A 72,089-nucleotide genomic window follows, 5' to 3' on the forward strand; every position below is an offset into this window, starting at 1 on the left:
TATTTGCTTGTTTGTTCATTTCATGACGTGCATGGGCCAGGAATTGAACCCAGGTCTCCTGCATGGCACGTGTGAATTCTACTACTGAACTACCCTTGCACTTCCAGAAAACATGGTTTTAAGTATTCAGGCCCACCTGATCCATCACCAAGCAGAAAAACAAGTCTTTTTATCTTCATAAGAAGATAAGTTTATCAAAGTTGCATCATCAAGGAACTACAAGAAAAACTTTCTGAGATCAGTTCCCAGTGGGAAGGGTGGTTTGACCTTTTTCATCCCAAACAAAGTAATGACCAGGAACCAGAAGAAAAAAGGAGAAAGAAAAAACAGAAAGGGAAAAATGGTTTGGTCAACATGTGTTGTACTACCATATGCATAATAACATTTCCAGAAAGAAAGGAGAGATTGAAATGGGCTAAATGAATAGATAAGGAAGAATGGTCCCCCTAAATCCCAAATTCTATGCATAACATGAATTTGTATATCAAAGAAATTCAAAACACTCCAAGCAGAGAAAACCCAAAGAGATCCACAATGAGGCATGTTTTAATCAAACACTTGAAAGCCAAAGAGAAAGGAGATTCTTGGAAGCAGCAGGAAATGACTTTTTACATTCAGGTGGTCCTCAATAAGATTAACAGCCAATTTCTATTCAGAGGATATGGAGAACAGAAGCACTGGAAAGACATAGTTAAAGCACTGAAAGAAAAAAAAAAACACCTTAGTGCCAAAAATTCAACATCTTGCAAACCTAGCCTTTGATAATAAGGAAAAATAAGTGCATACAAGGCAAACAAAAGGTGATGGAATCCCATCACTAGTAGATATGCCCTATAAGAAATTCTAAATGGAATCCTTTAGGCTGAAAGGAAAAAGCACAAAACAGCAGTGTACAGCCTTACAAAGAAACAAAGAACACTGATAAATGTAACTACATAGAAAAATATTAAATACAGAATCATTACATTTTTGGTTAGTAACTCTTATTTTCATATCATATGTGATTGAAGAGACAACTGCATAAAGTAATAATCATAAATCCATGTTAATGGGCATACAGTGCATAATTTCTTGCAATGACCTCATAAAGAAGGAGACAGATCTGTATAGAAGCACAAATACTGCATGCTATTGAAGCTAGGTTATATTAATTCAAATTATTGTTATAAGTTTAAGATGTGAATTGCAATCCACAGGGTAATCACAAGAATATAACTAAAAGTACACAGAAAATTAAATAAAAAAGTGGAAAAAAATCATATACTCGAAAAAAATCAATTAATCAAAAAAAGAAGCCACTATTATCAGAATTGAGAAATAAGAAAGGTTTGACATTTAGGAAACAAATAGCAATATGGCAGAGGCAAGTCCTCCCTTAGCAATATTTGCCATCAATATAAGGGAATTAACTTTTCCAAATAGAAGACAGAGTTGGAAGAATGAATACAAAGAAAATAACAACAGGCAGCCAAGCCAACTATCCAACCACTATCTGTTAGACTTTACACCCAATGATACTAATAGATTATACATCTTGTTTAAGGGATTTTCACCATGTAAAGGAAGACTCCAAATCTGAGGGTACATGGAGCAGAGAGAAGGAATGCTGCCTAAAATCCTGTGTTCTCAGCTTGATCCAGTTTGGGGTTGAAATTGTGTCTCTATGAAAGTATTATGTAGACATGAAAAGCCATGTTTTAATCCTGATCTTGTCTGGTGAGGACAGCTGTTTTTTTATCTTGATTCAACACCAGTCTGGAACTTTGATAAGATTATGTCCAGGAAGATGTGACACGCCCAGTTGTGGAAGTGACCTCTGAGTTAATGGAGATGTGACTCCACCCATTCCATTAGGGTCTGGATTACTTTACTGGAGTCCTTAAAGAAGAAATTCCTCAGATTTGACAGATTCCTCAGAATTGACAGAGCCTACGGAAACTTCAGAGCAGAGCCGATATAGACACCAACACTTGGAGAACAGAGACACTGATGTTTGGAGATGCTTGGAGCCCAGCAGCCATCTCCATGAGATATTAAGCAAGCAAGAACCTGGAGAGGGCCAAGGGAAGCCAAGAGATGAAAACCAGCACAGAGAAGCAAAGTGAGGAACCCCCACAGGAACAACGATGAAAGCAATGGAGTACAGGAGCAAGGCACCCACAGATGCCAGCCACATGACTACCCAGCTGATGTAGGTGTTCCAGACCCCTTGGCCTTTCTTGAGTGAAGGTGACCTCTTATTGGTGCCATATTTGGGGCACTTTCACTTGCTCAGAACTATAAACTTTAACATTTAATTCTCACTTTTAAAAGCCATTCTAGTTCTGGTATATCACTTTCTGGCAGCTTGCAAAATAAAACAGATAACAAGTCTCCAAAAGGAAAAAGCCATCGAAGGCTTACAGTAATAGATGCATGAGTTAAGCTCTGTCCCTAAACTCTATACTCAGACCCAACCAATTCATCTGCCATTTGCTTCAAGGTCCTGGTGAGCCAAGAGAAAGGAATAGTCCACGTGGTGCTCGAGAAGATCTTTCATGGGGACAACCAAATCAATAGGCCTAGCCCTCATTCTTGGTGTTTGGCCCTATGAAACTTATCCCCACAAAGGATAGGCTAAGCCTATTTAAAATTAGGCCTAAGAGTCACCTGAGAGAATCTCTTTTGTTGCTCAGATATGATCTTTCTATCTCTCAGCCAACACAGCAAGCAAACTCACTGCCCTCCCCTTTTTTATATGGGACATGATTGCCAGGGGTGCAAACTTCCCTACAATGTGGGACAGAAATCGTAGATTGAGCTGGGACTCAGCATCAAGGGATTGAGAAAACCTTCTTTACCAAAAGGGGAAAAGAGAAATGAGACAAAATAAAGTGTCAGAGGCTGAGAGATTTCAAACAGAGTTGAGAGGTTATCCTAGAGGTTATTCTTATGAATTATGTCAGTATCCCCTTTTTAGGTTACGGTGTATTAGAGTGGCTAGAGGGAAGTACCTGAACTGTAGAGCCATGTTCCAGTAGCCACTTTTCTTGAAGATTGTTGTATAATGATGTACCTTTCACAATGTGACTGTGTGATTATGAAAATTTGTGTTTAATGCTCCTTTTTCTATGGAATGAACAGATGAGTAAAGGATATGGTTAAGAAATAAATAATAAGGGAACAAAGGTTAAAATAAATTGAGTAGATTGAAATACTAGTGGGCAGTCAAAGGGAGTGGTAAGGGGTATGGCATGTATGAGTTTTTTCTTGTTTCTCCTTTCTTTTACTGGAGAGATACAAATGTTTAAAAATTGATTACAGTGATGAATACAGAACTATGTGACAATATTGTGAAGCATTGATTGTACCCATGACAAAAGTATTTTTAAGTCAAGAATGTTTGTATGTTTGTTCATTCTTTATAATAAACATATTAAAATAAAGCAAACAAATATAAAAGCAGACCTTTCAGCTCTTTCCTTAAGTGCAAATGTTCCTCATTATGGTTTTAAATGTTACATCTTAAAACCATCAGAAGTTGTGGTAATGACAACAACAGTCTTACCATCAACCAAAAAACTTTTGCATCCCACAGTGGAACTTTATTCAGAGCCAGTTTACAAACTAGGCCAGCACCTCAGTCACATTGCGTTACATTCATATGCTTCATTTTAATATGAAAATCATTTAATCCTAGTAGATCACTGCCTTATTGACCACAAGATTTCTGACAATTCCTAAGAATATGGCACTAATATAGGACACTGCATCAAATTGCTGTCATTGTAAGAGCATTCAAAATGAATATCGCTTTGTGAGCAAAATAATACAACAGAATCAATTTCTAATCACTAGCTTTTTCAATCATCTCACCTGTTTATATATGAACATAAATTCCCAGGTGTATCTTTTCACATCATGTCTGCTGCCCATACTTACCAGGCTGACTAAAAGTAACAGTCCTGGAAGGAACTAGCAGGGAGCCATGGAATGAGTTAAAATTCATGAAATTTTTAATAAAAAAAATTAAGAGATAATTTCAGTTGACTTTTAGAATATATTACCTGATATATATTGAGTGATGCTTAATCTAATCACTGGAAGCCTTTGAAGGAGGATGCAGAAGAGACAGTCGCTCTTCCTGCCTCAGCCGGCCAGCCCCTCCTGTAGAGTCCATCCAGACCCTCCAGGGGAGCCGCCAGCTTCACCGCCTGCCCTGCAGACCTTGGCACCTTACATCCCCACGGTTGTCCCTCCAGCCTCTCCTGAGAGCTCGTTGCAGAACTTCACTGAAGCTACCAGGTTGCGGCCTGCCCTGCAGACCTTGAGTTCTACATTCCCATTATTTCGAGAAACTCATTTATAAATTTTATATCTGTAGATATCTCCTGCTGAGTCTGTTTCTCTAGAGAACCCTAGCCAATACAGCATCCCTATTAAAAGGAAAACTCTTGATTCATTTTTGAAAAATCCATAATTGTTCTCAGTAGGGACAAATGCCTAAAATCCAATAATACAAAAAAAAAACAAATGATTTGCAGAGATAGAGGAAGACGATGAGGGAAAAACGTAGAGATCACAATATTACTATCAATGAGTTCTTGATAATGAGTAATAGTTATAAGATTCAATGAAAAAGTGTTAAATTTGAAAATGCTGTCAATATAGAAGGAAATAAATGTAATTCATAAGTAATTATTAAAGTCATGAACTCAAATGCAAATAAAATAAAATATTTCATAATAATTTCTAGAAATAGATAAAAATGTGAACTGAAACATGATATATTATGGAAATTTTAACACAATATCATATTTTCTTAAAATAATATAGAAAAATAAGAAGTACAAAAGAATTGGGAAAACTTATTTATAGAATAAATTTGTGTTTTGGATTCTGGGGCATTGTAAGTTAAATCAGAAAATAAAACCTCAGTAAAATATTTATAAATCATTAATAAAAATCATCACATTTTTTACTACAACAACTTATTCTTTACTGCCTGCTGGTAAATAATGATAACTATAATTTATTTAGCATCTATTGAATGCAAGATTTAAAAACTGCAGATGCTAATAAGTTGGCCTGCTATCATTCAAAGCCAAATGATATTTCCCCAAGTCCATAGGCTTTCCAGTGTGACATAATTCAAAATTATATTAGACTAATTCAGCATGATTAAGAAAATTAAACTTAGAAACATATGACGCTTTGATGGCAAAAACTATACTTCTATAATTTCCTCGGGGAAATTGTCTACTTCAAACCTCTACAAAGGACCCACTCTTACCACACATGATTGGAATCTTGCTCCCTAGTCACAGTGGTTGCTCTAAACCTAAGTTACTCACTCTTCAGCCCCCATACAGTCCACCCAACAAAGCAATTACCAGGAGATTTTCCCCCCAAATTGGAATTATTGAATATAGAAAAATAACAAAACTAGATGAAGACTGAAGTTGTAGGTGTGAGCAAAGGAAAATTTTCACTACAAATGTCCAGGATGAGTTTTGGCATTTCAAGTCTCCTTCTAGAATCTCAACTCCTGTGTGAGGTGCTGAATATATGATCTTTTGGCTCATGCAGAGTTTAAACATTGACTGAAATGCACACACACACAGGCACACAGAGTTCCCAAATGATATTCTCAGTGATATGCTTTTCCTTGAAGCAATAGAATTTGCTCTAAAGTGGTCTACAATTCTGCTTTACATTACAAACACTAATGTTGCAAGACTTCTGCTTTTGTAAATCTGAGATTGTTTACCATTTCTTCTTTGAATTGCTTTTACGGCTGAAAATTTGAAATTTTCGGGTTCTTGCCCCTTAGATAAAATTGCATTATGAATCAGATAATGTGTGTTTGCTCATGGAAGGAAGACAATGTAAGGATTAACTTATTCTTCAAAGGATCAATCCAAAGTATGTCAGGGCATGGTAAGCCTTCCATTTACATTCATACACAGATATTTTCATAAGTTGAAAATAGAATGCACAAACAATAGAGATATAAGGATTGAAGACAGCAAGGAAAGTAAGAATATGACTGCAGAATTAGAACCCAAATGTAAGAGAGAAAGAATAGAAATGACAGATCAGAAATGGCATCCTTATATGAAAGACAAACTTGACGAACATTTGAAAATGAAGGATTGCATTTAAAAAGAAGTGAAAAGGAGGATAAAAGGTGTTATGGAAGCAATGAACAGAGTTTCTAAGAAGAGTGTAGGTACTCTTGAGGAATAAATAAGGATAGTTGCAAAATAATCAATAATTAAGATACAGTGAAAGATCATTTCTCATATTTGAAAAGTGACCTGAGTCAATAGATGAACGGGGACCAACAGGATAAGACCTGGTGGGAAAGGCTGTGAAGCATCTTCACTGCTCAGTGGGACTCAAGATTTTCTAACCACTGTATATAAGTCCCCTAAGAAAGTGACTTGTAGCTGCAAGATGTTTTACACCAGTAATCAGCTTCATCTCATGAACACAAAAGTCATTTCTCCTATGATTGATTAGGCCACCCAAAAAAGAACAACAGTAGAGTGGGATGGATTTCTCCCCCTGGAAATGATTCACTTTGCTCCAGCTGTGACCTGTCCTTGCTGCCCTCAGGAGAAGGAGAATGGAGACAGCGTGTGCCTTACTGACTCTCTGCCTGTGAGTTCTGCTTTGTACTGGGTGATGCTTTATAATGTTTGAACCTATTTCTTCACAGCAATCAGAAGGGCTCAAACTGTACAAGCCCAAAACAATAAAATGAGTTGTCCTGTTTTTAAAGAACAATTTTACATGCAATCTGATAGGGAGAGTTCATGTATAAGAAGGAACCAATCTAAGAGTATTTGTTGTTTTGTTACCTTGTATTCAGTTCAAGCCCAAGTATTAGAAAATGCACATAAACGTTTTTCAAAAGTTTGGTCTGCATCTACAGTCCCGAGTTCCAAGGATGGACAAGTCAAGAAAGCTGAATCTGTAGCAGGAATTGTTCTAGAATATCAAAGAAAACTCATTTATCTAATGAGTTATTATCTAGAGTATCAAAAAAATTCATTTACACCTGAGTGGCTAAGGCTGCTCAACCTAGATTCTTCGAGACCATTTTGACAATGATGTACAAAGATGTCATCTAAAGGAATGGGAAAGAGACACACCCCCAGGTATTTTGTTTGAGACTCTTAGATCCCACTGAAATTTCCACAGGAGCCAATGGTTTGCTCTTGCCATGATATTCACTGCTAAGGCATGTTTGGCTTTTCCTGTGTAGCCCAGATCCCAAATGAACTAATTTTATAAATATTTTTTACATCGATATCCTTTGTTTGTGTAAGCTCCAGATCCTCAGCGAGTGGTCATCTCTCGCTCAAGGTTCTCTCTCAAGGGTCATTGAATGAATGAATGAATAGTGAATGGATGAGTCCACTACACTGCATGATTTCCTATTTAGTTTGCAGAATTAGTAGCTCCGAGAACGTTCTTTTTTTTTTTTAAAGATCAGAAATGTCTTAAAACAAATTTAATAAGAATTTATTAAACTTCTAAAACAGTAAGTAAAATATTCATTATAAAGCAAAGGTAAACATATTTATTAAAATAAAACACATAAATACAAAATCCAAAAAAATGATAAATTTGTTGAAATGCTTAAATAAATAAATAAATAAATAAATAAATAAATATTTTAGAAAATGAAGTTCAGTTATGCCTTACTGGATGCAGTTTGACAGTTTCTTAAAATATTGGTCCTATATAGGCTTAATAATGTTGATAAATAATTGCTAATTTTGAATCCAATTATTTTATAGATGAAGCAATAAATATCGACTTTGAACTGACTGGAACATAAGTCTGAGCTTGGATGTTCATCTCTGGGATTCAGTTTCCTTCCTAATTCCTGAATTTTCTTGTGAGCACATGAATGAAGAGAAACCATCTCCTGATTTCCACTCTGACAACCTCCCAGGCACAGCTACTGTTTTTATTCTCTTGCAGATAGAGATGGATTCTCTGGAAGTATCTCCTCATGGCCAGTGTGGGGTCCTCCATTCCCAGGAGAGATCCTTCTCCTCCCATCTCCTGCAGCAAACAGGTCTCAAGTTCCTCCAGCTGGCGGTGAAGTCCTGAGAGGAGTTGTTCCAGGAGGGTCGTGTTCCAAACAGCAGAGGAGGCCTCTGTGTGGAAGAGGTTGAAGATCTGCTGGAGCATCTCGTGGAGGACAGCCAGGGCCTGGGCCTTCTGGACCCGGCTGGCCTCCACCATCTCCTGGGGGAATCTGAAGTCAGTCCTGTCCTTCAGGCAGGAGAGAAGGGAGATCTTCCCCATTTGTCCCAACACTGTGAGGGTCTCCTGCTTTCCCACGTCCAGGCTCTGAGGCAGGTCACAGCTGAAGGAGCTGATGGGGCTGGAGAAGATCATCACCAACACCAGCAGTGAAGGGACTGAAAAAGCCATTGGTGAGTTCCAAGAAGACCCTCTTCTGGTTGAGATGGGGGACCGTGAGCTTCAAACCAGGTTCTCTGAGGACCTTCTTCCATGTGTGCCATTTAAATACTGAAGACAAGCATTTTCATTTTCTGAATTTCACCCAGACCTTTCTATTTCTCACTTTGGAATTTCCCTTATCCTTAGTGGCCTGAGATATGTGTCATTTGCAATTCTTCCTGTCTCCTTACACTGAGAGTTCAGTTTACACGTTAAAATATTAGAATTACCAATGCAATGAAATGCTTATCATCTTAAACACCAATTTTTAATGGATAGATCTGTCTGGATACTAGTTTTCATATGTTAGAAAAACTTTGAGGAATCATTCCTTGGCTTCTTTTTAAACCTTCTTTCTCCCCTTCTTGATATTCTTCATGGAATTACGGTAATCAGTAATGAAATATGTGTCCTTTATGTGTATAAATCTACTTGTGCTTTCTGTCATATCCTTAATACCAGGTACTTGATAACATCCTTAAAGAAATGGGCACTTGGTCTTCCTTCAACTTTGGGGAGCTTTCACCTGGTTCATGCTTAAATTGTTGATCAAATGTTGTATTTCTCAGAACAAGCAAAGAACTTGGTTCATCCTTATCCCCATTTTCTATCTGAGGTAACTTTGTCCCTGCTTTAAGTGGATAAGGAACCCACACAAAATGGAATTAGATGTGTGTGCATGTGTTTGTGTGTGTGCAAGCACAGTCATGTGGTTTGGTAGGACGGGGAGTGTCATAAGGGTTGGTTGGATAATTGTTCCTAATTTCAAAGATATACTCATGTGCACCATTATTACTACCTCTCTCAAAGCATCCCCTCATCTCACCTGTGTTTCCACAAATGTAGTACAGCCTCCCCCTAGCCTAGGATTCAGTATTTAGTTTAGTGTTCTTACAACATGCACACTTTTTAGAGTAATTCCCTGCAAATATGGATCATGTCAGCATACCTTTTGTAGTACCCTTTAGACAGTCCTGTATTTTGTGATGGTAGGTGTGGGGAGTGTAATTGTTGTGCATATGAACCTACAATATTTTATCTTCCATGTTTCCTCCTCTTAATTCAAGCACCACCGTACAGTTTGGTGTATGTGAATGGCCTCGGATGGTCAGTAGTGACGTGTTCTTTTTTCAGGTGTACAATAAGTTGATAGCCTCCTCTATTCATAAGGGTAAGAGTTCTCCATCATTATTAAATCCATATACCTTAAATAGCTTTATGATACGCAGTTTGCCAAATTTGGTTTTCTTTATTCTACTTCATTGAGATAAGTACTGAACTGCCTATCACCGCACTGAGCCAAGACTATACTGTTGGCTTCTGTTATGACCCTGAGGAATGTTAAAGTAAAAACGAGAGAGAGACTGGGATCAGGGGGTCTGAAGCTTTAGCAGTAAAGACAACAGACAACTTTATTCTTAACTAGTTCCTGCTTATATACAGCAGGGTTTACGTGACTAAAAGCATGCATACAGTTTGTGGTAAAACAGAGTGCCTACTTTTCAGTATATTACTCCCTACATACAAGAGACAGGTAACAAGACCTTGGGGCTTAAGAAAAAACAAACATTCTCTCCCTCTCAGACTGTCCTCCAATTAAGCAGATAGCAGTCTCCACGGTTTGTTGCTGATGCCACTCCGATAAATTCCACAGGTTTTCCATTAACCCTGGCTCCTACACTATAACAAGATGATTAATCTGCCCTCAAAATGAGTGAAGTGCAACCATCGCTAATGTCGAGACATGCAAGCAGTTAGAATGTGTGCACTGGGCTTCTTTGTTGCTTCGTGGCGGAGACGTTGTCCAGCCCAGTTCATTATTCTAGCTGTATTAGAATAATGACTTTGTGATCCATTGATTACTTCAGATTTTTTACATAATTAAAACATTGTTCCCTCTTCTTTCGTATTAGTCTTTTCTCTGATTAAAAGTTTTCCTAATGCCCTTCTAATGTTTCTAATTTCGCTTTAAGGTTTGTTTCAAAAAAGGGAGGAGAAAGTGTAACTTAAAAAAATTACATTCTTTGTCTCATTTTTGAGATATCAGAATATTCAGCTCACTTTTAATATTCCTAGAAAGTAAAAGGAAGCAGTCAAAACTAACGCACATAGGGAAAAGGAAAGTAAATGCTGAAGATTAAAAAAAGAAGAAGTGACATCTTCCTCTCCTGAAAAGAAAATGATGCAACTAATGACACCACCAGATTCTGGGGTGTTACACAGAAAAGGACAGGTTTCAGTGCAGCAGGTGGATGAGACTGTTGAAACCGCAGGTGGCTCCAGGAGGGCAGCTGGCTCTTTAAAAGAGGCTGTTGCTTAAAAGGCTACTTTTCAGCTTTGAAAGATCAGGGAATTTTTTCCCTTACTTTCTTCCCAGTTTTCTTCCTCATGTCCCCTCCTCCATCTTCCTCGCTCTCCCTTCTTCTCTCTCTCTCTTCTCCCTCCCCCCCCATTTTATTTTTTCCACAGTGAACCACCGAGATGATTCAATTCTGGGATGTCATTACACCAACTGATATTCAGCAGAGTGTGACGTGTACATTGAACAGCCATTTAATTAATGTGAGGGAGGTTTGGTATCTCAGGAGTGAATAGATGTTATGTATTTAGACAGAGCAGTGCTTCCATACACATGTTTAAGTTCACACAAAGATGAAATTAGAAATAAAACTTGGCTTTGTTTTTTTGAGCTGAGAATTAAAGGAATGTAGCAGATCATCTCGGGGAAACATCCATCTAGTTTCCATAGCTGGCTGGGTTGCTTTTCTCCATTATGGGAGAGGCTAACAGGTCATGCTTACTTTGTTCCAGGTGTTGTTATAAGGACATCACACAACCATCATCAGGGCATCCCGGCATAGTGGGAATGGTGATCATTTCCGTGTAACAGGAGTGAGGGGGCAAAGGTCTCACAGCCTGTAGATACTAGAGCTGCAACCTGAACTCAGGCTGCCTTCCTGGAGTTAAATATCACAACCATGAGAGGCAAAGTCTCTTCTGAATAACATTTGCCCTGCCATATATAAACACTAACAAGTTTTTAGCTTCCGCTTTCCATTTTTCCTGTTCACTGGAAGCATCATTCCCTCTTTCCAGATAGACCAGAGTCCATTTGGATAAAATACAGGCCACTTAACACCTTCTAATTCGCAGTCCTGTCTTTCACATAAATGATGCTACATGCTGGGCTCAAATGGATTTCTAAAACTCCCCTTTCCCACATGAAATATTTTCAGAAATTAACCAGAAGGTTAAAGTATTCATTTTTGGGAGGTGGCGGTGGTACATAGTCTGGGTACCAAAGCTGGCTATCCACGTGGAAGGCAAGAATTTTATCACTGAACCATCCATGCACCCTAAAGTATCCACTGTATGTGTATTTTTATTGTCTTTGTTTTCAGAAGCCTTCATATTTTCAACAGAGTTCTTTAATGCTAGGTTATGCACTCTTTGGAATATTTACTCCTTTTTGTACGTGCTGTAGGGCAGGGACTCCTCTGTCAGCTCCTGTGACAGACACTGCTCTAGAATCTAGGGACAGTGCTACTGCCCTCAGGGAGCTCACAGTCCATTGAGAGGGCAGAAGTCAAAGGACTATTTAGGGTGATGAGTTCATTACCAGTGTGCAGAGAGCAGTTACAGGCTTAAGGTAACAGAGTTAAGGAGGATGGAGTTCTGTGTAGGGTTTAGCCACTATTTAGAGAATAAGTCATGACTTTTGTCCAGCTCAATACCCTCTCTGAATTTTCTATTTCTCCATCTGTAAAATTTAAATGACTCTGATGATTATATCTCAAACAGAAACTGTGAAGATTCAATGAAATTATGTTTGTAGAATACTTTGCTGAGAGCCTGTATGTAATATAATTTGGCCATTAATATTAGCATTACAGAAATATCTTTACAGGTGCAATGAGGGGATGTCATGATAAGCTCTGGGTACCATTGCAGTCCCAACAATCTCATTTCTATGACATTGTCTAGACTTTTATTTTCAGGAACAATCAAGAAGGTATGAAAAAATAGTTAAAAACTAAGGTGGATACTGCTTTGGCACTTCTTGATTCTGAGTCCCCCATCCCGTACACATGTCGATGAATGTTCATTTTTTACTTGACTTCACACACATACACATACACGAGAGTAGAAGGGAAACAAAAGGGGTAAAGTGGAAATTCCCAGAAAATGAAGATTTGAGTGCTGTGAGCACAAAGTATCCCCACCACATGCTGAGGTGAGGCTCCCTCTCCAGGCAGCTCTGCAGAGTCACCAGCTCCCCAGGGGACCTCCTAGGCTCTGTGCTGATGGCTCTGCTGAGGCTCTGCCCCTTCCCCAGCTGTTGTCTAGTCTGTCTCCTGCCTGGAAGTCATGGCCATTGGGAACCTTCACGCTGGTAAGTCAGATGGAGAGAATCTCCCTTCTGTCATGTGTAAAGGACAAGAATGACTTCCGATCTCCTCACGTCCTCATGGATGCGAACCAGTTTGAGAAGACGCTACCATGACTATCCCACCTGAGCTAGTCCAGCAAATCTTCAACCTCTTCATACAAGCGTTTCTTTAGTGGCTTAGGATGACACCCTGCTCGACACATTTCTCTTTGGATTTTATTAGCACCTGAAAGATCTGGAGACATGCTCGGAGAAGGAAATGAATGTAGATCAGACACCCCTGGAAAGCAAGAACTCCAGACTGACTATGAGGAGGCACTTCCAAGGAGTCAGGATGCATTTGAAAGAGAAGCAATAGCTCTGTGCCTGAAAAGTGCTCTGGGTTGAAATCAGAAGGTGCTTTCTTTTCAATAACAAGCTCAAAGGAAATTTCTGGCAATAATGGGCACGTGATTCTCAACACAGTTCATTTGGTCAACTCATTTGCTCAACTCATTTGCTCCTTCCAAGATTGAGAGTGCAATCTTCATCATCGTTTTTATGCCGGATTAAAAATACATCATGGCAAACTTTATGGATTCATAAGCCATTAAGATAGAAAAGTGCATCTTCTATTTGCTACAACTGAACAAAATTTTATAATTTTTATTTACCTATATAAAATTATTGATATATTTACATTGTTCACAGTATTTAAATATTTAGTGTCCTTTATATACTTGTTTAATATTGTGTTTTGTACAAGACTCTACTGCTAATTTTTACATTATGGGAAATAAATGTCACTTGAAGAAAACTATGTTCTTGCTTCACACACATTCTTAGTATAAAGATTGACAAAAAGCCTTTTCTCATAAATAAACCTGGGCAAAGAACCTGAGTGAAGAGGGAGTGGGAATCCCCAGCATCAATCATACTATGATAAGCATATGAGTAGGTATAGAACCTGATTCCCCAGGACATGACTCAGCTGTAGAAAGAAGAGCTCTGTGGTGAAGAGCCCAAGGTCTGGACCCAGTCCTCTGCTCGGTGCCTGCAGCATGAGCGATGCTTTATGTGCCATTGAAGAACTGAGTAAGCCTAGGGAAGTTTACTCTGCTTCTAAACTGTGGGCCCTGGAGAGTGTGGGAGAGATCCGAGGAAGTGAAAAGAAGCCTCACATGTGTGACCATACCCTGAATATTTTCACTTCTTCATTCTGCTCTCTAAATATTTCAAGCATAATATTGAATGATATGTCCGTATAATTAAATATTAGATTGCAATGTCCTTTTATTTCCTATGATGGTTTCATACTCAGTATTTATTTGATTGTCAAATTTACCTAGAAAGTACTGGTAGCATTTTTATTATTTTGCTATTGTTCATTCAATAAAGCGTGTTTGAGCTCCTTGTATGTAACACCCTGTGGTGTTAGATGCCAGCGACACAAAGGTGAATAAACTTTACACCTGCCTTTTAGCTGTGTATAGTCGTCTAGACAGCTGGCCTAAGGAGAAGAAAGGGCAGCTAGTGGTGCTTCCCTGAGAAATGGAGAGAACGAGGAGACATCAGTGCATCCTAGACTCAGCCTCGCTGGCATGCAGTGTGGAGCTGTGTTCTGAGTAGTGTGTGGTATCATTATGTTGTCAGATTCTGTTTAGATTGGAAAATACTTGGAAGACAACTATCATTCAGCAGATGTGACAACGGCATCCCCAGTATGAAAAGACAGGCAAAATATGAACTGAATGTGAGCAAAAATGTGAAAGATGTAGGTCTTTCAAATCGGAAAGAAAAAAGTAATACTATTTCTGTTGTGAAAAGACATGATCTTAGATATAGAACATTCCAAAGAATCCACAAGAAAGCTCCTAGCAGCGATAAATGAATTCAGCAAAATTGTTGAACATTAGCTCACTCTACAAATTACTTATTTTTCTATACACCAGAAATCTGAAATGAAAATAATGAAACAATTCCATTTACAACTGCATCTATGAAAATATCTAGTAATACATTGACCCAAGGGTGTTGCATTGGTCAAAATTCTTCACAGAAATAGAAGCTTCAGGATATATTTATGTAAATGTTAAGGGTTTCCTTATAAGACTGAGCTCACATGATTATAGGGATAGACATGCCCAAATTCCATAGGGCAGGACATGAATTGGGATTTTGGTGAAGAAGGCTTTGATGAATCCCTCAGAGAAGCTGGCTGGCAAAAGTAGAGATAGCAATTCTCCTTTTTATTCCTGAAATCATCAGTTCTGTTAAGCTCATCAACTGATTGTAAAGGGCTTCTCCCATTGCCACAGGCATTCTCCTTTGTTCCTTATAGATGTAATCACCATAGTTGTGATCAATTGATAGTGCCTTTAATAGCTTCACAGTAGCAGTCAGGCCAGTGCTTGTTTGTCCAAACCATTAGCACATTGATCTAGTCAAGGTGACACATAAAATTAACTATCATAGATGTGAAAGACTTCTCCTACAAAACTATGATTAACTGCTAAAAGTGATTAAAGAAGAACGAAATCAATGGAAAATCATCTCATGTTCATAGATTAAAAGATTTAATATTGGTAACATGGGTTCTTAACCTATTTCTTCTGTAGTACCACTGTTTATCCTGGAATTATCCTTATTTCCTTCCCCCTTTTGGCTGGCCTCCTTCTCATCTACCTATCCCTCCTGTTTTGGTTTGCTAAAGCGATCAGAATGCAATATACCAAAGATGGATTGGCTTTTACAAACAGTGTTTATTAGATTACGAATTTACAGTTCTAAGGCCGTGAAAATGTCCAAATTAAGACATCAGAAAGAGAATAGCTGAACTGTGAAGAAAGTCTGCCACTTATATCATTTCCTTCTCAGTTGGTAAGACCCTGTTTGTTCTCAGCTGGTCCTTGCTCCTGGTTTGTGGCTTTCAGCTTCGGATTCTAGTGATCTCCTCCCTGTGCCCTGTGGGTCTTCTCTGGGCACCTTTGGGGCATTTGTATCTCTAAGCATCTGTGGGTCCTCTTTTAGGTTCTCCTGGGCAAACTCTGGATTTCATCTCTGAATCGCCTCAGGCATTTTGTTTTTTTTTCATCTCCAAGCCTCTTTGCTTGCTCCAAAATATCTCCTTCTTTAAAGACTCCAGTAAACAGATTAAGACTCACTTTGAATGGGTGGGGTCACATCTCCATGGAAGCAACCTGAACTCAAGGTCCCAACCAACCATATATCTGCACCCACAAGATTAGAATTAAAGGACATGGCTTTTCTGGGATGAGTAACAGTTTCAAACCAGCACACCTCACTTAGAAAAAGGGAAAGTGTATTAGAAACTTATACTAAGAAAAACATTCTGCTATTCTGACTACCACAGCAGCTAAGATATAACTCTCCAAGTCTGGGGCTCAGCTCTTCCTGAACAGTGAGGTGGAAGGCCCGCTCTCTGCCTTCAGGGCAAACTCCCCTCTCCAAATGCATGGGTGGGCCTGCTCTCCTAGCCTTAGGGTTCTGGACTTCAGTCCTTGCCTCCTTGGTTCTGCCCCTGAAGATATTTTTCCTTCAGTTTTTCCCTTTTCACTCCCCTTTAGTCCACACTTGCAGTAGTTCCATTTATAACAAGTCCCATAACACTCTGGTTGGTTCCCTATGCAATAGGCTGGGATTATGCCCATCAGACAAAAGGACTTTCAGTAATCCTTTCCGGATATCTCCATCTCAAATCTTCATTTGTCCTGTAATGGCTGACTGCATCTATGTTTGGTCAAATCCTCATGTGGGGCACTACTCTCTGGGGTCTCCCTTTCTGGAAGCCCACAATTTTCCAGACTGACGATTTCTGGTGTCTTTGTGCCCAATTGTTCAGTTCTCAACTTATCTCTTTCTTCTCACATTTTACTATAAGCTGCAAGGAGAAACCACTGCATTTGGCACATTTTCATTGGAAATTTCTTCTCCTAAGTATCCAAGTTCATTACTCTCCAATTCTGCCTTCCATATACAAAGAATGCCTTCCTTCCAGTTTTCAATGACATGTTCATCATTTCTGTCTAAGTCCTTATCAGATGCATCTTTAGACTCTGCATTCTATCATCAGTCCCTTCGAAACATTTTAGGCCTTCTCTATTAAACTTCTGACAACTCTTCCAGAATCTTCCCCTTGTCCATTATAAAGTTGTTCCCACATTCTGATAACTGCAAGTTGCAGCAACACCCTACTTCTCCTGTACAAAAATCATTCAGTTGCTACTTGCCAGATTGCAATATACCAGAAACAGAACAGCTTTTAAAAAGGGAATTTAATAAGTTGCAAGTTTACAGTTGTAAGGCCATGAAAATGTCTAAATTAAGGTAAGGCTATAAGAGTGCCCAAATTAAGACATCCAGGGAAAGAGTCCTTGGTTCAGGAAGACTGAAAAGTCCAGAACACTTCTTTTAGCTGGAAAGGGACATGGCAAAATCTGCTGAATTTTTCTCCCAGATTCTTGTTTCAAGAAGCTCCCCTGGGGGCATTTTTCTTCCTCATCTCCTAAGGTCTCTGGCTGAGTGGACTCTGTTGGTTCTGGTGGCTATAAAGCTTTTTCCAAAAGGCTCCCTCTTTAGTAAGCAACCCCACTTGGAATGGGTACAGACACATCTCCATGGAAACAATTCATCTGTTGGTCTTCCCAAGAAGCTGTGTATGTGTGCGTGTGTGTGCATGTTGGTGCACACATTATCTCCCGAGTTTCCTCCTCTTAATTCAAGCATCACAATATAGTTTGTGTGCATGTGAATGGCTCAGAGTGGTCAATAGTGGCATGCTCTTTTTCACGTGCACAATAAGTCTGACACCCTCCTCTCCTCATAAGGAGAAGAGTGCTCCATCATATTAAGTCCATATATCTTAAATAGCTTTGTGAAACGCAGTTTGCCAAATTTAGTTTTCTTTATTCCACTTAATTGATATAAGTACTGAACCCTCCATCATTGCACTAAGCCCAAACTATACCAAGGTGATTAAATTTACCCTGAAAAGGAGCAAATTTTCAACCATTACTAATGTTGAGGTGTCTGGGCAGTTAGAATGTGTGCACCGGGCTTGACTGCTGGTTTATGGCAGAGATGTTGTCCAGCCCAATCCATTGTTCTAATTGCATCAAAATAATGACTAAATGATCCATTTGTTCACATTGTTTTGCATAATCTAAAAATTTTATCTTCTTCTTTGGTATTTGTCTCTGCACTGATTAAATGTTTTCCTAATGTTCCCGTAAAGTTCCTAATTTCACTTTGAGTTTTGTTGCAAAAAGGGAAGAAGAAACGAAATGAAAATAAAAGACACCATTTTCAAGGTATCTGAATATTGTGCTCACTTTTAATATTCCTGGAATGTAAAAGTAAGCAGCCATGAAAAAGTAACACACAAAGGCAAATAGAAAGTAAATGCTGAAAATTAAAAAAGAGGAAGTGACACCTCCCCTCATGAAATGACAAAATGACACATGTACGACACCACCAGAATTCTGGGGTGTTATGTAGATTGACAGGTTTCAATGCAGCAGTCATGTTATGATGGGCATTTTGACATAACTTAGCTATAGAAAGAAGAGCTCCTTGGCAAAAGTGTAAGTTTTGGATTTTACTCCATAAAAGTTGCCATGATTTGTTTTTAATCTGGCATAAAAACAGTGATGGAGATTGCAGTCTCAGTCTTGGAAATAGCAAATTAATTGTCCAGATGAACTCTTTTGAGGATCACCATGTTCATTATTTCTGCAGGTATCCTTTGAGCTTATCACTGTAGAGAAACCAACTTCTGATTTCAACTCGGACTACCTCCCAGCACAGGAACCGAATTGCTTCTCTTTCAGATACACCCTGATTCCTCGGGAGTTTCTCCTCACAGCCAGTCTGGAGCTCTCACTTCTCAGGTGACTGATCTTCCTTCATTTCCTTCTCCAATCATGTCTCCAGGTCATCCAGGTGCTGATGCAATCCAAAGAGGAATGTGTCCAGCAGGGTCTCATCCCAGGCCAGAAAAGAACCATTTGTGGTGAAAAGGTGGAAGATTTGCTGGAGTAGCTCATGCTAGACAGCGGTGGTAGCGTCTTCTCAAACCGCTTCTCAACCATGAGTGTGTGGGGAGATCAGAAGTCATTCCTGTTCCTCAGACATAACAGGATGGAAGTTCTCTCCATTTGACTCACCTGTGTGAAAATTCCCAATGGCCATGGCTTCCAGGCAGGACACAGGCTAGACAACAGTTGGGGAAGGGGCAGAGTCTCAGGGGAGCCATCAGCACAGAGTCTGGGAGGGCCCTGGGGAGCTGGTGACTCTACAGAGCTACCTGGAGAGGGAGCCTCGTCTCAGCACATGGTGGGGACACTTGGTGCTCACAGCACACAAACCTTCATTTTCTGGGTTTTTCTATTTCACCCTGTTAGTTTCCCGTCCTAAGATTTTTGGATGTTTCTGAATTCGATTAAAAAATAAACATCTGTCAACATGAGTACCTGATGGAAGACTCCAAAGCAAGAAGTGCCATGCAGTATCTGCCACAGCTTTAATAGATATTTTTTTCACATCCTCTTGGTTGCAGCTTGGGAGAAAATTCTAGACAATGTCAGAGAAAGGGTATTGTAGGGATTGCAATGGTACCCAAAACTTTTCATGACATTATCTCATTGCATCTGTAAAGATATTTTTTATAATACTAACATCATGGCCATATTTTATTGTGCATTTATTATGAACAGGCTCTCAGCTAAGTGATATACAAACATAATTTCATTGAATCTTCACAGTTTCCCTTTCATATAATCATCATTGTCATTTATGTTTTATAAATGGAGAAATGAAACTGAAAGAGGTACTGAGTTCAACAAAACATTATATAAATGGTAGATAAACCCTAAACGGTACTCTCGCCAATTTAACACTTTAGCCTTTAGCTGCTCTCTGCACATTGATAATGAAGTCATCACCATAACTAGCTGTGTGACTTCTGACCTATCACTGGACTGTGAGCACCCTGAGGGCAGTAACACTGTCCTAAGATTCTAGAGCAGTGTCTGTCACAGGGGCAGACACAGGAGTCTCTGCCCCTCAGCAAGTGCAAAAAGGAGTACGTGTTCCAAAGGGCATGTATCCTAGCATTAAAGAAGTCTGATGGAGATATGAAAGCTTCTGAAAACAGAAATAGTAAAAACTAATTTAGGTAGATACTTTAAATGTCTGATTAATTTCTGAAAATATCTCATGTGGGAAAGGGGAGTTTCAGAGATCCAGGTGAACCCAACACTAGCATCATTTATGTGAAAGACAGGACTGGAAATTAGAAGGTGTTAAGCGAGTTGTATTCTATCCGAAAGGATTCTGGTCTATCTGGAAGAGCCAGTGATGCTCTCAGTGAATAGGAAAAATGGGAGCTAGATGGAAAGAACTTGTTCAGTTTTATGTATGTCAGGGAAAATGTCTGATTCAGAAGCATCTATGCCTTTCATGGTTGCAATATTAAACTCCTGGGCTGGGCAACCCGGGTTCAAGTCACTGTTCTAGTTTGTCCTTGTTGTGTGACCTTGGCTACCTCACTCCTACTACACGGAAATGATTGTTTTCACTATGGCAAGATGCCCTGAAGATGGTTGTTGTGTTGTCCTTATGACAATATCTGGAAAAAAGAAAACGCAAGACCTGTTAGCCTCTCCCATAATGAAGAAAAGCAACCCAGCCAGCTGAGGAAACTAGATGGATGTTTCCCCGAGACGATCAGCCTCTTTACTTCTCAGCTCAACAGAAAAAAAAAACTTTGTTTTATTTCCAATTTCATCTTTGTGTGAACTTGAACATGTGTATGGAAGTAATGCCCAGTCCAAATGAATAACATCTATTCACTCCTGAGATATGAAACATCTCTTGAAATTAATTAAATGGCCGTTCAGTTTACAAACCAGTCTCGATCAGTTGGTGCGACTAAATCCGTGGAGTTGGGTCATTTATGTGTGTGTGTGTGTGTGTGTGAGTGAGAGAGAGAGAGAGAGAGAGAGAGAGAGAGAGAAACAGGAGTGAGAAGAAGGTGGAGGAGGAGGGGGATGAGAAGGGAGAGAAAAGAACTGGGAAGAAATTAAGTAAGAAAAAAATTAGCCGTATTTTAAAGCAGAAAGCTAACTTTTTAAGCAACAGCCTTTTTTAAAGATCCAGCTGCCCTCCTGGAGCCATCTGCGGCTTCACCAGTCTCATCCACCGGCTGCACTGAAACCTGTCATTCTGTGTAACACCCTTGACTTTTGGTGGTGTCATTAGCTGTGTCATTTTTGTTGGTTTTGAGAAATGTCACTTCCTGTTTTAAATTTTCACCATTTATTTTCCTTTTGCCTATGTGTGCTACTTTTCAATGACTGCTTACTTTTACTTTCTAGGAATATTGAAATTGAACCAAATATTCTAATGTATTGAAAATCATGGGAGAATAAGTTACTTTTTCTTTATTATATTTTCTCTTCCCTTTTTTGGAACAAACCTCGAAGTGAAATTGGAAACATTGCAGGGATATTAGTAAAATGTTTAATTAGTGCAAAGACAAATACCACAGAGGGAACAATTTTTAAATTATGTATAAAATGTCAAAGAATAAATGGATCACTTAGCCATTCTTTTTAAAGCTAAAATAATGGACTGGGCTGGACGTCTCTGCCACGAAGCAACAAAAAACCGCATGCACACATTCTACTTGTTTGAACATCTCAACATTAGTAATAGTTGCACCTTCCTCACTTTCATGGCAGATTAATCATGTTGGTATAGTGTGGGCTCAGTGCAATTATGAACAGTTCAAAACTTACCTCAATTAAGTAGAATAAAGAAAACCAAGTTTGGTAAACGGTATATCATAAAGCTATTTAAGGTGTATGGATTTAATAATGGTGGAGAACTGTTCTCCTTATGAAGAGAGGAGGCTATCAGACTCGTTATACACCTGAAAAAAAGAGTATGTCACTACTGACTATTCTGGGCCATTCACATAAATACCAAACCCTATGGTGATGCTTGAACTAAGAGGAGGAAACTTGGGAGATTAAATATTATAGGCCCTGTCTAGTTTGCTAGCTGCTGGAATGCAATATACCAGAAACGGAATGGCTTTTGAAAAGGGGAATTTAATGAGTTGCTAGTTTACAGTTCTAAGGGTGAGAAAATGTCCCAATTAAAACAAGTCTAAAGAAATGTCCAATAAAAGGCATCTAGGGAAAGATACCTTGGTTCAAGAAGGCTGATGAAGTTCAGGGTTTCTCTCTCAAGTGAGAAGGCACATGGTGAACACAGTCAGGGCTTCTCTCTCAGCTGGAAGGGCAAATGGCGACCACGGCGTCATCTGCTAGCTTTCTCTCCTGGCTTCTTATTTCATGAAGCTCCCCGGAAGGCATTTTCCTTCTTCATCTCCAAAGGTCGCTGACTGGTGGACTCTCTGCTTCGTGGTGCTGCAGCATTCTCTGCTCTCTCTGAGTTTCTCTCTCCAAAATGTTTCCTCTTGAATAGAGCTTCAGAAACTAATCAAGACCCACTCAAATGGGTGGAGACATGTCATCCCCTAATCCAGTTTAACAACCATTCTTGACTAAATCACATCAACCAGGGAGATGATCTCTTTACAGTTTCAAACATACAGTATTGAATAGAGATTATTCTACCTTTATAAAATGGGATTTATATTAAAACACGGCTTTTCTTAGGGGGCATGCTTCCTTTCAAACCAGCACAGGCGCATATGCACAGCAATTCCTCTCCCCACACCTACCATCACAAAATATAGTATTGTCCAAAGGGTTCTAGGAAATGTATGCTGACATGTTCCTTACTTTGAAGGGATGATTCTAAGAAGTTTGTATCTAAGAAGTTTGTAGGTGATGTAAGAACACTAAACTAAATACTAAAAGTCTAGGCTATGAGGAGAGGATGTACTACCTTTGTGGAAATACAGGTGTGATGAGAAGACACTTTAAAGCAGTAATAATAATGGTGCACTTGAGTATGTCTTGAAACTAGAACCAATTATCCAATCAAATCATATAATTCTCCTCATCCTATCAAACCAAACAACTGCATAAACACACCCACAAACCCACCCCCACACACACACAAATGCTTGAATAGACATCTAATTCCCTTTTTGTGGTTTTGTTATTAAACTAAGGTGGGGGCCACACCAGTGAGAAAATAAGGATAACTATGAACCATGTGTGCTTCTTGTTCTTAGCTCTACAACCTTCTATCAACCATATCAACATGAACCACGTGAACGTTCCTATGGGTTGAAGGAAGCATAAGGAGTCCTTTTGCTTTAGATTACCAAGTGCCTGGTATTGAGAATATGACGAAAAACACTACTAGATCTATGCATATAAAGGACATATCCTTCATGCCTGATTAGTACATCAAAACTTCCATGAAGGATATCTCAAGGGGAGAAAGAAGATTTAAGAAGAAGCCTAAGAATGATTTCTTCAAAGTCTGTTAACAGACAGCTCTATCTATTAAAAAATGTTCTTATTAAGATAAACATCCCATTGGATTGGACTTCTAATATTTTAATGGGTAAACTGAACTCTCAATGTAAGAATACAGAAAGATTTACAACTGATATAAGTTCTCAGGACACCGAGGAGAAGGGAATATCCAAAATTGGAAATAGAAAGGTCTGGGTAAAATTCAGAAAATGAAATTTCTTGTCTTCAGTATTTAAATGGCACACATGGAAGAAGGTCCTCAGAGAACCTGGTTCGAAGCTCACGGTCCCCCATCTCAACCAGAAGAGGGTCTCCTTGGAACTCACCAATGGCTTTTTCAGTCCCTTCACTGGTGGTGTTGGTGATGATCTTCTCCAGCCCCATCAGCTCCTTCAGCTGTGAGCTGCCTCAGAGTCTTGATGTGGGAAAGCAGGAGACCCTCACAGTGTTGGGACAAATGGGGAAGATCTCCCTTCTCTCCTGCCTGAAGGACAGGACTGACTTCAGATTCCCCCAGGAGATGGAGGAGGCCAGCCGGGTCCAGAAGGCCCAGGCCCTGTCTGTCTTCCACGAGATGCTCCAGCAGATCTTCAACCTCTTCTACACAGAGGCCTCCTCTGCTGTTTGGAACACGACCCTCCTGGAACAACTCCTCTCAGGACTTCACCGCCAGCTGGAGGACCTTGAGACCTGTTTGCTGCAGGAGATGGGAGGAGAAGAATCTCTGCTGGGAATGAATGACCTCACAGTGGCCATGAGAGAATATTTCCAGAGGATCCATCTCTATCTACAAGAGAAGAAAAACAGTGACTGTGCCTGGGAGGTTGTCAGAGTGGAAATCAAGAGATGGCTTCTCTTCATTCATGTGCTCACAAGGAAACTGAGGAATTAGGAAAGAAAGTGATTTCCAAAGATGAACATCTAAACTCAGACTTAATTTTCCAGTCATTTCAAAAGCCTATATTTTTTGTCTCAGCTAGAAAACAATTTCATTTATATTTAGCATATTTTATCAGTATTATTGACATATGTATGACCAAATATTTTCAGAATCTGGATAAATGTAACCACTGCCCTGTAACTGAACTTTATTTCATAAAATACGTATTTATTTATTTAAACATTTCAATTAATTTATAATTTTGATGGTGTATGTATTCATATGTTCTGTTTTACATAAATGATGTTCACATTTGCTTTGTAATAAATACATTACTTTTTGTTATAATAGTTTATAAATCATAATTAAATTTTTTAAGACATTTCTCTTCTTTGAAGAAAATAAACTTACCCTTAGTTGCTAATTCTGCAAAATGATTTGCAAAGTATGTAATGCAGTGCATCCATCCATCCATCCATCCATCCATCCATTCATTCATTCATTTAATGACCATGGGCATAGAGCCTTGAGAAATAGGTGAGTGTTTTCTGACCTTCTGGAGCTTACATACAGCAAAGCACATGGACATCAAAAAGTATTTACAAAATTAGTTGCATTTGGAATCTGGGCTACACAGGAAAAGCAAAAGATGCTTCAGCAGGGAGATCATGGCAAGAACAAACAATTTGCTGCTGAGGGAATTCCAGTGGGATCTAGCATGCTCAAACAAAATCCCTGGGAATATGTCTCTTCCCCATCCTTTAGATGATGTCTTTGTATCATAGTAGAAATGGCCACAAATTATCCTAGATTCAGATTCCACTGTGTTAGCCATCCAGGCAAAAAGAGTTTTCTTTGATATTAAACAACAATTCCTTCTGTAGATTCTGATTTCTTGATTTGCCCCTCCTTGGAACTCAGGACTGTGGAAGCTGTCCAAGCTTTGTCACATGGTTAAAATTTCCTTCCTGGAAGAAAGATTTGTTCCAGATTGATGCAGAAGAGAAAAAGTGAAGACAAAACCAATATATGGTGCATGTATTATAACTATTACTTGTCTGTCATATACAAAGATTCTTATTCCCAAATACTTGTAACAATATTATATCAAAAGCAACCAAAACGTCCCAGAGCTTTTCACTCAGAGGACAATAACAGGTGTCTCATTAGGTTTCTGAATCCAGGGCTGTGCTAGTTTGAAAGGACTACATACCCTAGAAAAGCCAGGTTTTAATTCTGATCCAATCTTGTGGGAACAACCATTTCTTTCAATCCCTGTTCAGTACTGTAGCTTGGAAACTTAATTAGATTATCTCCACAGAGATGTGACTCACAGAATTGTGGGTATTCATTTTGATTAGATGGAGATGTGACTCCACCCTTTCCAGGTGGGTCTTGATTACTTTACTGGAATACTAAAAATGTGGAAACATTTTGGAGAGAGCAGTAGAGCCATGAGCGGAGAGAGCCATGAGAACCAGGAGTGTCCATGAAGCCACAGACCTTTGGAGATGAAAGGATTCATCCCCCGGTTTAGCTTCATGAAGCAAGAATCTGGAGAGAAGGTTAGCAGACCTCACCATGTTTGCCATGTGCCCTTTCAGTTGACAGAGGAGCCCTGAACGCCATCAGCCTTCTTGAACCAAGATATCTTTCCCTGGATGCCTAACATTGGATATTTCTAGAGCCTTGCTTTATTTTGGACGTTTTCACAGTTTTAGAACTGTAAACTAGCAATTTATTAAATACCTGTTTTTTTTTTTTTTGCATTGGCAGACACCGAGAATCAAACCTGGGTCTCTGGCATGTGAATTCCTTGTTTAAATGCCATTCCATTTCATGTATATTTTATTCCAGCAGCTAGCTAGAACAAGGGCCTAGTCCAGTAGTTCTTGAGGATTTTCACCCTGTTTTTATATTCTGAGGCTTTAAGTAAAGAAAAGTGTAACCATGTTCCAATTCCTAGTATTCCAAGTGGACGGCAAACGGGGTAACTGTAAGGAAACTTCACACTTAGAACAAGAAAGATCAGTAACCCCCAAACAGTGATTTTAATCTACTAAGTGTGTTAGCTTGTTGAACAAGGTTGGAAAAATTTTTTCTGCATTTGCTAATACATACTTTGCTTGGATTGTATGTCAATATAGCAACACAATCAATAATTTTGGATGGGTCCCCACTTACCTGTGAAATATCCCTAACAGATTGCATGTAAAATTGTTCTTTAAAGAAAAAAGTGAGGCTCCTTTTATTATGTTGGCCTCAAACAGTTTGAACCCATTTGATTGTGGTCAGGAGAAAGGTTTGTATGTTGCAAGCATCACCCAGTACAAGGTAGGATTCACAGGCAGAGTCAGTAAGGCACACACTGTCTCCATTCTCCTCTTCCTGTGGGCAGCCAGGACAGGTCACAGCTGGAGCAAAGAGAATAAGCTTCAGGGGAAGAAATCCACCCCACTCTGCTGTTCTTTCTCCTTATGGGGAGCTTTGGGCGGTGCCTAAACAATCACATTAGAGTGAGGACTTTTGTGTTATGCGATGAACCTAGGTACTGGAAAAAAACATCTTGCAGCTGGATATCAGCCTCTGAGGGGAATTGTACACAGTGGTTAGAACACCTAGAATCCCGCTGGGCAGTGGAGCTACTTCACAGCCTTTCCCACCAGGTCTTGTCCTGCTGGTCTCTGCTCATCTATTGACTCAGGTCTCTTCAAATATGAGAAGTGATATTTCATTATATATTTGATTATTGATTCTTTTGCAACTATTCTTATTTATTCCTCAAGAGTACCTACACTCTTATCAGGAACTCCATTCATTACTTTCCATAACACCTTATTTTCTTTCATCCTTTTCATCTCTTTTCAATTGCATTTCTTCATTTAGAGAATCTTTGTCAAGTTTTTCTTTCATGTGAGGACGTCATTTCTGATCTGACATTTCTATTCTTTTTCTCTTACATTTGCGTTCTAATTCTCCTGTTATATCTTTAGTTTCCTTGCTCAGTTCACTTCTTTTTTCTCTATTGTTAACTCATTCTATTACATTTTCAATTTATTAAAATATCTGTACGTGAATATAGATGGAAGGCCTACCATGCCCTGACATGCTTTGGATTGATCCTTTGAAGAACAAGTTAATGCTTATATTGTCTTCTTTCGAACATCAAACCCTGATCCATTATGCAATGTTATCTAAGGGGCAAAACATGATAATTTCAATATTTCACCTGTGAAGACATCAATACAGAGAAGAACTGGTAACCTATCCCTGGTTTTTAGAGGCAGAATCTTGCAGCAGGCATCTTTGTAATGCAAAGCACAATTGTGGGCAAGCTTGAGAGCAAATTCAATTGCTTCCAGGGAAATGATTCCTTCCTTTGTGTGGGTATTTTCTAATCACTGAGAATGTCAACTGGGACCTCTATATCTGTGTGTTTGTGTATATTAGAGTCAATATTTGCCTTCTACATGATCCAAAAGATCATATATTCAGCACCTCACACAGGAGTTGAGATTCTAGAAGGAGACTTGAAATGCCAAAGTTCACTCTGAACTGTCCTAATGAAATATTTCTCTTGCTCACATTTCCACCTTCAGTTTTCACCTAGCCTTGTTATTTTTATATTCAATAATTCCAATTTTGGGGCTCATCTGCTGGTAATTGCTCTGTTGGGTGGACTGTATGGGGGCTAAGGAGTGAGGAACTTAGTGAGGTTTAGAGCAGCCCTTGAGGCCAGGGAGCATGATACCAATTACGTGTGATGAGAGTGTGTCCCCTGGTAGAGTTTTGAAGGGGAGAATTTCCCAGAGGAAATTGTGTATTTTCTGGTATAAAAGCATCTTATATTTCTAAGATTAATCTTCTTAGTCATGCAGAATTACTCCACTAATGTAACTTTGAATTATGTCACACTGAAAAGCATACGAACTTGGGGAAATATTGGTTGGGTGTGAATGATAGTAGTTCAATTACCAGCACCTGAAGTTTGTTACCTTGCCTCTAGTAGATGCTCAATAAATGATGGTTATTCTTTACTGACAGGCTGCAAAGAGTCCATTGTTGTAGTCTTGTCATGGTTAGGTTCATGTGTCAGGTTGGCCAAGTGATGGTACTTGTTTGTCTGGTTGGGCAAGTACTGGCCTATCTGTTGCGATGAAGACATTTCATAGAATTAAATCATTGTCATGTTCGCTACATCCATTTGCAATCAGCCAAAGGGGAGTGTCGTCTGCAATGAATAATGCTTAATCTGATCACTGGAAGCCGTTTAAGGAGGATTCAGAAGAGACAGGCTCTCTTCCTGCTTTGGCCGGTGAGCCTCTCCTGTGAGCTCGTCCAGAACTCCATCGGAATCATCGGCTTCACAGCCTGCCCTGCGGATTTTGGACTCTGTGTTCCCACAGTCACATGAGACACTTTTATAAATTTTATATTTGCGAGTGTTCCCTGTTGATTTTGTTTCTCTAGAGAACCCTAACTAATACATCTTGGTGCTAGGAGTGGGGTTATTTAAAATGATTTATAAATAATTTAAAGAGGTTGTATTTCCTGTTTTTACTTACACTACCCCAGAGTCCTTGCCACTAATTTACTATTCAAATAGTTTCCCAATTCTTTTTGTCCTTCTTATTTTTCTATATTGTGTTTAGAAAAAAAAATACTGTGCTAAAATTTCAAAATGCATCATATTTCTTTTCACACTTTTATATATTTCTAAAAATCATAACTGAATGTTTTATTTAATTTGCATTTTAGTTTCATGGCTTTTGTAATTTAGTTATGAATTATATTTGTTTCCTTTCTATGTTGTCACTATTTTTAAAATTTAGCCTTTTTCACTGATGCTTATGACTATTATGTATTATCAAGTTCTCACTGATAGTAATATTGCACCCTCTCTGTCTTTCCCTCATATAGTCTTGCTCTATCTTTGTCCATTGTTTGCATTTTTTTTGTATTACTTGATATTAGGCATTTGCGACCACTGACAATAATTACAAAGTTATTTCTTAAATGAATCAAGAGTTTTCCTTTTAACAGGGATGTTTAACAAGTTTATATTTAATGTCTTAATCTTTTGTTTTTGGTTCTCATTTTATTCAGTTATGTTTAATTTTATTTTTTAATTCTTTTTCTTTTTCTTTTTTAATGTTATATATGTATAACATAGGTTATATATGTATAATAATGTTAAATATGTATAAAACACGTATTTTTATATGTGTTTGACACTTGTCATATCCCCTTCGATTCTCAAATTGTCATTAACTTTAAGACTATATTTTAAAAATCAACTTAAATTATCTCTCGATTATTTAATTAAAACTTTCACCAATTTTAATTCATTTCATGTCTCATGGCCAGTTCCTCCTAGGACTGTTACTTTAGTCAGCCTGATAAGTGTAGTAGCTGACACAATATGAATAGAGATACCTGGGAATTTATGTTTGTATATAAGCAGGTGAGATGGTTGAATATGTTAGTTAATAGAAATGGATTTCTGTTGTATTATTTTGTTTGTGAAATGATATTCATTTTGAATGTGCTTATGATAACAGTAATTTGGTTCAGTGTGCCATATTAGTGCCATATTCTTAGTAATTATCAGAATTCTTGTGGTCAATAAGGCAGTAATCTAGGATTAAACAATTCTTGTATTAGAATGAAGCATATGAATGTAACGCAATGCGACTGACATGCTGCTTAGTTTGTAAACTGCCTCTGAATATAGTTCCACTGTGGAATGCAAAAGTTTTTGGTTGATGATAAGACTGTTGCCATCATTACCACAGCTTCTGCATGTTTTAAGACTTTACATTTGAAACCGTAATGAGGTACACTTAGAATTACAGAAAGAGTTTAAAGGTCTTCTTGAGTGCCATGTGGACCATCCCTTTCTCTTGGCTTCACCATAACCTTTAACCAAGCAGCAGATGAATTGGTTGGGTCTGAGTATAAAGTTTCAGGACCAGAGCTGACTTTCATTCATTACTGCAAACCTTTAATGGCCATTTTCTTTTGAGAACTTGTCTTCTGACATGATATACCAGAACTATAATGGCTTCTAAAAAGGAGAATTTAATAAGTTATAAGTTTCAAGTTCTAAGGAAATGAAAGTGTCCAAATTAAGGCACCAACAAGAGGTTCCCTTCACTCAAGAAAGGCTGATGGGTCTGGAATACGTATGCAAGCTGGGAAGTCACGTGGCTGCCGTCTGCTGGTACTTTGCTCCTGGTCTCCATTGCTTTCAGCCACTATTCCTGTGGGGGTTCTTCACTTTGCATCTTTGGGACTGGCTTTCATCTCTTGGCTTCCCTTGACCCTCTCCAGGTTCTGGCCTGATTAACATCTCATGGAGACATCTGCTGGGCCCCAAGAATTTCCAGACATCTCTGTCTGTGTTCTCCAAGTGTTGGCATCTTTGCTGTGAAGTTATTGTTGGGCCTGTTGTGCTCAGGTTTCTACAAAAGTTTGCTCTTTTAAAGGCTCTAGTAAACTAATCAAGAACCACTTGGAATGGGTGGAGTCACATCTCCATCTAATCAAAAGGTCACACCAATAATTAGGTGTGTCACATCTCCCTGGAGATAATCTAATCAAAGTTTCCAAGACTAAAGTATTGAAGCAGGATTACATGAAACAGTTGCCCTCACTAGATTGATTTATGACTGAAACATGGCTTTTGGGGTACATAATACTTTCAAACTGGCACATGATCCAACTTCAGACTGGATCAAGCTAAAACAATGACATCACAGAGATTTCAGGCAATGTTTCTTCTCTGTGCTCCATGCCCCCTCAACTTTGGAGTCTTCCTTCACACAGTGAAACATCCCTGAACCAAAGAAGTGTAAATTCACCATTTTACTGCCATCTGGTGACTGCAGGTAAAACCTGGCTGAGAGGATGGCCATACTGATCTCCTGCCATGATGTCCAGCTGTGAAGAATGCAGGACATTAGAAATAGGGAAGAGAAAGGACATTTTGATGTCCTGTCCATTACAAAATAAATGCAAAAAACCAAAAATAAGAAAAAAGTTCTCATTAGAAATGTGAAATTTATGTTTGTAAGTCCCCATCATCCTCTTACTCTAAAGCCAATCTAATTAATTTTGGCTGAATAAATCAAAGACAGAAAAGAAAAGATCACATAGAAAACTAACCAGAATAACAAGGTAGTGTTTATTTGAGCTGTATTATGAATGCAAAAATTACCCCTGACATTTGCCAATTATAGACAGCAGTTAAAATTAATGTTAAAGAAGAGCCCAATTCTGTTTGTGAAGGTTGATTTCCTCAGATTCATGGACATGTAAGTAGAGACGCGTGACATGAATGGAAATGGCAGAGTAAAAAACTCAGGAAATATGTCTCTCTATAAATACAACCCCCAAAACTGGCAAAAATAGCCAGAATCTACTTTTCAGGAATCTGGAAATTAATCAGACTTACAAAACCTGGGAGCATTTAGTCAAGTAAAGCAGCTGACTCTCAGTAAAGAACAGCAAGAGTTGTAGCATTTAACTTGCCTTACGCTGAAGCTCAGTAGGAGCCTTGAAAAGTAACAGCCTGCATTGGGGCACCACACAGAGTAGGATGGAGCTGGAATGCCTTCACATCCCCATTCCCAATGATTGTTATTATTTGGCTTGTCAGGTGCGAAGAGCCCACTGGAAAGGGGTATCTTTATTGTATGTGTCTCAGAGCTCAGCCAATGCTAAAAGCTTCTCCTGGGAGAGCTTTTCTCAAAAATGTTTACTGCCAAGTGTTTTAATATATTGGCTACCTGAGGCAATGGGTAACGGGGACAGTAGGGCCAGGCAATATCCTAGCCTAAAAGCTGAGAAGAAAGAGATGAGGAAGAAGATGTCCAAAGGGCTTTGAAAGACCCGATCATAGTTCTGGGACTCTAGAAGGGCCTGCTCAGTTGTCGAGCTGTGCAAATGCTCAGGAAGAACCTGGAAATGACCCAGTCTCCCACTCTGGCTGATCTGAAAGTTTGGCATAAGCAGGAAGTGAGGACTAAGGCAAAGTTGAAAGTTGCCTGGCTGAGAATTTAGTGTGAACCACAACATGCACACACACACACACACACACACACACACACACACACACACACACACACACACACACACAGAGGTCCTTGAGAAAGACCTAGAGCTGCATTGTTTCCAGGCATAAGGAAATCTCTGTTCCATCATTCGTTGATCCCCAACTAACTGATTATAGACTTCAGAGCATCATATAACAAATAACCCAAAATTTAGAGAATTAGTGCAGAAAATTCACTGAAAAACAAGGAATAGCAACCTGCAGAAAGCAGCAAAAGCACTCTTTGGGGACGACTGATTTCTAGAGTTGCCACCTTGTATTATTATCTTTATTTTTTTTTTTTTTACATGGGCAGGCACCAGGAATTGAACCCAGGTCCTCTGGCATGACAGGCGTGCATTATTCCCTGCTGAGCCACCGTGACCCACCCTGCTACCTTATATTAATTTTAATGTGAAGTTTTCATCAAAATAATGTGAAATAGAAACAAAAAAATTAATAACAGCAAACAATAACAATAACAACAACAAAAAGAACGTATGGCCCATACACAGTAAGAAAATAACAATCAATTAAAAACTATTCCTGAGGAAGACCAGATTTAGACTTCCTAGGTAAAGACTTTAAATCAGCTGTTTTAAATATGTTCAAATACATAAGTGAAACAATGCCTACATACATAAGGAATGTATGAGAAAATTGACTCACCCAATGGAGAATACAAATAATGAGATAGAATTCTGGACCTGAAAATTATAACAGGTGAAGTGAAAAATGCAGCAGAAGAATTCAACAGCCAACTGAACAGGCAGAAGAAAGAGTCAGATAATTTGAAGATAAGCCAATTGAAATTATGCAGTCTGATGAGCAGAAAGGAATATGAATGAAAAAATATAAACAGAATCTGTTACCATCAGAAAACCTGGTCTCTTTTTATGTGGTATAGGTGGGGTCACATTTCATTCTTTTTCCATCTGATTATCCTGTTATTGCAGCAGTACATTTGTTGTGTTTTTCTTTGTTTGCATTTGCTTATTTGTTTATTTGGGAAGTGCATGGGCCAGGAATTGAACCCATTCTGTTGAATTCTTGTACACCCTTCCCAAGAGGTACACATCTCCTTCTTTGTTGCTTAAAACTAGGTCAAACAAGTCTCCACACCTGTAAGACTGTGTATTCATCTTGCATTGAAGTAAACCCATGAGACTGTTTCCTACATTATGTTCCTTTCCCTGCGTGTGACCCTGGGTACTTAGTTCTAAACGTACTTGCTTCATACTGGCTACCCTTTGCCTACCAGGAATATAAACAACCCAAAGAAACAATGATACTCTAATTATTATTTTGTAACCTGATTTTTAATTTTACTAATCTATGCATGAAGATGTGATAAGAGTGACTCAGATGACCCCAGCCTGTGAGTACAAATGAACGTACCTTTACTCTGAGGTCACCCAGGCACTATTAGCAGGGAGCACCATCTCTTAAAGTAATTCTCCTCCAAAAATACCTTCAAGATACGTCAGGTCAGTGTTGGTGCATTCATGAATGAATGTTCTCTCACTTCCTGCCGCATGTGATCATGGAGAAAATTAGACCCGTGCATAACTAAGTACTGTCTGGAGCCTCTTGTTGTCCCCTTTTCTGTCAGCCTCTCATCAGGAATGGAATCCAGAGGCCAGTCCAGTCCTGGGGCCTAGAATAAAGCTGGCAGTCAGATGTCAGCAGTAATGTGTGAATGCTGTGACATTCTACTGAGATGGGAATCTGAGGAAGACACTCGTTAATGCTGGTCCCTGAGCCTCCATGCCCTAAATGTATTAGATCTCATGCTAGGTGCTGGGAAGCTGCAGTCAATTAGTACACATTGTCCCTCCTAAACCTTTTCCTTTGCTTGTTTGTTTTGATCTCTGGTATGAAAATCATTTTATATTAACATTTATTTCTTTTCAAATTTTCTATATTTATTCAAGGAACTGCTTATTCTATTTTATGACTTTCCTGTCCTCACCGTTCTTCTCCAATGTGACCGTGGTGCTTGGCAGATCATCTGGGGATGCTTTCATGGGCCAGGACTCTACAGGACAAACCTCACTTCTCCCCCAATTAACTGACTGACATTCATTCACATGGTCACCCCCAGCATGAAGAGACTGGGAGGGAGTCTGATTGTATGACTAGAGGGAAAGCAAGACAAGTGTGAATACAATGACTGTTGATTTTTTTTATCTTTCATTTTTCGTTGATCTTGTGTCTGTGTGTTATAATACACAAAACATAAAACTTGTCATTAGTGACACATTACATTCCAATGTTGTATGGCCATCACCATTATCCAGTTCCAGAATATTTTCATCACCTCAACAAGAAACCCCATTCCCAATAAGCGTGTACTCCCCAATCCTACCTCTACTAATCCAATTTCTTTCTACTTGTATTTGCCTATTCTGGGTATTTCATATAAATGAAATCATACTGTATGTGGCCTTTGTGTCTGACTCCTCTCACTTAGCATAATGTGTTCAAGGTTCATGCAAATTGAAGCATCTATCAGTACTTCTTCCTTTTTCATGGCTTGAATAATATTCCATAGCATGGATAAACTACATTTGTTCATCTATGCAACTGTTGCTGGACATCTGTTTTGATTCTCCCATTTGGCTAACATGAGCAGTGCTGCTATAAACAATCATGTACAAGTTTTTGATAAGTACTGAGTTTCAATTCTTTGTGATAAATGCCCAGAGATTCAGTTACTGGTTCATATGTTAATTCTATGTTTAATTGTTGAGGAAATGGCTAACTGTTTTCCACAGTGGGCAACTGATTTTACAATCCCATCAGCAATGTACAAGGGTTCTAATTTGTCCACGTCCTAGCCACCCCTTTGTAAGTTTCTGTTCATTTTCTTATTTTATGTCCATCCTGGTGGGTGTGGAGAAGTATCTCATTGAAGTTTTGATTTGCATCTCACTAATGATCACAGATGTGGAGCATCTTTATGTGTGCTGGTTGACCCCTTGTGTATCTTTTTCGAGAAATGTCTATTCAAATCTTTGCCCGTTTTTATTGGGTTGTTTATCTCTCTGTTGTTGTGTTGTTTATAGGGTTTTTCTTCCACTGATGTATATGCCTATCCTTATGCTAGCATCACTCTTTTTTATTACTGCAGCTTTGTAATAAGTTCTGAAATCAGAAAATGTGAGTCCTCCAATTTCGTTTTCTTTTTCAAGATTTGTTGATTTTGGTGATCACTTGCAAATTCCATATGCATTCTAGGATTAACTTTTCTGTTTCTACAAATGAGCCCATTGGGATTTTGATAGGGGTTGCATTTAATCTATAGATCACTTTGGGTTGTACTGAGGTCTGAACAGTATTAAGTATTCCCGTATATGAACACAGGATGTCTTTCCATTTATTTAGAATTCTTTAATTTCTTTCAACAGTGTTTTATAATTTCCAGTGTGAAGATCTTGCACCTCATTGGTTAAATTTATTCCAAAGTATTTTATTCTTTTAGATGGTACACTGAGTGTAACTGCTTTCTTAATTTCCTTTTCAGAATGATCATTAGTAGTATATAGAAATACAATAAATTTGTGCATGTTTATCTTGTATCCTGACAGTTTATCTTGTATCTTGAATTTGTTTATTAGTTCTAATCTTTTTTCATGTGTGTGGATTCTTTAGAATTTTCTCTCTGTATGTGTATATATGTGTGTGTGTGTGTGTGTGTGTTGTGTATATATATATATATATATATATATATATATATATATATATATATATAATCATGGCATCTGCAAATGGAGAGTTTTACATCTTCCCCTTCAACTTGGATGCTTTTTATTTCTACTCTTGCCTAGTTATTCTAGTTACAACTTGCAGTACAATATTAAATGGAATTGGAGAAGGTGGGTATCCTTGTCTTTCTCCTGATCTTAAGGCAAAATGTTCAGTCTTTCACAGTTGTGTGGCAGTGGTTTTTTTGGTTTTTACTTTTGGTTTTCTTTTTTACAAATGCCCTTTATTCTGTTGTAGAAGTTTCCTTCTATTTCTAGTTTTCTAAGTATTTCTATCATGAAATGGTGCATAGTTTATAATTTTTATATTTTCTGCCATCTTTTGATCCATATATAATATCCTTTGTCGCCAATAATATTTTCCCATAAACCTATTATTTTTATTTTAATAACCCCCCTCAGCTCTCTTTTGGTTGCTATTTGCATAGAATAGTCTTTTCTATCTTTTAATTCTCAACCTATTTGTATCTTTGGGGCTAAAGTCTTACAGATAGTGGTTGGATAGTTGGATCAGTTTTTGTTGCTGTTTTCTTTGTATTCATTCTCATGCCTGCATATGTAAAAAAAATAAAGTAAAAACAAAAAAATAAAAAAAGTGAGAAATTGTTTTTAAAGGGTAAATTAGTGGCTAAGATTCTGGGGACTGTAACTTAAAACAAGAAACCAACCTCTTTGAAATATTTATAAATCATTACGAAATATCATCACTATTAGACTACAACTTATTCTTTACTGGCTGCTAATAAATAATAATAGCTATCATTTACTGTGCACCTACTATATGCAAGATCAACAAACTACATGCTACTAAGTACTATCATTCACAGTCAATGCATATTTCCCGAAGTCCATATGCTTTTCAGTGTGAAATAATTAAAATTTACATTAGTAGACTAATTCATCATGAGTAAGAATATTGATCTTAAAAAGTAGGAGAAGATTGGTTACCAATTCCTCTCTGGAATATTAATTGACAGTTGAAATTTTGAAATTATTATGTTTTTCCCTTATTAAAATTCTATTATGAATCAGGGTGTGTTTGCTTATGGAAGGAAGACAATATAATTAACTTGTTCTTCAAAGGATCAAGCCAAAGCATGCAGGGCATGGTAAGCTTTCCATTTGCATTCATGCACACATATTTCATAATTGAAAATATAACAGAGAGGTAAAAAGAGATCTAAGAAGTGAAAATAGTAAGGACACTAAAAACATAACAGCAGAATTAGAACTGAAATGTAAGAGAAAAAATAGAAATTACAGATCAGAAATGATGTCCTCTTATGAAAGACAAACTTGACAGATTCTCTAAATGAAGAGAAGCAATTTTGAAAGATGGAAAGGATGATAGAAAGAAGGTGTAATGGGAATTAATGAATGGCATTCCTAATAAGAGTGTAGGTACTCTTGAAGAATAAATAAGAATAGTTGCAAAAGAATCAATATTTAAAGATGTAGTGAAAGATCATTTCTCATATTTGATTAGAGACTTGAGTCAATAGATGAGCAGAGACCAGCAGGACAAGACCTGGTGGGAAAGGCTGTGAAGTATCTCCACTGCCCAGCAGGACTCTAGGTGTTCTAACCACTGTGTACAAGTCCCCTAAGAAGCTGACTTGCAGCTGCAAGACGTTTTTCCCAGTAACTAAGTTCATCTCATAAAATAAAAGTCCTCATTCTCATGTGATTGCTTAGGCACTACCCAAAGTTCCCCATGAATGGAGAGAGCAGCAGAGTGGGGTGGATTTCTTCCCTTGGAAATTATTCTTTTATGCTCCAGCTGTGACCTGTCTTTGCTTGCTGCCCTCAGGAGGAGGAGAATGGAGACAGTGTATGTCTTACTGACTTTCTGCCTGTGAGTTCTGCCTTGTACTGGGTGACCCTTGTAACATTTGAACCTTTCTCTTAACAGCTATCAAAAGGGCTCAAACTGTGTGAGGGCAACATAATAAAAGGAATTTCACTTTTTCCTTTAAAGGACAATTTTACATGCAATCTGATAGGGACGGTTCATGTATAAGAGGGGATCAATCCAAGATTATTAATTGTATTGCTGTCTTGATTCCAATTCAACCCCAAGTACTAATGCAGAAAAAACCTTTCCACCCTTGTTCGGGAAGCTAACAGATTTGCTAGCTTAAAAATGCTGTTTGGGTGGGGGCGTTACCTGTCTTTCTTGTTGTAAGTGTGACATTTCATTACAGTTATCCTGTTTTCCATCCACTTTGGAATATTAGGAATTGAAAGGTGGTTATAGTTTTGTTTACCTGATGTTCTCAGAATTTACAAAGTGTGTGAAAATCCTTAAGAAATCCTGAGCTGGGCCCTGGCTTTAGGGACCCAGTGAGACGTCTCTGAGTAAAAACATTAGGGTCCTTTGGGTTGGTTATGATACAATTGCATTATATTATTACAAGTATGTGGGAATAAGAATCTTTGTGGATGATAGACAAATAATAATTACGATGCATATGCCATCAGTTGATTTTGCCTTTGTGTTTTCTCTTCCGCTTTACTCTCGTAACAAATCTTTCTTCCATGGAGGAAATATTAACCATGTGCGAAAGGGTGGTCTGCTCCACAGTCCTGAGTTTCAAGGATGGGCAAGTCAAGAAATCTGAATCTTTAGTAGGCATTGTTCTTGAATATCAAAGAGAACTCGTTCCACCTGGATGGCTAAGGCAGTGGAATCTGAGTCTAGGATTCTTTGTGACCATCTTGTCAATGATGTAAAAGATGTACTAAAGGATGGGGAAAAGACACATCCTCATGGATTGTGTTTGAGCCTGCTAGATCCCATTGGCATTCCTGCAGCAGCCAATGGTTTGCTCTTGCCATGAGACTCACTGCTAAGGCATCTTTTGCTTTTCCTGTAGGGCCCAGATCCCAAATGTAATGAATTTTATAAATACTTTTTTACATCCATGTCCTTTGTTTGTGTAAGCTCCAGTGGGTCAGTGAGCACTCACCTCTTTCTCAAGGTTCTAGCTCAAAGGTCATTGAATGAATGAATGAATGAATGAATGAATCCACTGCACTTGATCGTTTCCTGTTCATTTTGCAGAATTAGTACCTCAGGGAAATTTCATTTTTTTAAAAAGAGCAGAAACCAGAAACGTCTTAAAACAAATTTAATAAGAATTTGTTAAACTTCTAAAACTGTAGAATATTCATTATAAAGCAAAGGTGAACATATTCATATAAAACAGAACATATAAATAGAAAAAACATAAAATTGATAAATTTGTTGAAATGATTAAATAAATAAATAAATAAATAAATATTTTCTGAAATAAAGTTCAATTACGGGTCACTAGATAAAGTATGTTTGACAGATCCTTAAAATATTGGTCTTATATATGCTCAATAATTGATAAAAATTGCTAATTTTGAATTCAATTATTTTATAGATGGAGCATTATTTTATAGATGGATCGCCTTTGAAATGCCTGGAACATCTGAGCTTGGATGTTCATCTCTGGGAATGAGTTTCTTTCCTAATTGCTGAGTTTTGAGAGCTTGTGAATGAAGAGAAGCCATCTCCTGATTTCCACTCTGACAACCTCCCAGGCACAGTGACTGTTTTCCTTCTCCTGTAGATAGAGAAGAATCCTCTGGAAGTATCTCCTCACAGCCAGTGTGGGGTCCTTCATTCCCAGGAGAGATCCTTCTTCTCCCATCTCCTGCAGCAAACAGGTCTCAAGGTCCTCCAGCTGGCGGTGAAGTCCTGAGAGGAGTTGTTCCAGGAGGGTCGTGTTCCAAACAGCAGAGGAGGCCTCTGTGTAGAAGAGGTTGAAGATCTGCTGGAGCATCTCGTGGACGACAGACAGGGCCTGGGCCTTCTGGACCCGGCTGGCCTCCACCATCTCCTGGGGGAATCTGAAGTCAGTCCTGTCCTTCAGGCAGGAGAGAAGGGAGATCTTCCCCATTTGTCCCAACACTGTGAGGGTCTCCTGCGTTCCCACATCCAGGCTTTGGGGCAGGTCACAGCTGAAGGAGCTGATGGGGCTGGAGAAGATCATCACCAACACCACCAGTGAAGGGACTGAAAAAGCCATTGGTGAGTTCCAAGGAGACCCTCTTTTGGTTGAGATGGGGGACTGTGAGTTTCGAACCAGGTTCTCTGAGGACCTTCTTCTGTGTGTGCCATTTAAATACTGAAGACAAGCATTTTCATTTTCTGAATTTCCCCGAGACTTTTCTATTCCTCACTTTGGAATTTCCCTTCTCCTTCGTGGCCTGAGATGATGTATCATTTGCGATTCTTTCTGTCTCCTTACACTGAGAGTTCAGTTTACACAAAAAGTATTAGAATTCCAATCCAATGAAATGCTTATCATCTTAAACACCAATATTTAATGGATAGATCTCTCTGGATATGTGTTTTCATATGTTAAGAAGAACTTTGAGAAATCATTCCTTGGCTTCTTTTTAAACCTTCTTTCTCCCCCTCTTGATATTCTTCATGAAAGTGTGGTAATCAGAAATGAAATATGTGTCTTTTATGTGTGTAAATCTACTTGTGCTTTATGTCATATCCTTAATACCAGGTACTTGATAACATCCTTAAAGAAAAGGGCACTTGATTTCCTTCAACTCGGGAGCTTTCACCCGGTTCATGCTGAAATAGTTGATCAAAGGTTGCAGATCTCAGAACAAGCAGAGAACTTGGTTCATCCTTATCCCCATTTTCTATCTGAGATAACTTTGTCCCTGCTTTAAGTGGATAAGGAACCCACCGAAAATGGAATTAGATGTGTGTGCATGTGTTTGTGTGTGTGCAAGCACAGTCATGTGGTTTGGTAGGATGGGGAGTGTCATAAGGGTTGGTTGGATAATTGTTCCTAATTTCAAAGATATACTCATGTGCACCATTATTACTACCTCTCTCAAAGCATCCCCTCATCTCACCTGTATTTCCACAAATGTAGTACACCCTCTCCTCATAGCCTAGTATTTAGTATTTAGTTCAGTGTTATTACGACATACACACTTTTTGGGGTTATTCCCTGAAAATAAGGATCATGTCAGCATACTTTTCGTACTATCCTTTAGACAATCCTGTATTTTGTGATAGTAGGTGTGGGGAGTGGAATTGTTGTGCATATGAGCCTACATTATTTAATCTTCCATGTTTCCTCCTCTTAATTCAAACACCACCGTACAGTTTGGTGTATGTGAATGGCCTAGGATGGTCAGTAGTGGCATGTTCTTTTGTTCAGGTGTACAGTAAGTCTGATAGCCTCCTCTCTTCATAAGGGTAAGAGTTCTCCATCATTATTAAATCCATATATCTTAAATAGCTTTATGATAAGCAGTTTGCTGAATTTGGCTTTCTTTATTCTACTTAACTGAGATAAGTACTGAACTGCCCATCACTGCACTGAGCCAAGACTATACCAAGATGATTAATCCTCCCTCAAAATGAGTGAAGTGCAACCATGGCTAATGTCGAGACATGCAAGCAGTTAGAATGTGTGCACTGGGCTTCTTTGTTGCTTCGTGGCAGAGACGTTGTCCAGCCCAGTTCATTATTCTAGCTGTATCAGAATGATGACTTTGTGATCCATTTATTCTTTCAGATTTTTTACATAATTAAAACATTGTTCCCTCTTCTTTTGTATTGGTCTTTTCTCTGATTAAAAGTTTTCCTAATGCCACTCTAATGTTTCTAATTTCGCTTTAAGACTTGTTTCAAAAAAGAGAACAGAAAGTGTAAATTAAAAAAATTACATTCTTTGTATGATTTTTGAGATATCAGAATATGCAGCTCACTTTTAGTATTCCTAGAAAGTAAAAGGAAGCAGTCAAAACTGACACACATGGGAAAAAGAAAGTAAATGCTGAAAATTAGAAAAAGAGGAAGTGACATCTTCCTCTTCTGGAAAGACAACATGACACAACTAATGACACCACCAGATTCTGGGGTGTTACACAGAAGGACAGGTTTCAGTGCAGCAGGTGGATGAGACTGTTGAAACTGCAGGTGGCTCCAGGAGGGCAGATGGCTCTTTAAAAGAGGCTGTTTCTTAAAAGGATTTTCAGCTTTGAAAGATCAGGGAAATTTTTCCTTATTTTCTTCCCAGTTCTTTTCCTCATGTCCCCATCCTCCATCTTCCTCACTCTCCCTTCTTCTCTCTCTCTCTCTTCCTCCTCCCCTCCCCATTTTATTTTTTCCACAGTGGACCACGGAGATGATTCAACTCTAGGATGTCGTTACACCACCTGACAATCAGCAGAGTGTGACGTGTACATTGAACAGCCATTTAATTAATGTGAGGGAGGTTTGGTATCTCAGGAGCGAATAGATGTTATATATTTAGACAGAGCAGTACTTCCATACATATGTTTAAGTTCACACAAAGATGAAAGTAGAAATAAAACTTGCTTTTTTTGAGCTGAGAATTAAGAGAATGTAGCAGATATCTCAGGGAAACAACCATCAAGTTTCCATAGCTGGCTGGGTTGCTTTTCTCCATTATGGGAGAGGCTAACAGGTCATATTACTTTGTTCAGATGTTGTGATAAGGACATCACACAACCATCATCAGCGCATCCCAATGCAGTGGGAACGATGATCATTTCCATGTAGCAGAAATGAGGGTGCAAAGGTCTCACAGCGTGTAGATACTAGAACTGTGACTTGCCCCGGCTGCCTTCCTGGAGTTATATATCACAACCATGAGAGGTAAACTCTCTTCTGAATAACATTTTCCCTGCCATATATAAATGCTAACAAGTGTTTACCTTCTGCTTCCCATTTTTCCTGTTCACTGGAAGCATCATTCCCTCTCTCCAGATAGACCGGAGTCCATTTGGGTAAAATACAGGCCACTTAACACCTTCTAATTTTAAGTCCTGTCTTTCAAATAAATGATGCTCCTTGTTGGGCTCAACTGGATTTCTAAAACTCCCCTTTCCCACATGAAATATTTTCAGAAATTAACCAGAAGTTTAAAGTATCCATTTTTGGGGGTGGCGGTGGTACATGGTCTGGGTACCAAACCTGGCTCTCCGCATGGAAGGCAAGAGTTTTATCACTGAAGCATCTGTGCACCGTAAAGAATCCAGTTTATATTTATTTTTATTGTCTTTGTTTTCAGAATCCTTCATATTTCCAACAGAGGTCTTTAATGCTAGGTTACACACTCTTTGGAATATTTACTCCTTTTTGTACTTGCTGTGAGCAGGGACTCCTCTGTCTGCTCCTGTGACAGACACTGCTCTAGAATCTAGGGACAGTGCTACTGCCCTCAGGGAGCTCACAGTCCAGTGAGAGGTCAGAAGTCAAACAGCTAGTTAGGGTGATGACTTCATTACCAGTGTGCAGAGAGCACCTAAAGGCCTAAGGCTATAGAGTTAAGGTGCAGGGAGTACTGTGTAGGGTTTAGCTGCTATTTATGGAATAAATCATGACTTTTGTCCAGCTCAATACCCTGTCTAAATTTTATAATTCTCCGTCTATAAAATTTAAATGACTCTGGTGATTAGTCTCAAATGGAAACTGTGAAGATTCGATGAAATTATGTTTGTAGAATACTTTGCTGAGAGCCTGTATATAATATAATTTGGCCATTAATATTAGCATTATAGAAAAATGTTTACAGGTGCAATGAATGAATTTCATGATAAGCTCTGGGTACCATTGCAGTCCCAACATTCCTGTTTCTATGACATTGTCCAGACTTTTACTTTCAGGAACAACCAAGAAGGTACGAAAAAATAGTTAAAAGCTAAGGTGGATATGCATCAGCACTTCTTGATTATGAGTCCAACATCACGTACACATGTCGATGAATGTTCATATTTTACTCGACTTCACACACATACACATACACAAAAGTAGAAGGGAAACAAAAGGGGTAAAGTGGAAATTCCCAGAAAATGAAAGTTTATATGCTGTGAGCATCAAATATCTCCACAATTTGCTGAGACGAGGCTCCCTCTCTAGGCAGCTCTGCAGAGTCACCAGCTCCCCAGGGGCCCTCCCAGGCTCTGTGCTGATGGCTCTGCTGAGGCTCTGCCCCTTCCCCACCTGTTGTCTGGCCTGTGTCCTGGCTGGAAGCTATGGTCATCGGGAACCCTTCACACTGGTGAGTCAAATGGAGTGAATCTCCCTCCTGTCACGTGTAAAGGACAGGAATGACTACCGATCTTCTCACGTACTCATGGATGGGAACCAGTTTGAGAAGATGCTACCACCCCTGTCCAACCTGAGCTAGTCCAGCAAATCTTCATCCTCTTCATACAAGTGGTTCTTTAGTGGCTTAGGATGACACTCTGCTTGACACATTTCTCTTTGGATTTTATTAGCACCTGAAAGATCTGGAGACATGATTGAAGAAGGAAATGAAGGTAGATCAGACACCCTTGGAACGCAAGAACTCCAGCCTGACTGTGAGGAGGCACTTCCAAGGAGTCAGGATGCATCTGAAAGAGAAGCACTAGCCCTGCGCCTGGGAGGTGGTCTGGGTTGAAATCAGAAGGTGCTTTCTTTTCAATAACAAGCTCAAAGGAAATCTCTGGCAATAATGGACATGTGATTCTCAAAACAGTTCATTTGGTCAACTCATTTGCTCCTTTCAAGATTGAGAGTGCAATCTTCATCATCGTTTTTATGCCAGATTCAAAATAAATCATGGCAAATTTTATGGATTCATAAGCCATTAAGAGAGAGAAGAGCATCTTCTATTTGCTATAACTGAACAAAATTTTATAATGTTTATTTACCTATATAAAATTATTGATATATTTACGTTGTTCACAGTATTTAACTATTTAGTGTCCATTAAACACTTGTTTAATATTGTGTTTTGTACAAGACTCTACTGCTAATTTTTAAGTTATGGGAAATAAATGCCATTTGAAGAAAACTATGTTCTTGCTTCACACACATTCTTAGTGTAAAGATTTACAAAAGCCTTTTCTCATAAATAAACCCAGGCAAAGAACCTGAATGAAGAGGGAGTGGGAATCCCCACCACCAGTCATACTATGATGGGCATCATGAGCAGGTATAGAATCTGATCCCCCAGGACATAACTCAGCTGTAGAAAGTGGAGCTCCGTGGCGAAGAGCCCAAGGTTTGGATCCAGTCCTCTGCTTGGCGCCTGCAGCATGAGCGATGCTTCATGTGCCATTGAAGAACTGAGTGAGCCAAGGGAAGTTTACTCTGCTTCTAAACTGTGGGCCCTGGAGAGTGTGGGAGAGATCTGAGGAAGTGAAAGGAAGCCTCACATGTGTGACCGGACCCTGAATATTTTCATATCTTTATTCTGTACTTTAACTATTTCAAGCATAATATTGAATGATATGTCCATATAATTAAATATTAGATTGTAACGTCCTTTCATTTTCTACGATGGTTTCATACTCAGTATTTATTTGACTGTCAAATTCACCTAGAAAGTACTGCTAGCATTTTTATTATTTTGCTATTGTTCATTCAGTGAAGAGTGTTTGAGCTCCTTGAATGTAACACCTACTAGGTGTGGTGTCAGATGCCAGCGACACTAAGGTGAATACATTTTACACCTGCCTTTTAGTTGTGTATAGTCATCTAGACAGCTGGTCTAAGGAGAAGAAAGGGCAGCTAGTGGTGCTTCCCTGAGAAATGGAGAGAATGAGGAGACACAGTGCATCCTAGACTCAGCCTCATTGGCATGCAGTTTGGAGCTGTGTTCTGATTAGTGTGTGGCGTCATTATGTTGTCGGATTCTGTTTAGATGGGAAAATACTTGGAAGACAACTATGATTCAGCAGATCTGGGTATGGCATCCCTCAGTATCAAATGATAGGGGTTGGTGAATTCTAAAATAATTAACTGAAAGTGAGCAAAAATATGAAAGATGTAAGCCTTTCAAATTGGAAAGAAAAAAGTAATACTATTTCTGTTGTGAAAAGACATGATCTTAAATATACAACATTCCAAAGACTGCACAAGAAAGCTCCTAGCAGTGATAAATGAATTCAGCAAAATTGTTGAATATTAGATCACTGTAGAGAATTATTTGTTTTTCTATACACCAGCAATCTGATATGAAAATAATGAAACAATTCCATTTACAACTGCATCTATGAAAATACCTAGTAAAACATTGACCCAAGGGTGTTGCATTGGTCAAAATCTTCATAGAAATAGAAGCTTCAGGATATAGTTATGTAAATGTTAAGGGTTTCCTTGTAAGACTGAGCTCACATGATTGTAGGGATAGACAGGTCCAAATTCCATAGGGCAGAACATGAATTGGGATTTTGGCGCAGAAGGCTTTGATGAATTCCTCAGAGAAGCTGACTGGCTGAAGTAGAGATAGAAATTCTCCTTTTTATTCCTGAAATCATCAGATCTCCTGTTAAGTCAGTCAACTGATTGTAAAGGGCTTCTCCCATTGCCACAGGCATTCTCCTTTGTTCCTTATAGATGTAATCAGCCATAGTTGTGATCAACTGATAGTGCCTTTAATAGCTTCACAGTAGCAGTCAGGCCAGCGGTTGTTTGTCCAAACCATTGGCACACTGCTCTAGTCAAGGTGACACATGAAGTTAACTATCATAGATGTAAAAGACTCATCCTCCAAAAACTGTGACATACTGCTAAAAGTGATTAAAGAAGAAAGAAATCAATGGAAAATCATCTCATGTTCATGGATTAAAGGATTTAATATTGGTAACATGGGTTCTTAACCTATTTTTAACCACCGTTTGTCCTGGAATTATCCTTATTTCCTCCCCCCTTTTAGCTGGCCTCCTTCTCATTTATCTATCCCTCCTGTTTTGGTTTGCTAAAGCAGTCAGAATGCAATTTATCAAAAATGGATTGGGTTTTACAAAGAGTGTTTATGAGATTACAAATTTACAGTTCTGAAGCCATGAAAATGTCTGAATTAAGACATCAGAAAGAGAATGGCTGGACTCTGAAGAATGTCTGCCACTTATGCCATTCTCTTCTCAGTTGGTAAGACTCTGTTTGTTCTCAGCTGGTCGTTGCTCCTGGTTTGTGGCTTTCAGCTTCGGATTCCAGTGATCTCCTCCCTATCTCCTGTGGGTCTTCTCTGGGAACCTTTGGGGCATTCATATCTCTAAGAATCTGTGGGTCCTCTTTTAGGTTCTCCTGGGCAAACTCTGGATTTCATCTCTGAATCGCCTCAGGCATTTTTTTTTTTTGGCCTCCAAGCCTCTGTGATTGCTCCAAAATATCTCCCTCTTTAAAGAATCCAGTAAACAGATTAAGACCCACTTTGAATGGGTGGGGTCACATCTCCATGGAAACAACCTAATCTCAAGGCCCCAACGAACCATATATCTGCATACACAAGATTAGAATAAAGGACATGGCTTTTCTGGGATGGGTAACAGTTTCAAGCTAGCACATTTCAGTTAGAAAAAGAGAGAGTATATTAGAAACTAGTAAAGAAAAACATTCTGCTATTCTGACTAGCACGGCAGCTAAGATATAACTCTCCAAGTCTGGGGCTCAGCTCTTCCTGAACAGTGAGGTGGAAGGCCCGCTCTCTGCCTTCAGTGCAAACTCCCCTCCCCAAATGCATGGGTGGGCCTGCTCTCCTAGCCTTAGGTTTCTGGACTTCAGTCCTTGCTTCCTTGGTTCTGCCCCTGAAGATATTTTTCCTTCAGTTTTTCCCTTTTCACTCCCCTTTAGTCCACACTTGCAGTAGTTCCATTTATAACAAGTCCCATAACACTCTGGTTGGTTCCCTATGCAATAGGCTGGGATTATGCCCATCAGACAAAAGGACTATCACTAATCCTTTCTGGATATCTCCATCTCAAATCTTCATTTGTCCTGTAATGGCTGACTGCTTCTATGTTTGGTCAGATCCTCATGTAGGGCACTACTCTCTGGGGTCTCCCTTTCTGGAAGCCACAATTTTCCAGACTGACGATTTCTGGTGTCTTTGTACCAAAGAGCTCAGTTCTCAACTTATCTCTTTCCTCTCACATTTTACTATAAGCCTCAAAGAAAAGCCACTGCATCTGGCACATTTTTATTGGAAATTTCTTCTCCTAAATATCCAAGTTCATTACTCTCAAATTCTGCTTTCCATCTACAAACAATGCCTTCCTTCAAGTTTTCAATGACATGTTCATCATTTCTGTCTAAGACCTTATCAGATGCATCTTTAGACACCACAGTCTATCACCAGTCCCTTCAAAGCATTCTAGGCCTTCTCTATTAAACTTCTGAGAACTCCTCCAGAATCTTCCCCTTGTCCATTTAAAAAGTTGTTCCCACATTCGGATAACTGTGAGTCGCAGCAACACCCTACTTCTCTGGTACAAAATCATTCAGTTGCTAGTTGCCAGATTGCAATATACCAGAAACAGAACAGCTTTTAAAAAGGGAATTTAATAAGTTGCAAGTTTACAGTTGTAAGGCCATGAAAATGTCCAAATTAAGATAAGGCTATAAGAGTGCCCAAATTAAGACATCCAGGGAAAGATTCTTTGATTCAGGAAGACTCATGGGTCCAGAATACCTCTTTCAGCTGGAAAGGGACATGGCAAAATCTGCTGACTTTCTCTCCCAGATTCTTCAAGAAGCTCCCCTGGGGACGTTTTCCTTCCTCCTCTCCAAAGGTCTCTGGCTGAGTGGACTCTATCGGTTCTGTTGGCTCTAATGAAAATAAAATGAAACATTCAAGAACAATTTCTAGAAGTCTATAAAAATGTGAGGAGAAACATGATGCATTATTGACTTTTAGCACAATATTAATTTTTGTAAATAATATTATTTTTTCTAAAAATAATATAGAAAAATAAGATGGATAAAAATAATTGGAATTAATATTTAAAGAGTAAACTAGTGATTAAGATTCTGGGCACTGTAACTTAAAACAAGAAAACTTGGAGAATTTCAGTTAAGAACAGAGGCCATCAGGAGATGGAAAGATGGAAGATATTGGGTAATTGGAGCTGGAGGGATACAGATTGTGCAACAGGACTGATTGTAAAAATTCAGAAATGGATAATATAATACTTTCTAATTGTGGTACAATAATGTTAGTACACCAAATGAAGCTGAATGTGAGAATGATACAGGGAGGAGAGCTGGGGGCACAAATGAAACCAGAAGGAAAGACAGATGATAAAGACTGAGATGGTATAATTTAGGAATGCCTAAAGTACACAATGATAGTGAATAAATATGCAAATTTAAAAATGTTTTAGCATGAGGAAGAACAAAGGAATGTCAATATTGCAGGGTGTTTAAAATAGATTGCAATTCATATTTTAAAACTTTAACTTATTTGTGAGACTAAAGCAAAAAATTTTGGTACAAAATTTATATTTTGACTAGTGCATTTTCTAATATAACTTATGCAGACAGTTTAATCAAACACCATAAATATATGGAACCTTGAATAGTGCATGAGATTTTGTAGGTTTGCTGTTATAGTTGATCAATGTTTGTAGATCTTGGAACAAGAGGAGAACATGGTTTATCCTTACCCCCATTTTCTAGCTGAGGTATCTTCGCCTCCACTTTAAGTGGATAATGAAGCCACGCAAAGGGGAATTAGATGTGTGTACATGTGTTTGTGCGGGTGTGTGTGTGTGTATGTACAGTTGTGTGGCTCAGTAGGATGGGAAAAGTCCTATGGGTTTTCTGGATAATTTTTTTCTAATTTCAAAGAGATACACTCAAGTGCACTGTTATTACAACCCGTCTCAAAGCATCCCCTCATTTCACCATTTCCATAAATGCAGTGCACCCTCTCCTCACAGCGTAGACTTCCAGTATTTTGTTTAGTGTCTTACAGCACCCACAAACCTCTTTGAATCATCCCTTGAAAGTAAAGAACATATCAGCATACCGTCCCTAGAACCCTTGAGACAACCCTGTATTTTGTGATGTCGGTGTGAGGAATGGAATTGCTGTGCATATGAGCTGATATTTTTTAATCTCCCGAGTTTCCTCCTCTTAATTCAAGCATCACAATATAGTTTGTATGCATATGAGTGGCTTAGAGTGGTCAATAGTGACATGCTCTTTTCTCAGGTGCACAATAAGTCTGACACCTTCCTCTCTTCATAAACAGAAGATTTCTTCATCATATTAAGTTCATATACCTTAAATAGCTTTGCGAAACTCAGTTTGCCAAATTTAGTTTTCTTTATTCCACTTAATTGATGTAAGTACTGATCCGACCATCATTGCACTAAGCCCAGACTATACCAAGGTGATTAAATTTACCCTGAAGAGGAGCAAATTTGCAACCATTACTAATGTTGAGATGTCCGTGCAGTTAGAATGTGTGCACTGGGCTTCATTGCTGCTTTATGGCAGAGATGTTGTCCAGCCCAGTACATTATTCTAACTGCATCAAAATAATGATTAAGTCATCCATTTGTTCTTTCACATTGTTTTGCATAATCTAAAAATTGTTCCCTCTTCTTTGGTATTTGTCTCTGCACTGATTAAATGTTTTCCTAATGCTCCCATAAGGTTTCCAACTTCACTTTGAGGTTTGTTGCAAAAAGGGAAGTGGAAACGAAATGAAAATAAAAGACAACATTTTCAAGGTATCCGAATATCGTGCTCACTTTTAATATTCCTGGAATGTAAAAGTAAGCAGCCATGGAGAAGCAACACACAAAGGCAAATAGAAAGCAAATGCTGAAAATTAAAAAAGAGGAAGTGACGTCTCCCCTCATGAAACGACAAAATGACACATGTAACGATACCACCAGAGTTCTGCGGTGTTATATAGAGTGACAGGTTTCAATGCAGCAGGTGGATGAGTCTGTTGAAACCGCAGAAAACTCTCAGAGGAAGCAGATCTTTAAAACAGGCTGTTGCTTAAAAGATTAGTTTTCAAGTTTGAAAGATCAGGAATTTTTTTCTTACTTACTTTTTCCCCCAGTTATTTTCCCTTTCCTCATCATCCCTCTCCTCCATTCCTCTTTCTTCCTCTCCCTCCCTCCCTCCCCTCTTCTACCACTCCCCTCTCTTTTTTCCACTGACCACAAAGATGGTCCGACTTCATGGATTTAGTCACACCAGTTGACATTCAACAGAGAGTGGCTTGCGGATTGAATGGCCATTAATTAATGTGTGAGAGGTTAGCTATCTCAGGGGCTAACAGATGTTATTCATTTGGAGAGGGCATTACCTTCACACAGGTGTTCAATGTCACGCAAAGACGAAATTAGAAATAAATCTGTTTTTTATCGGAATTAGAGGAATGGAGGCAGATCATCTCAGGGAGACTTCTGTCCAGTTTCCATAGCTGGCTTGTCTCCATTATGGGAGTGGCTCACAGGCCTTGTCTGTAATTGTTCCAGATGTTGTTATAAGCACATCACAACATAGCTTAAGGTCATCCCGGCTCAGTGGGTGCAAGTAACATTTCCGTGTACAGTGAGGAGGCAAAGGTCACATAGCCCCAACCACGCGGTGGCGGTGACCTGCGCTGGGGCTCCAAGGAGCTCGCCGAGCCCGCGGAGGCCTGGCGTGGTGGCGGGAGTGGCAGGGGCTGTGGGGCGGAAGGCGGCTGGAGGGGGGCGCCCGCGGGACCTGCCACCCCTGCCCCTGCGGGCCCAGCACCCTCGCAGCCGCCACGCACTGACCCAGGTTATGAACGTATTTTCTGATGAAATTGCACTGGAATGATTTTCATGACATTTGTATATTTAGATATGTATATAGACATTTTTAAATTTTGCCTTTGCCTTAAAGTGTCAAGAGAAACTTTGCACATTTCAAGGTGGTCTTGGCCACCTCCTTGATTTGGGCGCTCTTGGATCTGTTTCTGCTGGTTTACTTCAGTGAATGCAACAAATGTGATGAGAAAGGGAAAGAGGATTTCCTGCTGGAGATGTTCTAGCGGCGGTACAGAAGCGCATGAAGGTCCTGTAGAAATGGGGAAACCAGCCGTCATTCCTATAGACCATCAAGGAAATATGAAAGAGATGTTTGAAATCAGTCAGTTCAACTTACTGGCGAGTGAGATGATTGCCCTCAACAGAGCTTCACCAGATGTGAGGTTAGAAGGGTGTAAACAAAGGTTTATCGGGATAATCTTCCTACAACTGTGGTGATTGTTTTCCACAGCGAGGCTTGGCGCACACTTCTGCGAACTGTCCATATTGTGATTAAATTACTCACCAAGACATATGTTAGAAGAAATTGTTCTGGTGGATGATGTCAGAGAAAGAGACCTTTTGAAAAGACCTCTAGAGAGTTCTGTGAAGAAATTAAAAGTACCAGTTCATGTAATTCGAATAGAACAAAGTTCTGGGTTGATCAGAGCTAGATGAAAAGGCACTGCTGTGTCTGAAGGTCACCTTCTTAGATTGTCTTGTGAACCTGTAGTGGCATGGCTGGAGCCTCTCTTAGCCAGGATTAGACACAACAGGAAACCAGGCGCATGTCCAGTCGCTGATGTGATCAGTGATGATACTGTGGAGTCTATAGTGGGTTCTGACATGACCTAGGGTGGATTCCACTGGAAGCTCACTTTTCGCTGGTATCCTGTTCCCTAGAGAGAAATGGACTGAAGGAAAGGTGATCGACTCCTCCTGTCATAAAACCAGCAATAGCACAAGGACTTTTTCAATAAACAGAAATTACTTTCAGGAAATTGGAACATGTGATGCTGGGGAGAAGAAGACCTAGAAATGTCCTCTAGGACTTGACAGTTTGGGGGTACTTCAGAAATTGGTACCTGTTCACATGTTGGACATGTGTTTCGTAAAGCTACACCTTACACATTTCCAGGAGGCCCAGGGAAGGTTATCAATAAAAATAACAGATGACTTGGAGAAGTTTGGATGGATGAATTCAAGAATTTCTTCTACATAATTTGCCCAGGTGTTACAAAGGTAGATTATGGAGATATATCATCAAGTCTTGGTCTAAGACAAAAGTTACACTGAAGACCTTCCTCTTGGTACCTGGAGGATATTTATCCTGATGCTCAAATTCCATGTCACTATTTCTCTTTAGGAGAAGTCCGTAATAAGGAAACAAATTAGTGTGTGCATTACATGACTAGAACAGAGAAATAAAAAGTTGCAATTTTTAGCTGTCATGGTATGGGAGGTTATCAGGTTTTTTTTTATACTGCCAACCAAGAAATTGGAACAGTTGACCGTTGCTTGGATGTTTCCAAACTTAATGGTCCGGCACGATGCTCCACTGCCACCCCCTAACAGCAGCCACCTGTGGGAGTGCGACCCGGTGAAGTTCAGCCTGCAGCATGTGGACACGTGTCAGTGCCTGGGGAAAGTGCCGGAGGAGGAGAGCCGGGGGCCCAGCGTTAGGGGTGTGATGGAAGCTGGTCCCAGCCGTGGCTTCTCAGAAACATCGCCCTTCCAGAACCATCCTGAGACCAAGTTTACGAAAAAGAGAACAAAAATAAGGATTGACTGGATTACTTCAGCATACATTTCTGCCACATTCTTAAGTAGCATAAAAGGAAAAGTGTTTTTCTGCTCTGCGGGATGTAAGGCTTATCAGTCATTAAAGTCTAAGACTCCTCTAGCTATTCCTTAGCTGTGAACCAGCCTTCCTGGCCAAGGCCGTGAGACTGTGCACACTGATGTTTACAAGATTGAAAGAGTTTCTCATCAAGAATCATTGTAAAGAAAATTCAGACAATGAAACAACCAAAAAACTGTACTTTCTGGAGAGCTGCACTTCTATGGTTTGCTTGCAGTTCAGTAATTTCTGCTGAATGGGCTGTCATGATGAGGAGATTTCCAAGTTTTTTTCCTGATTAGAATTGGTAGCCAGTATATACTGATAAAAAAATAAATGTAAAATAATTGGAACCAGATTCAAAATCATGAAAATAATATTTGTATGGTAATTTATAAAGTTATGTTGCATAGGGTTGAAAGAAAATGGAATCAGAACTATGGGAAGTATAATTTGCTATAGTATAGTTTTAAATTTCTCTCTATATTTTCTGCTTCAGTGGGGAAAATAACTGATGCCAATGACATTTATTTTATTTTCATATGTGATAATCATGGATGCTTTTTTTTCCTTGGGGGTCTGAAGTTGATCTGGAAAAAGATGGCTCTTTGAGATAATAGTTTTAATGTCTTTCTACAGTTTTTTTAAAAATTTTATTTGGTTTATGGTTGTTGGAATTATAATATTTTACTGTCCATTCAACACTTGTTTAATATTATACTTAACAAGACTGTACTGTAAATTCTTTAGTTATGGGAAATAAATGACATTCGAACAAAACCATTTTCTTGCTTCACACATTTTTTGTTTTGCATGGACAGGCACTGGAAATCGAACCCGGGTCTCCAGCATGGCAGGTGAGAACGCTGCCAGCTGAGCCACCATGGCCTGACCCACACACTTTTTTATATAAAGATAGTCCAAAGCATTTTCTCACAAAATAAACCCAAACAAAGCACCTGAGTGAGGAGGGACAAGGAATCCCCAGCACCAGTGATGTTATGATGGGCATTTTGACAAACTTAGTTATAGAAAGAAGAGCTCCTTGGCTAAAGTGTAAGTTACGGATTTTATGACTCCATAAAAGTTGCCATGATTTGTTTTTAATCTGGCATAAAAGCAGTGATGGAGATTGAAGTCTCAGTCTTGGAAATAGCAAATTAATTGTCCAGATGAACTCTTTGAGAATCACCATGTTCATTCTTTCTGCAGGTTTCCTTTGAGCTTATTACTGAAGAGAAACCACCTTTGGATTTCAAATCGGACCACCTCCCAGCACAGGAACCGAATTGCTTCTCTTTCAGATACACCCTGATTCCTCGGAAGTTCCACCTCACAGCCAGTCTAGAGCTCTGACTTCTCAGGTGACTGATCTTCCTTCATTTCCTTCTCCAATCATGTCTCCAGGTCATCCAGCTGCTGATGGAATCCAAAGAGGAATGTGTCCAGCAGGGTCTCATCCCAGGCCAGAAAAGAACCACTTATGGTGAAAAAGTGGAAGATTTGCTGGAGGAGCTCATGCTAGACAGCGGTGGTAGCGTCTTCTCAAACTGCTTCTCAACCATGAGTGTGTGGGGAGACCAGAAGTCATTCCCTTTCCTCAGACCTAACAGCAAGGAAGTTCTCTCCATTTGACTCACCTGTGTGAAGGGTTCCTGATGGCCATGGCTTCCAGGCAGGACACAGGCCGGACAACAGTTGGGGAAGGGGCAGAGTCTCAGCAGAGCCATCAGCACAGAGTCTGGGAGGCCCCTGGGGAGCTGGTGACTCTGCAGAGCTACCTGGAGAGGGAGCCTCATCTCAGCACATGGTGGGGACACTTGGTGCTCACAGCACACAAACCTTCATTTTCTGGGTTTTTCTATTTCACCCTGTTAGTTTCCTGTCATAAGGTTTTTGGATGTTTCTGAATTCAATTAAAAAATAAACATCTATCAACATGAGTATCTGATGGAAGACTCCAAAGCAAGAAGTGCCATGCAATATCTGCCACAACCTTAATCGATATTTTGTTCACATCCTCTTGGTTGCAGCTTGGGAGAAAATTCTAGACAATGTCAGGTATTGTAGGGATTGCAGTGGTACCCAAAACTTTTCATGACATTACCTCATTGCATCTGTAAAGATATTTTTTATAATACTAACATTGATGGTCATATTTTACTGTGTATTTATTATGAACAGGCTCTCAGCTAAGTGATTTACAAACATAATTTCATTGAATCTTCACAGTTTCCCTTTCATATAATCATCATTGTCATTTATTTATGTTTTATAAATGGAGAAGCAAAACTGAAAGAGGTACTGAGCTCAACAAAACATTATATAAATTGTAGATAAACCCTAAACGGTACTCTCGCCACTTTAACACTTTACCCTTTAGCTGCTCTCTGCACACTGATAATGAAGTCATCACCCTAACTAGCTGTGTGACTTCTGACCTCTCACTGGACTGTGAGCTCCTCGAGGGCAGTAACACTGTCCCTAGATTCTAGAGCAGTGTCTGTCACAGGGGCAGACACAGGAGTCTCTGCCCCACAGCAAGTGCAAAAAGGAGTACGTGTTCCAAAGGGCATGTATCCTAGCATTAAAGAAGTCTGATGGAGATATGAAAGCGTCTGAAAACAGAAATAGTAAAAACTAATTTAGATAGGTAATTAAATCATCTGATTAATTTCTGAAAATATCTCATGTGGGAAAGGGGAGTTTCAGAGATCCAGGTGAACCCAACACTAGCATCATTTATGTGAAAGACAGGACTGGGAATTAGAAGGTGTTAAACGAGTTGTGTTCTATCTGAAAGGATTCTGGTCTATCTGGAAGAGCCAGTGATGCTCTCAGTGAATAGGAAAAATGGGAGCTAGATGGAAAGAACTTGTTCAGTTTTATGTATGTCAGGGAAAATGTCTGATTCAGAAGCATCTTTGCCTTTCATGGTTGCAATATTAAACTCCTGGGCTGGGCAACCCGGGTTCAAGTCACTGTTCTAGTTTGTCCTTGTTGTGTGACCTTGGCTACCTCACTCCTACTACACGGAAATGATTGTTTTCACTATGGCAAGATGCCCTGAAGATGGTTGTTGTGTTGTCCTTATGACAATATCTGGAAAAAAGAAAACGCAAGACCTGTTAGCCTCTCCCATAATGAAGAAAAGCAACCCAGCCAGCTGAGGAAACTAGATGGATGTTTCCCCGAGACAATCAGCCTCTTTACTTCTCAGCTCCAAAGAAAAAAAAAACTTTATTTTATTTCCAATTTCATCTTTGTGTGAACTTGAACATGCGTATGGAAGTAATGCCCAGTCCAAATGAATAACATCTATTCACTCCTGAGATATGAAACATCTCTTGAAATTAATTAAATGGCCGTTCAGTTTACAAACCAGTCTCGATCAGTTGGTGCGACTAAATCCATGGAGTTGGGTCATTTGTATGTGTGTGTGTGTGTGTGTGTATGTGTGTGTGTGTGTGAGTAAGTGAGAGAGAGAGAGAGAGAGAGAGAGAGAGAGAGAGAGAGAGAGAGAGAGAGAGAGAGAGAAACAGGAGTGAAAAGAAGGTGGAGGAGGAGGGGGATGAGAAGGGAGAGAAAAGAACTGGGAAGAAATTAAGTAAGGAACAGAGATAAAAAAGACAGCATACCCCATCCTGGAATGGCTGGCTGGCTGAGAGAAGCCGCTCGGGTGAGATCGCCGAGGTGCGCGGGCTTCACTAGGCGGGGCGGCAAGCGGCCGGAGTCACTCCCTTCCCCCTTCCCGGGCCGCCTGGGAGAATTGGAGAGGCGGTCCCCTGAAACCGCGGCAGCTGGCGCCCACACCACGCGCGGCCCCCCGGTCCAACTGAGAGAATTGGATCGGAAATCCCCAGGTCGCGGAGAACGGTGATGGGTGGGGGAGGCCCCTTCCAAACCCGTGACTCCCCGGGAACGTGCACTCTCCCGGGCAGGCCGCTGCCGCTGGTGCCCTCCCACCACGCTTGTCGCCCGGGAGACTAGGAAATTCAGACAGGCGCTTTCCCGGGCTGCGGCGGCCAGCAACCCTCCCCGCATTCGGACCCCGGGCCGGCTTGAAACCTTCCAAGCTGCTTCGGCTAGCGAACCTCCCGGACGGCGAGAGTTTTCCAAAGTTAAAGGTCCCACAGCACCTTTTACTGGTGGAACCCGCAGACAAACGTGTGCCACAAGCGCCACCTACTGGGCAGGATAAGAAAAACAGAACCCAGAGATTTCACAGAAAAATCTTCCAAACTTTTGGATCCAATACCCAGGGAAATCTGTCTAAATGCGCAGACGCCAACAGAAGATAATGGATCACGCTCAAATAATTGAAAATATGGCCCAGTCAAAGGAACAAATCAATAGTTCAAATGAGATACAGGAGCTGAGACAACTAATGCTGAATATACGAACAGAAATGGAAAACCTCTTCAAAAACGAAATTGATAAATTGAGGGAGGACATGAAGAAGACATGGGCTGAACAAAAAGAAGAAATAGAAAAACTGAAAAAACAAATCACAGAACTTATGGAAGTGAAGGACAAAGTAGAAAAGATAGAAAAAACAATGGATACCTACAATGATAGATTCAAAGAGACAGAAGATAGAATTAGTGATTTGGAGGATGGAACATCTGAATTTCAAAAACAAACAGAAACTATCGGGAAGAGAATGGAAAAATTTGAATAGGGTATCAGGGAACTCAAGGACAATATGAAGCACACAAATATATGTGTGGTGGGTGTCCCAGAAGGAGAAGAGAAGGGAAAAGGAGGAGAAAAACTAATGGAAGAAATTTTCACTGAAAATTTCCCAACTCTTATGAAAGACCTAAAATTACAGATCCAAGAAGTGCAGCGTACCCCAAAGAGATTAGACCTAAATAGGCGTTTTCCAAGAAACTTACTAGTTAGAATGTCAGAGGTCAAAGAGAAAGAGAGGATCTTGAAAGCAGCAAGAGAAAAATAATCCATCACATACAAGGGAAACCCAATAAGACTATGTGTAGATTTCTCAGCAGAAACCATGGAGGCTAGAAGACAGTGGGATGATATATTTAAATTACTAAAAGAGAAAAACTGCCAACCAAGACTCCTATATCCAGCAAAATTGTCCTTCAAAAATGAGGGAGAAATTAAAACATTCTCAGACAAAAAGTCACTGAGAGAATTTGTGACCAAGAGACCAGCTCTGCAAGAAATACTAAAGGGAGCACTAGAGGCAGAACCAAAAAGACAGAAGAGAGAGGTATGGAGAAGAGTGTAGAAAGAAGGAAAGTCAGATATGATATATATAATACAAAAGGCAAAATGGTAGAGGAAAATATTATCCAAACAATAATAACACTAAATGTTAATGGACTGAATTTCCCAATCAAAAGACATAGAATGGCAGAATGGATTAAAAAACAGGATCCTTCTATATGCTGTCTACAGGAAACATATCTTAGACCCAAAGATAAACATAGGTTGAAAGTGAAAGGTTGGGAAAAGATATTTCATGCAAATAACAACCAGAAAATAGCAGGAGTGGCTATACTAATATCCAACAAGTTAGACTTCAAATGTAAAACAGTTAAAAGAGACAAAGAAGGACACTATATACTAATAAAAGGAACAATTAAACAAGAAGACATAACAATCATAAATATTTATGCACCGAACCACCATGCCCCAAAATATGTGAGGAATACACTGCAAACACTGAAAAAGGAAATAGACACAAATACCATAATAGTTGGAGACTTCAATTCCCCACTCTCATCAATGGACAGAACATCTAGACAGAGGATCAATAAAGAAATAGAGAATCTGAATATTACTATAAAGGAGCTAGACTTAACAGACATTTATAGGACATTAAATCCCACAACAGCAGGATACACCTTTTTCTCAAGTGCTCATGGATCATTCTCAAAGATAGACCATATGCTGGGTAACAAAGCAAGTCTTAACAAATTTAAAAAGATTGAAATCATACACAACACTTTCTCGGATCATAAAGGAATGAAGTTGGAAATCAATAATAGGCGGAATGCCAGAAAATTCACAAATACGTGGAGGCTCAACAACACACTCTTAAACAACGAGTGGGTCAAAGAAGAAATTGCAAGAGAAATTAGTAAATACCTCGAGGTAAATGAAAATGAAAACACAGCATATCAAAACTTATGGGATGCAGCAAAGGCAGTGCTAAGAGGGAAATTTATTGCCCTAAATGCCTATATCACAAAAGAAGAAAAGGCAAAAATGCAGGAATTAACTGTTCACTTGGTATAACTGGAGAAAGAACAGCAAACTAATCCCAAAGCAAGCAAAAGGAAAGAAATAACAAAAATCAGAGCAGAAATAAATGAAATTGAAAACATGAAAACAATAGAGAAAATCAATAAGACCAGAAGTTGGTTCTATGAGAAAATCAATAAGATTGATGGGCCCTTAGCAAGATTGACAAAAAGAAGAAGAGAGAGGATGCAAATAAATAAGATCAGAAATGGAAGAGGAGACATAACTACTGACCTCACAGAAATAAAGGAGGTAATAACAGGATACTATGAACAACTTTACGCTAATAAATACAACAATTTAGATGAAATGGACAGGTTCCTGGAAAGACATGAACAACCAACTTTGAGTCAAGAAGACATAGATGACCTCAACAAACCAATCACAAGTAAAGAAACTGAATCAGTCATTCAAAAGCTTCCTAAAAAGAAAAGTCCAGGACCAGACGGCTTCACATGTGAATTCTACCAAACGTTCCAGAAAGAATTAGTACCAATTCTCCTCAAACTCTTCAAAAAAATCGAAGTGGAGGGAAAACTGCCTAATTCATTCTATGAAGCCAACATCACCCTCATACCAAAACCAGGCAAAGATATTACAAAAAAAGAAAACTACAGACCAATCTCTCTAATGAATACAGATGCAAAAATCCTCAATAAAATTCTAGCAAATCGTATCCAACAACACATTAAAAGAATTATACATCATGACCAAGTAGGATTCATCCCAGGTATGCAAGGATGGTTCAACATAAGAAAATCAATTAATGTAATACACCATGTCAACAAATCAAAGCAGAAAAATCACATGATCATCTCAATTGATGCAGAAGGCATTCGACAAGATTCAACATTCTTTCCTGTTGAAAACACTTCAAAAGATAGGAATACAAGGGAACTTCCTTAAAATGATAGAGGGAATATATGAAAAACCCACAGCTAATATCATCCTCAATGGGGAAAAATTTTTGAAAACTTTCCCCCTAAGATCAGGAACAAGACAAGGATGTCCACTATCACCGCTATTATTCAACATTGTGTTGGTGGTTCTAGCCAGAGCAATTAGACAAGAAAAAGATATACAAGGCATCAAAATTGGAAAGGAAGAAGTAAAACTATCACTGTTTGCAGACGATATGATACTATACGTCGAAAACCCAGAAAAATCCACAACAAAACTACTAGAGCTAATAAATGAGTACAGCAAAGTAGCAGGTTACAAGATCAACATTCAAAAATCTGTAGCATTTCTATACACTAGTAATGAACAAGCTGAGGGGGAAATCAAGAAACGAATCCCATTTACAATTGCAACTAAAAGAATAAAATACCTAGGAATAAATTTAACTAAAGAGACAAAAAACCTACATAAAGAAAACTACAAAAAACTGTTAAAAGAAATCACAGAAGACCTAAATAGATGGAAGGGCATACCGTGTTCATGGATTGGAAGACTAAATATAGTTAAGATGTCAATCCTACCTAAATTGGTTTACAGATTCAATGCAATACCAATCAAAATCCCTACAACTTATTTTTCAGAAATAGAAAAACCAATAAGCAAATTTATCTGGAAGGGCAGGGTGCCCCGAATTGCTAAAAACTTCTTGAGGAAAAAAAACGAAGCTGGAGGTCTCACGCTGCCGGACTTTAAGGCATATTATGAAGCCACAGTGGTCAAAACAGCATGGTATTGGCATAAAGATAGATATATCGACCAATGGAATCAAATAGAGTGCTCAGATATAGACCCTCTCATCTATGGACATTTGATCTTTGATAAGGGAGTCAAGCCAACCCACCTGGGACAGAACAGTCTCTTCAATAAATGGTGCCTAGAGAACTGGATATCCATATGCAAAAGAATGAAAGAAGACCCATCTCTCACACCCTATACAAAAGTTAACTCAAAATGGATCAAAGATCTAAACATTAGGTCTAAGACCATAAAACAGTTAGAGGAAAATGTTGGGAGATATCTTATGGATCTTACAACTGGAGGCGGTTTTATGGACCTTAAACCTAAAGCAAGAACACTGAAGAAGGAAATAAATAAATGGGAGCTCCTCAAAATTAAACACTTTTGTGCATCAAAGAACTTCATCAAGAAAGTAGAAAGACAGCCTACACAATGGGAAACAATATTTGGAAATGATATATCAGATAAAGGTCTAGTATCCAGAATTTATAAAGAGATTGTTCATCTCAACAATAAAAAGACAGCCAACCCAATTACAAAATGGGAAAAAGACTTGAACAGACACCTATCAGAAGAGGAAATACAAATGGCCAAAAGGCACATGAAGAGATGCTCAATGTCCCTGGCCATTAGAGAAATGCAAATCAAAACCACAATGAGATATCATCTCACACCCACCAGAATGGCCATTATCAACAAAACAGAAAATGACAAGTGCTGGAGAGGATGCGGAGAAAGAGGCACACTTATCCACTGTTGGTGGGAATGTCAAATGGTGCAACCACTGTGGAAGGCAGTTTGGCGGTTCCTCAAAAAGCTGAATATAGAATTGCCATACGACCCAGCAATGGTATTGCTGGGAATATACGCAAAGGACTTAAGGGCAAAGACACAAATGGACATTTGCACACCAATGTTTATAGCAGCGTTATTTACAATTGCAAAGAGATGGAAACAGCCAAAATCTCCATCAACAGAAGAGTGGCTAAACAAACTGTGGTATATACATACGATGGAATACTATGCAGCTTTAAGACAGGATAAACTTATGAAGCATGTAGTAACATGGATGGACCTAGAGAACATTATGCTGAGTGAGTCTAGCCAAAAACTAAAGGACAAATACTGTATGGTCCCACTGAAGTGAACAGACATTCGAGAATAAATTTGGAATATGTCATTGGTAACAGAGTCCAGCAGGAGGTAGAAACAGGGTAAGATAATGGGCAATTGGAGTTGAAGGGATACAGACTGTGCAACAGGACTAGATACAAAAACTCAAAAATGGACAACACAATAATACCTAATTGTAAAGTAATCTTGTTAAAACACTGAATGAAGCTGCATCAGAGCTATAGGTTTTTGTTTTGTTTTGTTTTGACTTTACTATTATTACTTTTATTTTTGTCTCTATATTAACATTCTATATCTTTTTCGGTTATGTTGCTAGTTTTTCTAAACCGATGCAAATGTACTAAGAAATGATGATCATGCATCTATGTGATGATGTTAAGAATTACTGATTGCATATGTAGAATGGTATGATTTCTAAATGTTGGGTTAATTTCTTTTTTTCCGTTAATTAAAAAAAAAAGAGAGAATGGGTAATTGGAGCTGAAGGGGTATAGACTGTACAACGGGACTGGATATAAAAACTCAGAAATGGACAGCACAATACTACCCAATTGTAATGCAATTATGTTAAAACACTGAATGAAGCTGCATGTGAGGTATAGGTTTTTTGTTTTTTGTTTTTTTTTTCTTTCTATTAATGTTTTAATTCTTATTCTGTTGTCTATTTATTTCTTTTTCTAAATCGATGCAAAAGTATTAAGAAATGATGAATATGCAACTATGTGATGTTATTAAGAATTACTGATTGTACATGTAGAATGGAATGATTTCTAATTGTTTTGTTAATTCTTTTTTTAATTAATAAAAAAAAAGAAATTAAGTAAGAAAAAAATTAGCCGAATTTTAAAGCAGAAAGCTAACTTTTTAAGCAACAGCCTTTTTTAAAGATCCAGCTGCCCTCCTGGAGCCATCTGCGGCTTCACCAGTCTCATCCACCGGCTGCACTGAAACCTGTCATTCTATATAACACCCTTGACTTTTGGTGGTGTCATTAGCTGTGTCATTTTTGTTGGTTTTGAGAAATGTCACTTCCTGTTTTTAATTTTCACCATTTATTTTCCTTTTGCCTATGTGTGCTACTTTTCAATGACTGCTTACTTTTACTTTCTAGGAATATTGAAAGTGAAACGAATATTCTGATGTATTGAAAATCATGGGAGAATAAGTTACTTTTTGTTTATTATATTTTCTCTTCCCTTTTTTGGAACAAACCTCGAAGTGAAATTGGAAACATTGCAGGGATATTAGTAAAATGTTTAATTAGTGCAAAGATAAATTGCCACAGAGGGAACAATTTTTAAATTATGTATAAAATGTCAAAGAATAAATGGATCACTTAGCCATTCTTTTTAAAGCTAAAATAATGGGCTGGGCTGGACGTCTCTGCCACAAAGCAACAAAAAAACCGCATGCACACATTCTACTTGTTTGAACATCTCAACATTAGTAATAGTTGCACCTTCCTCACTTTGATGGCAGATCAATCATGTTGGTATAGTGTGGGCTCAGTGCAATGATGAACAGTTCAAAACTTACCTCAATTAAGTAGAATAAAGAAAACCAAGTTTGGTAAACGGTATATCATAAAGCTATTTAAGGTGTATGGATTTAATAATGGTGGAGAACTATTCCCCTTATGAAGAGAGGAGGCTATCAGACTCGTTATACACCTGAAAAAAAGAGTATGTCACTACTGACTATTCTGGGCCATTAACATAAATACCAAACTGTATGGTGATGCTTGAACTAAGAGGAGGAAACTTGGGAGATTAAATATTATAGGCCCTGTTCTAGTTTGCTAGCTGCTGGAATGCAATATACCAGAAACGGAATGGCTTTTAAAAAGGGGAATTTAATGAGTTGCTAGTTTACAGTTCTAAGGGTGAGAAAATGTCCCAATTAAAACAAGTCTAAAGAAATGTCCAATCAAAGGCATCTAGGGAAAGATACCTTGGTTCAAGAAGGCTGATGAAGTTCAGGGTTTCTCTCTCATGTGAGAAGGCACATGGCGAACACAGTCGGGGCTTCTATCTCAGCTGGAAGGGCACATGGCGACCATGGCGTCATCTACCTGCTTTCTCTCCTGGCTTCCTATTTCATGAAGCTCCCCGGGAGGCGTTTTCCTTCTTCATCTCCAAAGGTCACTGGCTGGTGGACTCTCTGCTTCATGGTGCTGCAGCATTCTCTGCTCTCTCTGAGTCTCTCTCTCCAAAATGTTTCCTCTTTTATAGAGCTTCAGAAACTAATCAAGACCCACTCAAATGGGTGGAGATATGTCATCCGCTAATCAAGTTTAACAACCATTCTTGACTAAATCACATCAACCAGGGAGATGACCTCTTTACAGTTTCAAACATACAGTATTGAATAGAGATTATTCTACCTTTATAAAATGGGATTTATATTAAAACACGGCTTTTCTTAGGGGGCATGCTTCCTTTCAAACCAGCACAGGCCCATATGCACAGCAATTCCTCTCCCCACACCTACCATAACAAAATATAGGATTGTCTAAAGGGTTCTAGGAAATGTATGCTGACATGTTCCTTACTTTGAAGGGATGATTCTAAGAAGTTTGTAGGTGATGTAAGAACACTAAACTAAATACTGAAAGTCTAGGCTATGAGGAGAGGGTGTAGTACGTTTGTGGAAATACAGGTGTGATGAGAAGACACTTTGAAAGCAGTAATAATAATGGTGCACTTGAGTATGTCTTGAAACTAGAACCAATTATCCAATCAAATCATATAATTCTCTTCATCCTATCAAACCACACAACTGCATAAACACACACACACACCCCCACCCCTCCCTCCCACAAATGCCTGAACAGACATCTAATTCCCTTTTTGTGGTTTTGTTATTAACCTAAAGTGGGGGCCACACCAGCAAGAAAATAAGGATAAATATGAACCACATGCTTCTTGTTCTTAGCTCTACAACCTACTATCAACTGTATCAACATGAACCACGTGAAAGTTCCTATGGGTTGAAGGAAGCATAAGGAGTCCTTTTGCTTTAGATTACCAAGTGCCTGGTATTGAGAATATGACAGAAAACACTACTAGATCTATGCATATAAAGGACATATCCTTCATGCCTGATTAGTACATCAAAACTTCCATGAAGGATATCTCAAGGGGAGAAAGAAGAATTAAGAAGAAGCCAAAGAATGATTTCTTCAAAGTCTGTTAACAGACAGCTCTATCTATTAAAAAAAATGGTCTTATTAAGATAAACATCCCATTGGATTGGACTTCTAATATTTTAATGGGTAAACTGAACTCTCAATGTAAGAATACAGAAAGAATTACAACTGATACATGTTCTCATGACACTGAGGAGAAGGGAATTTCCAAAATGGGAAATAGAAAGGTCTGGGTAAAATTCAGAAAATGAAATTTCTTGTCTTCAGTATTTAAATAGCACACATGGAAGAAGGTCCTCAGAGAACCTGGTTTGAAGCTCACGATCCCCCATCTCAACCAGAAGAGGGTCTCCTTGGAACTCACCAATGGCTTTTTCAGTCCCTTCACTGGTGGTGTTGGTGATGATCTTCTCCAGCCCCATCAGCTCCTTCAGCTGTGATCTGCCTCAGAGCTGGACGTGGGAAAGCAGGAGACCCTCACAGTGTTGGGACAAATGGGGAAGATCTCCCTTCTGTCCTGCCTGAAGGACAGGACTGACTTCAGATTCCCCCAGGAGATGGGGGAGGCCAGCCGGGTCCAGAAGGCCCAGGCCCTGTCTGTCGTCCACGAGATGCTCCAGCAGATCTTCAACCTCTTCCACACAGAGGCCTCCTCTGCTGTTTGGAACACGACCCTCCTGGAACAGCTCCTCTCAGGACTTCACCGCCAGCTGGAGGACCTTGAGACCTGTTTGCTGCAGGAGATGGGAGAAGAAGAATCTCTCCTGGGAATGAAGGACCCCACACTGGCTGTGAGGAGCTACTTCCAGAGAATCCATCTCTATCTACAACACAAGAAAAACAGTCACTGTGCCTGGGAGGTTGTCAGAGTGGAAATCAGAAGATGGTTTCTCTTCATTCACGTGCTCACAAGGAAACTCAGGATTTAGGAAGGAAAGTGATTCCCAAAGATGAACATCCAAACTCAGACTTAATTTTCCAGTCATTTCAAAAGCCAATATTTTTTGTCTCAGCTAGAAAATAATTTGATTTATATTTAGCATATTTTATCAGTATTATTGACGTATGTATGACCAAATATTTTCAGAATCTGGATAAATGTAACTACTTTCCCATAACTGAACTTTATTTCATAAAATATGTATTTATTTATTTAAACATATCCATTAACTTATAATTTTTATGTTGTATGTATTCATATGTTCTGTTTTACACAAATGATGTTCACATTTGCTTTGTAATAAATACATTACTTATTGTTATAATAGTTTATAAATCATAATTGAATTTTTTTAAGGCATTTCTCTTCTTTGAAGAAAATAAACTTACCCTTAGTTGCTAATTCAGCAAAATGATTTGCAAAGTATGTAATGCAGTGCATCCATCCATCCATCCATCCATCCATTCATTCATTCATTCATTTAATGACCATGGGCATAGAGCCTTGAGAAATAGGTGAGTGTTTTCTGACCTTCTGGAGCTTACATACAGCAAAGCACATGGACATCAAAAAGTATTTACAAAATTAGTTGCATTTGGAATCTGGGCTACACAGAAAAAGCAAAAGATGCTTCAGCAGGTAGTATTAAGGCAAGAGCAAACCATTGGCTGCTGCGGGAATTCCAGTGGGATCTAACAGGCTCAAGCAAAATCCCTAGGAATATGTCTTTTTCCATCCTTTAGATGATGTCTTTATATCATAGTAAAGACAGCCACAAATTATCCTAGATTCAGATTCCACTGTCTTAGCCATCCAGGCAGAAAGAGTTTTCTTTGATATTCAACAATTCCTTCTGTAGATTCCAATTTCTTGATTTGCCCCTCTTTGGAACTCAGGACTGTGGAAGCTGTCCAAGTTTTGTCACATAGTTAAAATTTCCTTCCTGGAAGAAAGATTTGTTACCAGAGTGATGCAGAAGAGAAGTGAAAACAAAACCAATTGATGATGCATATATTATAACTATTACTTGTCTTATTCCCAAATACTTGTAACAATATGATGCAATTATATCATAAGCAACCAAAACGTCCCAGAGCTTTTCACTCAGAGGATGATAACAGGAGTCTCATTAGGTTTCTGAATCCAGGGCTGTGCTGATTTGAAAGGACTACATACTCTAGAAAAGCCAGGTTTTAATCCTCATCCAATCTTGTGGGAACAACCATTTCTTTCAATCCCTATTCAGTACTATAGCTTGGAAACTTAATTAGATTATCTCCATAGAGATGTGACTCACACAGTTGTGGGTATTCATCTTGATTAGATGGAGATGTGACTCCACCCTTTCCAGGGGGGTCTTGATTACTTTACTGGAATACTAAAAATGTGGAAACATTTTGGAGAGAGCAATAGAGCCATGAGAGGAGAGAGCCATGAGAACCAGGAGTGTCCATGAAGCCACAGACCTTTGGAGATGAAAGGATTCATCCCTGGGTTAGCTTCATGAAACAGGAACCTGGAGAGATGTTAGCAGACCTTACCACGTTCACCATGTGCCTTTCCAGTTGACAGAGGAACCCTGAATGCCATCAGCCTTCTTGAACCAAGGTATCTTTCCCTGGATGCCTAACATTGGATATATCTGTAGCCTTGCTTTATTTTGGACATTTTCACAGTTTTAGAACTGTAAACTAGCAATTTATTAAATTCCTCTCTCTTTTTTTTTTTTTTTTTTGTATTGGTAGCCACTGAGAACCAAACCCGTGTCTCTGGCATGTTGAATTCCTTGTTTTAAATGCCATTCCATTTCTGGTATATTGTATTCCAGCAGCTAGAAAACTAGAAGAAGGGCCTAGTCCAGTGGTTCTTAAGGATTTTCACCCTTTTTTATATTCTGATGCCTCCAGGTAAAGAAAAGTATAACCATGTTCCAATTCCTAATGTTCCAAGTGGATGGAAACGGGGTAACTGTAATGAAACTTCACGTTTAGAAAAAGAAAGAACAGTAACCCCCCAACAGTGATTTTAATCTACTATGTGTGTTAGCTTGTTTAACAAGGTTGGAAAATAAATAAAATAAATAAGTAAATAAATAAATAAAGTACACAAAACCAAAAATGAGAAAAAAATTTCTCGTTAGAAATGTGAAGTTTATGTTAGTAAATCCTGATCATCTTCTTACTCTAAAGCCAATCTAATTAATTTTCATTGAATACATCAAAGACAGAAAAGGAACGATCACATAGAAAACTAACCAGAATAACAGGGTAGTGTTTGTTTGAGCTGTATTTATGAACGCAAAAATTACTCCTGACATTTGTCAATTACAGAAACAGTACAAATTAATGGTAAAGAAGTACCCAATTCTGTCTCTGAAGGCTGATTTCCTCAGATTCTTGGAAACAGAAGTAGAGACACATGACACCAGTGTAAATGGCAAAGTAAAAAACCTAGGAAATTTGTCTCTCCATAAATACAACCCCCCAAAACTGGCAAAAATAGCCAGAATCTACTTTTCAGGGATCTGGAAATTAATCAGACTTACAAAACCTGGGAGCATTTATTCAAGTAAAGCAGCTGACTCTCAGTAAAGAACAGCAAGAGTTGCAGCATTTAACTTGCCTTACACTGAAACTCAGTAGGAGCCTTGAAAAGTAACAGACTGCATTGGGGCACTGCAGAGAGTAGGATGGAGCTGGAATGCCTCCACATCCCCATTCCCAGTGATTATTATTATTTGGCTTGTCAGGTGCGAAGAGCCCACTGGAAAGGGGTATCTTTACTTTACGTGTCTCAGAGCTCAGCCAATGCTAAATACTTCTCTTTGGAGAGCATTTCTCAAAAACGTTTACTGCAAAGTATTTTAATATATTGGCTACCTGAGGCAATGGGTAACGGGAACAGTAGGGCCAGGCAATATCCTAGCCTAAAAGCTGAGAAGAAAAAGGTGAGGAAGAAGATGTCCAAAGTGCTTTGAAAAACCCGATCATAGTTCTGGGACTCTAGAAGGGCCTGCTCAGTTGTCGAGCTGTGCAAATGCTCAGGAAGAACCTGGAAATGACCCAGTCTCCCACTCTGGCTGATCTTAAAGTTTGGCATAAGCAGGAAGTGAGGACTAAGGCAAAGTTGAAAGTTGCCTGGCTGAGTGTTCAGTGTGAACCACAACATGCACACAGACACACACACACACACACACACACATACACACACACACACACAGAGGTCCTTGAGAAAGACCTAGAGCTGCATTGTTTCCAGGCATAAGGAAATCTCTGTTCCATCATTCGTTGATCCCCACCTAACTAATTATAGACTTCAGAGCATCATATAACAAATAACCCAAAATTTAGAGAATTAGTGCAGAAAATTCACTAAACAACAAGGAACAACAACCTACAGAAAGCAACAAAAACACACTTTGGGGAGGACAGATTTCTAGAGTTGCCACCTTATATTAATTTGAATGTGAAGTTTTTATCAAAAAATAGTGAGAAATAGAAACAAATAAAAGAAATAACAACACACAATAACAACAACAACAAAAAGAACATATGACCCATATACAGTAAGAAAATACCAATCAATTAAAAACTGTTCCTGAGGAAGCCCAGATTTAGACTTTCTAGGTAAAGACTTTAAATCAGCTGTTTTAAATATGTTCAAATACATAAGTGAAACAATGCCTAACTACTTAAGGAAGGTATGAGAAAATTGACTCCCCACATGGAGAATTCCAATAATGAGACAGAATTCTGAAGAGAAACCAAATAGAATTCTGGACCTGAAAATTATAACAGGCGAAGTGAAAAATTCGCTGGAAGAATTCAACCACAGAACTGAACAGGCAGATGAAAGAGTGAGATAATTTGAAGAAAAGCCAATTGTAATTATGCAGTCTTATGAGCAGAAAGGAATATGAATGAAAAAACATAGACAGAATCTGTTAGCATCAGAAGACATGGTCTCTTTTTAGGCTGTATAGGCGGGGTCACATTTCATTCTTTTTCCATCTGATTATCCTGTTATTGCAGCAGTACGTTTGTTGTATTTTTCTCTGTTTACGTTTACTTATTTGTTTGTTTTGGGAAGTGCATGGGCCAGGAACTGTACCCATTCTATTGAACTCTTGTTCCACCCTCCCCAAGAGGTACACATCTCCATCTTTGTTGCTTAAAACTAGGTCAAATAAGTCTCCACACCTCTAAGACCCTGTATTCTTCTTGCATTGAAGGTAAACCCATGAGACTGTTTCCTACATTATGTTCCTTTCCCTGCGTGTGACCCTGGGTACTTAGTTCTAAACATACTTGCATCATATTGGCTATCCTCTGCCTACCAGGAATATAAACAATCCAAAGAAACAATGATACCATAATTATTTTGTAACCTGATTTTTAATTTACTAATCTATGCATGAAGATGTGAAAAAGTTGACTCAGATGACCCCAAGCCTGTGAGTACAAATGAACAGACCTTTACTCTGACATCACCCAGACACTATTAGCAGCGAGCCCCATCTCTTAAAGTAGTTCTCCTCCAAAAATATCTCCAAGATACTTCAGGTCACTGTTGCACTGTGCATTCATGAAGGAATGTTCTCTCACTTGCTGCCACATGCGAACATGAAGAAAATTGGACCCATGCATAACTAAGTACTGTCTGGAGCCTCCTGTTGGCCCCTTTTCTGTCAGCCTCTCATCAGGAATAGAATCCAGAGGCCAATCCAGTCCTGGGGCCGAGAATAAAGCTGGCAGTCAGATGTCAGCAGTAATGTGTGAATGTTGTGGAATTCTACTGAGATGGGAATCTGAGGAAGACACTCATTAATGCTGGTCCCTGAGCCTCCATGCCCTAAATGTATTAGATCCCATGCTAGGTGCTGGGAAACTGCAGTCAATTAGTACACATTGTCTCTCCTAAACCTTTTCTTTGTTTGTTTGTTTGTCTTGATCTCTGGTATGAAAATCAGTTTTCATTAACATTTTTTTCTTTTCAAGTGTTCTATATTTATTCCAGGAACTGCTTATTCTATTTTATGACTTTCCTGTCCTCACCGTTCTTCTCCAATCTGAACTTCGTGCTTGGCAAATCATCTGGGGATGCTTTCATGGGCCAGACCTCTACAGGGCAAACCTCACTTCCCCCTCATATCTTCATGCATAGATTAGTAAATTAAAAATCAGGTTACAAAATAATTATAGTGTCATTGTTTCTTTGGATTGTTTATAATCCTAGTAGGCAGAAGGTAGCCAGTATGACGCAGGTATGTTTAGAACTAAGTACCCAGGGTCACACGCAGTGAAAGGAGCATAATGTAGGAAACAGTCTCATGGGTTTACCTTCAATGCAAGAAGAATACAGGGTCTTAGAGGTGTGGAGACTTACTGACCAACAT

At 39.0% G+C, this 72,089-nt stretch overlaps 3 protein-coding genes and 4 pseudogenes across 3 annotated transcripts; 5 read left to right on the forward strand and 2 right to left on the reverse strand.

The window, feature by feature from the left end:
* Positions 1–7,872: 7,872 nt before the first annotated feature.
* Positions 7,873–8,510, reverse strand: LOC143656557 (interferon omega-1-like). The gene has a single exon (XM_077128601.1). The coding sequence runs from the start codon at positions 8,434–8,436 to the stop codon at positions 7,873–7,875; it is 564 nt and encodes a 187-aa protein (XP_076984716.1). The 5' UTR covers positions 8,437–8,510.
* On the forward strand, positions 8,471–13,298 carry LOC143656568 (interferon alpha-2-like; annotated as a pseudogene).
* Positions 13,299–23,573: 10,275 nt separating this feature from the next.
* LOC143656579 (interferon omega-1-like) lies at positions 23,574–24,208 on the forward strand. The gene has a single exon (XM_077128608.1). It carries the CDS (start codon positions 23,645–23,647, stop codon positions 24,206–24,208), a length of 564 nt encoding a protein of 187 aa, XP_076984723.1. The 5' UTR covers positions 23,574–23,644.
* A 7,820-nt stretch (positions 24,209–32,028) lies between these two features.
* Positions 32,029–40,116, reverse strand: LOC143656591 (interferon omega-1-like). Its single transcript, XM_077128609.1, has 2 exons — positions 39,603–40,116; positions 32,029–32,084 (listed from the first exon to the last, which is right to left on the reverse strand). Exons 1-2 carry the CDS (start codon positions 40,114–40,116, stop codon positions 32,029–32,031), a joined length of 570 nt encoding a protein of 189 aa, XP_076984724.1.
* A 3,729-nt stretch (positions 40,117–43,845) lies between these two features.
* LOC143656607 (interferon alpha-2-like) lies at positions 43,846–44,590 on the forward strand (annotated as a pseudogene).
* Positions 44,591–50,654: 6,064 nt separating this feature from the next.
* Positions 50,655–52,672, forward strand: LOC143656623 (polypeptide N-acetylgalactosaminyltransferase 1 pseudogene; annotated as a pseudogene).
* Positions 52,673–66,120: 13,448 nt separating this feature from the next.
* On the forward strand, positions 66,121–66,683 carry LOC143656639 (interferon omega-1-like; annotated as a pseudogene).
* The last annotated feature ends 5,406 nt before the right edge of the window (positions 66,684–72,089 follow it).

The sequence above is a fragment of the Tamandua tetradactyla genome, chromosome 2 (assembly GCF_023851605.1).
Source record: "Tamandua tetradactyla isolate mTamTet1 chromosome 2, mTamTet1.pri, whole genome shotgun sequence".
Lineage (NCBI taxonomy): Eukaryota > Metazoa > Chordata > Mammalia > Pilosa > Myrmecophagidae > Tamandua > Tamandua tetradactyla.

What these genes read in the sequence shown, in the direction of transcription:
- LOC143656557 (XM_077128601.1), bottom strand. Translation starts at nt 8,436, where the DNA reads ATGGCTTTTTCAGTCCCTTCACTGCTGGTGTTGGTGATGATCTTCTCC.
- LOC143656591 (XM_077128609.1), bottom strand. Translation starts at nt 40,116, where the DNA reads ATGGCTTTTTCAGTCCCTTCACTGGTGGTGTTGGTGATGATCTTCTCC. An exon ending in GGTTGTCAGAGTGGAAATCA is followed by an intron (nt 32,085 to 39,602) that starts GGAGATGGCTTC and finishes TGATCGGGTCTT; the next exon opens with TCAAAGCCCTTTGGACATCT.
- LOC143656579 (XM_077128608.1), top strand. Translation starts at nt 23,645, where the DNA reads ATGGCTTTTTCAGTCCCTTCACTGGTGGTGTTGGTGATGATCTTCTCC.